The sequence below is a fragment of the Lichenostomus cassidix genome, chromosome 2, assembly GCF_008360975.1.
Source record: "Lichenostomus cassidix isolate B80296 chromosome 2, HeHo_3.0, whole genome shotgun sequence".
NCBI classification, from domain to species: Eukaryota; Metazoa; Chordata; class Aves; order Passeriformes; family Meliphagidae; genus Lichenostomus; species Lichenostomus cassidix.
This window is the reverse complement of record NC_139482.1, coordinates 14,067,610-14,139,205: the sequence shown is the minus strand read 5'-3', so window position 1 is coordinate 14,139,205 and position 71,596 is coordinate 14,067,610. Positions and strand designations below refer to the sequence as shown.

The 71,596-nt window shown below is 40.2% G+C and overlaps 1 protein-coding gene and 1 long non-coding RNA gene across 3 annotated transcripts; one reads left to right on the top strand and one right to left on the bottom strand.

Annotated features, from left to right (window-relative positions):
- Positions 1-22,927: 22,927 nt before the first annotated feature.
- Positions 22,928-57,135, bottom strand: KIF5B (kinesin family member 5B). Of its 2 annotated transcripts, none has more exons than XM_085050382.1 (26): positions 56,761-57,135; positions 48,294-48,381; positions 46,664-46,737; positions 46,124-46,228; positions 45,665-45,713; positions 45,331-45,386; positions 45,136-45,223; positions 43,548-43,672; positions 41,935-42,039; positions 41,390-41,535; positions 40,430-40,578; positions 38,910-39,103; positions 37,894-37,962; positions 36,579-36,785; positions 34,660-34,803; positions 33,831-34,019; positions 32,858-32,975; positions 32,453-32,514; positions 32,228-32,337; positions 31,943-32,044; positions 29,851-29,911; positions 29,675-29,746; positions 29,397-29,501; positions 28,675-28,891; positions 26,836-26,965; positions 22,928-25,467 (listed from the first exon to the last, which is right to left on the bottom strand). In XM_085050382.1, the coding sequence occupies exons 1-26, from the start codon at positions 56,884-56,886 to the stop codon at positions 25,461-25,463; spliced, it is 2,898 nt and encodes a 965-aa protein (XP_084906508.1). In that variant the 5' UTR covers positions 56,887-57,135; the 3' UTR covers positions 22,928-25,460. The 2 variants fall into 2 exon arrangements, with proteins under 2 accessions (XP_084906508.1, XP_084906509.1); XM_085050383.1 differs by having other exon boundaries at positions 33,831-34,016.
- A 107-nt stretch (positions 57,136-57,242) lies between these two features.
- On the top strand, positions 57,243-61,268 carry LOC146440831 (uncharacterized). The gene is made up of 3 exons (XR_014849687.1): positions 57,243-58,178; positions 58,628-58,762; positions 61,153-61,268. It is a non-coding gene; the product is annotated as an uncharacterized LOC146440831 (long non-coding RNA).
- The last annotated feature ends 10,328 nt before the right edge of the window (positions 61,269-71,596 follow it).

Below are 71,596 nucleotides of genomic sequence, written 5' to 3'. Positions count from 1 at the left end.
GACTGGATGAGTATCACTTCAGCTTAGCAAGCATAGCTAAAAGTCAGGGGAGAGGTTCATCCTGCCCAAGCTTTTTTTTGGTGTCTATTAGTGTGTATCTACATCAAAGATAGATGTCTAAGCTCCCTTCAGACTCTGTGGAGTTCTATTTTTTGCAATCAAAGGAGTCTGGAGAGTAATTCATCACATCTTAAAGAAGTGGGCGTCCATGTGTGATCAGAGCAATTGCACTTCATGTACTTAAAGAGTGAAAATCACTGCCACTGGAATGGTGAATGCCCAAAGTTTTCATGTTCATAAAGAATTAGACAAATTCATGAGAAAAAAAAAAAGACTGACTTATATTTTAATTTTCAGCCACTTGAAATTAATCATATGAAAAATAAACACACATTTTGCATTTCAGATTTTCTCTGAACTCTTTTGTAATATAGTCATGATATTTTCTCATAAAGATATTGCCTGGTCAACAGGGAGTTGGTCTCGAAGAAAACTGAAAAAGAGAGCAATACTGGTGGAAGAGGTTTCACTCTATGGATCCCAGGGACTCAGAAAAAATATTTAATCTGGTAACTGTGATATTCAACTGAGTAAACATTCTTGCAGAGCACAATCTAAAGCTATGGCTGAGAATGGTCCCATTGCAGAGCATGTGTGGGAGATGGCAAGCTAGCCTCTCACCAAAGCCACGGGGAGACTGCTTTCACAGTTTCACAGTGGGGATGATCAAGTTCCAGCACCTGTGACTATGTTTAATTGACTAGTACAGATGTCACCTTTTATTGTTCCTTCTCCAGTTCCTCTGTTCCATCATAGCCGCTGCACCAATTCTTCTCCATTTCATTCTGCTTCATTAAAAAAAAAATCCTCCTGTGCCAAAGCTACTGCTGAATGAGTCAGGTAGAAGGTCATGACATTTCCATGATAAGTTGTGTTTCTATCTTTCATTTCTGTGTTTTGCTTCTGACCAAAAAAAAAAGTTATTTCAAATCCTTGAGTGGGCTGGTATGAAGGAAACTATGTGCTGGCTCAGAGTTCTTAGTAATTTCAGTATATCATAGCCATTCCCAAGGAGTCACTGGAGTTCAGGGCCCAAACCCTTTCCAATTCTGTCACTCCTTCAAATAGAGATAACTTAAGGAATCCAAGTCCACCTTTTCTCTTATATTTGCTTTCCTGCAAGTTTCTCTGGTGGATTTCCTTCCTCTTTCCATTGAAAAGTGAACAGAAACCCTTATAAAGTATTTCATTGCTCGAATGCTGGCCTAGCAATAATGCTGTAGGTGACACAGTCAATGCTGCCGTTAGTTCTGCTGTCTCACCTGCTTCTAGCCAGAAATGAGTCATTCCAGATTTTCACTAGAGAGGAAACCATGGGAGAAAGTGATAAAAAGAGATTGGCTGGGTCTTTGTTACTTTCATGTGGTTTTTAAATAGTAAAATAGAAGTTTCATTAGAAACAATAGAAATTTTTTTGTATTTTGCCTCAGCCAGTGTAGTTTTACATCCCAAGCTGATGTGAAGGATCCCCTGGAACATTTGAGGTAGATTATGGTTTGAACATTTCTGTTGCTCTGTGATTAAGAAAGGGAGAATCTAAGGCTGTGCTGGCTGTGACACTGCATTGCACCTCTCTGACATAGCTGTGGTCTAATGCCTTTTGCCCCAGCCTCAGCCATTCACTGAGCTGCCACTCCCTAAAGCCTCGTGGAAATGTCTTACCCTTATCAAAGTCATTAAGGCAATCCCCAAACTCTCATAAAAATTGTTGATTCATGTAATCACAGACTTCATTTGAAAAGTCAGGTTTCAATTTAATAAATGCTAAACCTTTTAGAGGCTTATATCTCTTTTGAAGCCCATGAAATAAAAACCTATGGGTGCACTATATGGGCATTTTAGCCAGTTCTAATTAGCTGAGTCCCTAATTAGAAAGTCTAGAAGCCTTGTGCATACTAGGTCATGACTTCAGCAGCACATAATGTGTTCCCTCCATCCACTGTTTTACATAACTCAGGTCATGATCTCTTCCTGCAGAGTGGGAAGAAATCTGGTGAGCACCTGTGTGCCCCAATGACAGAGCCAGGCTGTGTAGGATGCTGGTTTCGGTCAGGATGAAACTATGTCCTGGCAGGGAGGAGCCCCAGAGCAGTTGCAAACAGCTGAGCCAAGATAAAAGCTGTTAACACCAAGGCAGATTCACAAGGAAGTAGTGGCAGAGCTGTAAGTATCTATTAAACTACTGATAAAAGAGTCCCTAGAAGGTGCTTCCAATTATGATATAATAGCTCTACCTTAGGGATGAATAAACTCCAAAGCCAAGTGAGAGGTGTTCACTGGCTCAGTTTTGTTAGCATTATGTTTGCAATTAATGAAGAGGGAGGGAGAGTTCTCGGGCTTCCTGCTGAGACAAAAAAAACAAGGGAGGGTGGGGGGGGGAACAAAATTAAAAACAGGCTCTGACCAGGGTCAAAACAAATTTAAATGTGAAAGTTTTCATAGCAAAACAAAGACCTTGTAGTTTAGTTCAAATGAAGCAGAAACTGGGTTTAAAATCATGTTTATAATCTCTTGCAGATTAACGTCCTAACCATAAGAGTCACTCTAAATGGGCCACCTTTTGTCCCTCTGGTTGCCACAGTTTTGGTGTATGGAAAATATATGAGCAGTCACTTCAACAAAGGGTGTGAATGCTTCTCAGCCTGGAGCACTCCTGGAGGATGGAAGATATCTGAAGCTCAGTCCCTCTGCAGTGAAGATTTAATTATTAATGCTAAGTGGAACAGCAGCAACAGGATTGGAGGCACCCCAGAATACTAAATGGCATGGCTGTTAGTGATGAAGGACTGAGAAAGAAGTAGTAGAGGGGGCTTAAATCCCCTCAAGCAGATACTGAACTTGCATTTTTCATGCCAAGTGTCAATGTTCGAAGAGAGGCGTCCCCCTCCCCCAGCTCTGTGATGAGACATCGCTTTTCCTTTGCTCTCCCTAGGCAACACTGTTCAAATGAATTCAGATCAAATCTGAATTTTTTGAATGACTGAAGCCAAATTTATTGTTAATTGACTATTCAGTGGGAAATCTATCAGCCATTTCCACTTCTGTTTAATGGAAATTATTTTGTGCATTAATAGCCACGAGTTATTCTTAATAGAACCACAGTATCTGTAGATGTCTTATCACTTGGTCAGAAAATAAAGGGCAGGACAGTTACTTCTGAGCAAGTCTCTCGAAATACAGTTTTCTGTGCCAGTTCACCTGGCACTAAATGATCTGCTGGCACTCACCTCTCTACATCAGCTCCAACTTTACAGAACAGTAACAGAAACGCAGAGCTGGTAACCTGGACCAGGTACTCTGTGCATGCCACAAACTGAGTGTTTTGTCAGATGCTGGACACACCATAATTCATCAATAAGCATGAAACAGGTTATTGTTGTGGAGACTGAGAAGATGCCATGAGAGCAGAAATCAAAACAGGTTTGCTGACATAGTGATAGAGAAATAATAAACAGTTGCTAATTTCTAACAGTTATAGGTCTTCAGCTATTGCTCCTGCAATCAGACACCCACCCAAAACAATTACCTTCCTCAGCCCTTTGCATTTGCTTCTTGAAAGAGGACAGGGGAGACATAAAAACTGAAGTGTTGCCTTCTCTTCTATGAGTAGCTCTGTACTTTTCTGCATGTTTTCTGAGTGGGCATTACCCATTCTTCCCACTCTCTATTGTGCCCTTCCTTTTAAGACATTGGAAGCATTCATCTTTGGGAGAGATCAGTACCAGGAAACCCTGAAATAAAACATATCATCATGGTAAGGACAACTCAGATCAAAAGTTTCTAAGTATGTTTTCTCATCAAAAGAAAAGAAAAAAGAAGGGAACATCCAGTGATACTGAAATGCTACAAAGCAGAAACTGAGAAATGTTTTCACACAAAGCATGGAACTTATTGCCAAACTCTTTCACCGAGGCCAAGAGAGTAGCAAGATGTGAAAAAAAAAAGGCACTTTACCCAGGTAGCCCTGTAACAGTGGCAGTCACAAATGCTCAGGTTTTACAGCCTTTCATCCCTCCCCCCGGTGATTAGGAAACCAGGGCATGTTGTCTCATTTGCTATTCCTCCAGAAGAGCTTAATTTTTTTGACTTTCAGAGACAGGGTACTGGCACAAACAGAACTCTGAGTTGAGACTGTGGGCCTACATTTATGTGATTTTCTGTAAGGCAAATAAGAATTTTGTGGTGTTTAATCTTGACAAATGCAGGGTGTAAGTTATCACACAGAATCATCACTTTCAGACACAAACATGCTCAATTCCCAATTCCTTTACAGACTCCAGGTTAGCCAAACTGTGTTCCCTTGTTCATTCTGCAGAAGTAGAAGAAAGTTAAACAGGTTTTTATTTTCTGTGACAAAAGTCAACCTCACTAAATTTTATGGCTTGCAAAGTGAGCAGGATGATTAACCGTGAATCACAGGGCAGAAATTCCTTCAGGGTATTTTCAGGAGCTGTGAAATAGCCATTGACAAGATGGTATCAGTATTTGGTCCCGGTCTTTTTAAAGGTGTATCCTCAACGCTCACCACTTCGGGCCAGCAGTATTACAGGCTATGATCATTTTCAGGTCATGCTTCAGCCACACCTTGGCATCTCATGTGTGACCAGCCCCACCTGACAGATGGCAGGATGGTAGCTGGGTCACCTTTGAGCCCTAAGGCCAAGGCAGGTGAATAAAAACACATTTATACTCCTGGAAAACTCAAAAGAGAAACAAAGGGAATGTACAACCCAGCTCTCTTCTTTATTTAAAATCCCACCCCAAGCAATTACAGATGAATTATGCACTCTTTCCCTCTCCTGTGTATGCACTTTCTTGCTGTCTAGATTTTAGTGATCTATTATTCATTGCCTTGCTCTCTCTTCCCTGCTTTCCCCTCTCTCCACACCGCAGGGATTTGGCAGGGCTGCTGGGGGGAGTCCTGGCCAGCCCTGCCCAGCTCCTGCTCCTCCCACTCACCCTTTGTGGGTTATTGCCATCTGCTGGAAAAACAGGGCGGACTGCCAGGGAAACAGCCCAGCTCCAGGAAGTAAGGTCAGGAGCCTTAAATTGGGTGGATGACCTGGGGCTCGCTGCAATACCGAGCATCTTTGGGGATGTTGGGGGAACAAGGTGCCCCCGGGGTTCTGGGTGGACCCCAAGCAGCAGGATTGTTCCTCAGAACTGAGCTGTCAGGCAGGTGAGTAGGCTTGGTTTCAATACAGATCTTTTCAGGGTATTTTGCTAGATGTAGAACTCTTCGGAGAAAGAAGACTTCTTTCTCCCTAGAGTTCAATAAATATACAAGTGAGGAGACTCACATTTAAAATTCCCCTAAGCAAGCAGGTATTTTAGGAACAGTAAGATCTTCAACACCTTATAAAAGACAAAAAAGCCCGCTCTGGAAACAGGGATGCATTCCCATTTCAGGAGATCCTGACCATTTCTGCAGCTTCTGAAGAATGGCATAATGGTCCTGCTGGGCCAAAAGTAGGGAGAAAACTACTGTACTTTGTACAGATGACTGTCAACACATACTTTTAAAACAAGGTTTCATACTTTCATATTGTATGTCCTTATAAGGTACCTTAAAGATCACCTAGTTCCAACCTCCTGGCACAGGCAGGGATATTTGCCACTAGACCAGGTTGCTCAGACTCCATCCGTCCTGGTCTGGAACACTTCCAGGGATGGAGCATCCCCAACTTCTCTGGGCAACCTCTTCCAGTGCCTCACCATTCAGAGGAAAGAATTTCTTCCTAATCTAAACCTATTCTCTTTCAGTCTGAATCCATTCCCCTTTGTTCTGTCACTACATGCTCTTGTAAAAAGTCCCTCTTCATCTTTCTTGAGGCTCCCTTCAGGTACTGGAAGGCTGAAATTAGGTCACCCCGAGGTCTTCCTTTTCCAGACAAATCACATTCTCCCAGCCTTTCTTCATAGGAGAGGTGCTCCATCCCTGTAATCACCTTGGTGGCCTCCTCTGGACTTGTCCCAGGAGATCAATGCCCTTCCTGTGCTGGGACCCCAAAGCTGATGCAGCACTCCAGGTGCATCTCACCAGAGCAGAGCAGAGGGACAGAATCCCCTCCCTCCCCTGCTGCCCACAGGGCTCTGGATGCAGCCCAGGACATGGGGAGTTTCTGGCTGTGAGTGCTCACAGCTGGGTCATGTCCAGCCTCATTCACCCCAAGCCCTGTCCAGCCCCAGCCCATGCTGATAGCTGAGGTTGCCCCAACCCAGGTGCAGCACCTGGTACTTGGTCTTACCAAACCTCATGAGTTTCCCATGGCTCCACTTCTTGAGTCTGTCCAGGTCCCTCTGGCTGACATCCCACCCTTCAGGTGTGAAGCTCAGCTTCAACTGAGTTGAAGCTCGACTGCTATCACTGTCAAAGGAAAATTAATGTCTTAAAGGGAGATGAAATTGCAGCTCTGATTTGCTGTGTTACCATTTATTCCTGACTGTACATTGCAGTCATTTTATATTCCCTAGAGAGATACCTTTATAGAAGCATAGAGATTACTTTTTATAGTTTTAAATCTTCTTTTACTTCTTTATTTGCAACTTCAAGTAACTTTTTAATTAGCTTGTCAGATAGCAAAAAGGCTGAGTAAGGTACTCCAGTGGGTAATAATCCTGACCAAGGAAAATACAATGTAGAGGAGAGATGGACATATTTACTAGACAAGCCTATGGTGTATCAAAAAGATTTAGTTCATATAATAGATAAAATTGCAAAATAATTCAAAATAGTACTTTAAAATATTTGAAAACCCAAGCACTTGCTCTGGAATATTTTTTAATTAAAATCACAGGTTTAATCTTCATTTTAGTATCCTGAATATTTGGCTTGATATGAGTGCTGGGAAGTTTAGCACAATTACCAGATGACAGATAGTGTTCCGATTAACTTCCTAGGCTGAGGAAATCTGGCAGTCACTTGTCTCCAGACAAATCACACTCTGACAAGATGATGTGTTGATGACTCTCCATTTTCTGTAAATTCTGCAATTTTTCATTCTGTGATTGCACAGCAAGAGAAAGGCAACTGACCTAGCTAAAATCAATGCTCCCCAAAGTAAAAGAAGCCTTTGATTTGTTGAAGATCTTCATGTGAAGGCTGTTGAAACTTTGCAATACATTGATTTTTGATAAACCAAAAAATGGATCTGCAGAGGCTGTAGGGCCCTCACACACTAGGAGGTTGTCACATGTATTTAATACCCAGATTTATTCTTATTAATTAACCATGGGATGAAGTTATTATTTTATTATCCAGCTCCTGTGCTGGGGAACATAATGAAGGGAGTAGTCAGAGTTGCTCACATTTACCATCTACACTGCCATGAATAGGTATTAATAGATAAAACACAGTAAAAAGGTGGTTCCTGTGCTGAAGAATTAATACTATACAAAAGAAAAAAGGTGGTAAAGAGAAGAAGATGCTTTGGGAACTGGACAGCCTTGATGCTGCAACTGTAATGTGTGACAAAGAAACTCATGGCAAAGTGCTTGGAGCTGCAGGGGGTCACTATGGTTTCTCATTTCCTTCTTCTCCTCAGGGAATCTACGTCTCTGGGCACCACAAAAAATACCACAGCTGAATGGCAGAATTGGTCCTACTGCTTGCTTTGGGGGATGCTTCACTGGAGTGTTATATTGACTTTTAGCAAGAATTAATTCACTGGGAACACACGAAGCCTGTCCTGGTTCATCTAGAGGTATAATTTACAGGGTTTTTTGAGTAATTGATTTTAGAAGTGCTTTAGGATAGGAGATGGGGGAATGTGATCCATGCAGCTGGTTCTCCCAGTTTTGCTTGTGCTCACTGGATTTGGGGGATGGCTTGGCTGACACAGAGTGCTGCTACACCGGGGCTGTGCTCAGGTGACTTTCTCCCTCTCTCCCTGCCCACCAGCCCACAGAGAGCCTTCACTGGCCCCACCTACTGAGTAAAGGAGTGGTTCTGTCCTCCCGTGCAACACCCAGAGCTGGGGGGGTGGCAGGTGCACTTCAAGCCTCTTCCCAAACCCTAGGGAGATCCCAGCAGGAACCTGCCCAGAAGCCAGAGGAGAAGCAGGGCTCCTCAAGCCACTGCCCCATGGTGCTGCCACCCAGGAGGTGCTCAAAGAAGGACTTGGCTTGGGGTGCTGGGGACACCAGAAGAGGCTCAGCTGGGACCATGTCTGTGCAGGGTAGGAAAGCAGCAGGCAGAGCTGTGGGCACCTCCCTTCAGGGGTTTCTCTGCCACACAAGTTTCCCTTCACTCCTCCACATGCAGCCAGGCTGCTGCAGAACGCAGGTTTAAGACAGTGAACATTTTTTGTTAACAGGTTTCCATTTCAGAAGCTGGAAGGTTTTATAGAGCAGGGCACAGATTTTTCTGTCAAATCTAATCCCAGCCAATGCCATGCCATAATCTCCTAATTACACTATGCAGTAGGATCAGTCTCTCTAATCCCTAATTATATCTTTGCTTGGAAAATGTTTCGTCTCACTTCTGTCTCTTCTGCATGGTCTCCAGATGCCCAAAGGATTCTGAGAGCTGCTAATAGTAATAATCTGCTGAGGTAGATCCCAGCAATTTCTTAGAAGGAAACAACAAATTTTCCCTGAAAAATAATTTAGTTTTCCCAAACTGTTCATAAATTTGACCCTAATAGTTATTTGTGAAGAAAAATAAAAATCAAGCAAACAAAAACGTGATTAATTGTTGGTGACAATTCTCCCCAGTACAGAGAGAGGATACTTCAGGATGTTCCTGGCCCCACTCCCTTGAAAGCTCTTTCAGTTTGCACTGAAAAACCCTCACCCACAAAGCATCAGAGACTCACATCCACTCCAAATGAATCCCCAGCCATTAGGGAGCATTTAGCCGAGGAACAGCGATTGCCTGGCTATTCAGGAGATCATCCCTGAACAAGACATTATTTATTGGTCAATTGGACACAGCAGCAGCGTTTTGGGTCAGTGTGAGATCCTTGTCATTCATCCAGTGCAGTGGGGCCACAGCTGCTTTCTGAGAGAGGATTTCTCAGCGTGGTGCTGGCTGGCATCTTGAATATGTAGGAACAGATCTGTTCTGAGCATCTCCTTTTTCCTTTTTTTTTTTTTTAATAAATGCAAGGAAATAAAATGTTTCACTGTGGGTCACATGGAATGCTTTTGGTGGACAAGGCTTTTTTTAGCTAAAAGAAACACCTGCAAATTTTACATACTGCTCACTCTGGTAATTGCTTCTTTGTTTCTTTTATTAACATTTTGGTTCAGCTGCTGAACTGAAAAAAATCAGTAATTTTCTCAAACCAGTTCATAATGCTGGGATCGGGCTGCCTCCCTGTTCAGAATAATAATGGTGGTCTGCTCTAGTGTAGGTGTCAGTTTAGTGACCTGTGGAAAGTCTGCAGTAAAAATAATATGTGGTACTTATTCAGTCCTGTATAGCTTCCACAAAACAAAATAAATCAGTTGTCTGTGGGTCTGGCCTTACCACTGTAGCAGCTGGTAGAAGCCACTTGATAATATTTCATCAGGATTCAGAGATTTAATAACAATTACTATGTAAAAGAGATGCAGAGTTAGATTAATCTCATATTATTAGAAGTGTGAACCATTAATATTGTAAGAGGACCATTAAGGAGTGGAAGGCTAAAAAAGAGGATCCAGCAGTACCAGGAGGGTTTGGGGACATGTTTGAATGCAGCATTTAGTTCAAAATGCTTTAGGAAAAGCAGTAACAGGCCACGAAGAGTGTGGGGTATAGAGGCGGGAAGCATTTGGTGCAAAATGAAGTTTGCTTCCTAAAAAACAATACAAAGAGTGGGAGTGGTGCTGACAAGGCAGCTGGGGAGATCACCTTTCCTCTCCTCCCTCGGGCAGGCACAGGACCCTGTGCTGTCTGCACCAGCACCAATCTCCCTCTTTTAATAAGTGCCTTAGCATATTACAAGCAGTGTGATTTTAAATTCCAGCCTCACTGGGGATACCACTGCCTTGTCACCCTGCTGGCAGGTAATCCATCCTTTCCCTGTATTCAGATGTGACCATGAAAATTCCCCAACATTCACCACGACTGAGAAAACCTAAATACTGGGAAATACTAGGTTGGGTCCCCAAACCAAACATGCCTGACAGAGCCTCTGTGGTGCTGGGAGCATTTGACAGGACCAGAGGACAAACAGGGTGGCATCAGCCCAGGATGTCTTTTGCAACAGCAAATGTTATTGACAGGCAACACGGGGGCTGAGTCATTGCCAAGGTGTCTCAGCTCTTGGACAGGTATTTTGGATGTGTAACAGTGGAGGTAGGACACCCATGGACAAACTGCATCACCCGCTGGTGTCAGTGCTGGGGCAGGCACAGATTGGTGTTGTTCATATAGCAGATTGAAGCCCTGGGCAGTGGCATGACCATTCCCCACATTCCATGGAATGGAAGAAGCTTGTGTGAGAGGGAGGGAGCTCTTGGTATTTGTGTAGGAGTAGACCTCAAGCAAAGAAAAGTGGGCAGGAGGACCTTCAATATTCCCTTTTTGCAGGAGGAGAGCTGGCTCTCACCTGGGCTCAGGGTTTCTCTGTCACCCAGAGATGTGCTTCAGGACAGAGGAACTGCCCTTGCTTTGGAGATGGAGTTGCAACAGGGTTCCTGTGAGGTGCAAGCAGTCCCAGACAATTTGAACAAGTTGAGCAGTGTTTTTGACACAGCAATGGCCCTAAAACTCAGGCATGTCTAGGTGCCATCACAGCCTTCTCATTGCATGACTGGTACTCAGAATGTGACACAGCATTAATTATGCATTTTGATTCAGAAATTGCAACTAATTACTGTTGTCCTGGTGAGTTCTTCTGTGCTTCATCCTGTTCACACACACACAGGGTTGGTAGGAGCACATCAGGGATTTGCTCTACCCAAGCCAGTCATTCAAGAAGTATAAAATTGCAATGAATCTTAGGCAAGTAGTGTCAGCAAAAGGCTGAGGGCCAACTGGATGTACATGCCCCAGTCACGGTGTGAGGGTGAAATTCATACACTCTTCCATCAAGTAGGAAGGGCAGATTTTGACTCCCTGACTTGTTAACCTCACATCTTTCCTGGCATCACAGCCAACCTGGAGGTTTACCTTGTGAAATATGGCTATAAATAGCACTAGTTCACACAAGCTAATTTCATAATTTTTAAGGAGGAGCAGCAGCAGAGGCTCCTTCCAGGAAGGACTGTGGCAGCTGGTACATCCACTCCTGCCTGGGGCAGCTCTGTGGCACCCAGGAGCCAGCAGGACCCTCCAGGGAGTCATTGCACCTTAGGGTACCCTGGTCCTCCCTGCTGAACATCTCCTGCTCACATCTCCTGCACCTCTGGGCTTACTGAGCCATCCAGCCATGGAGGTCATGGCTCCAGCACAGGTGACACTCTGGACACTGCTGCAGACAGCCAGAGGTGCTCAAAAAGTGCCTGCAAAGCAAAGGCAGTGCCCCTGTGTGACAGCAACAGCCATGTGTGCCAAGCCGTGCTTCCCAAACTTCCCATTCCCTCTAAGCACGCCCATGGCTGCCCGTGGCATCCAGCAGCATCATCAACATCCTGGTTCTGGTTCATGCCACGGCTGCTGCTCACAGCCACCGAGGATGTGAGTCACCGGCCAGCGGGTGAGCAGGCTGGTTCCCTTCAAAGCACAATGCCCTGTCCTGAGCTTTGAGGTTGGTTTTGTTTCTGTTTTGTTTTGTTTTGTTTTCATTCAATATTCCTTTTCCTGTGGGCAAAAATCTGCCCTTCTTTTCAAGAGGAGGTCAGGGCAGAGCTCAGTCAAGGCAGCTGAACTGCATGGGCAGAGGAAAGATGTTGTGTGCACCTGCTTTGGAGCAGCTTGAGAGGCAGACCAGGAGCAAGGAGCATTGGTCTGAACACAGCCCTACCACCTCATCTCTTCCATCAGCATCTTAGTAATTAACATTAATTATTTAATGCTTAATTAATCAAATATAGTCTACCTCTGCTATGGTATGCTATGATATGCTACATACTATGAGACTCAAAAATCATTCTATACCCTCATGCTCAATCTTTACACAGAAAAGGAGTCTGACCTCTGTGAAGTATTTCATAAACCAAGAATAATAAAAATGGTTTTCCCCCAGGATCTTTTGCCCTATTTCAAGCAAGACTTTCCCAATATTTATTTGTCTGCTTTTAAAAAAATACTTTAAAATGTTCAGCAGTAAAAAGTGCTATTACAGAAACAAACTGCAGAGAGTCTTCAACACGTGACAGTCTGGGGTAATCTCACTGACAGTATTGCACATGCATTAGAACACATATCAAATGAAAATAACATTTTAGAGGGGAACATAGTCCACGTCACTCCCCCACAAGAATATTTCAGAGGGTAGGAGAGACCTGCAGCTGTTTGGAAAGTATTAGTCTCATTGCAGAATGAGTCAATATTTAGTGACATATCTTTTTCCAAGTAAATCAGAGTACAGGACAAGATCTTCCACTTTACCAATGCTCTGGGAGTGCTTGTGCAGAAAGAGAGGTGGCACAAAGCAGCTGCCCACCGCCATGCCCTGGTGCAGAAGTGCAGCAGCCACCACTGGTCCCTGACAGTGAGGTGTCCCCTCAGTCTGTCCTAGCAGGAGCAGCTGGTGCCAGCTGCTGCCAGCACTGGTGGTGTGACCACCGTGTAAGGAGCCACTGCAATTTCAGGGTGGTTTTGCTCCTTGGTGAACACTCCTTGTGCCCCGTGGAGTGGGCAGCAAAGAGCTCACAATGCAGGACTGCAGCCAGCTCAGGCTCTGCCTTGGAAACAGACACTGTAAATAAAATGGGAGTTCTGCTCACACTCAGTGCCAGGCCCAGGCTGCACCAAGATGGATTATGTAGCTAATGCCCTGCTGGTGCAGAGTAGCTGCTCCTTTCACACCTTCCAGAGGGATGCTCATCCACAGTGCTCTGCTCCCTGGGGTGGGAGGAGCTCCAGCCACGGTCACCCGGGCACTGGTGGGGCTGCTGCTGACTTCAGGCTGCGTGGGCTGGGGCTGCACTGACAGTGACAACAGCCCTGCCTCACCCCACACTCGTGGTGTAAACTGAGTGAGGTCATTTCGACTGAAGAGCATCCAAGGATGTCTCTCCGTTAAAGGATCAGCAGAACATAAGAGTCTTGAGGAATAAGAAATCCAAACATACGTGTACCTGCATGCATCTACACACATCTTTGTGTACACATATATATGTGTGTGTGTATATATAGACACACACACATATATGTACCTGAATAAAAAGTGCAATCATTTTGTAGTGCTGCAAGTAGCCTGAGGTGTATCAGGAAGCAGTCAGCTTCTACTGACTTTAATGAGTGTCTGTTAATCCCTGTGTACTAAATGAATGCTAACAGAGTAAAACACAAATGATCATGTCAGTAACATGTAAAGAAGATAAACCTAGTTCCTCAGCTAAATTAATTTCCCTGTTCTCCTTCTCTAGCTGGTGTTTACAGGCTTCAAACCTAGAAAACAATCCTGCTACAATCATCACACTCAGCTAACTTCAAACACAGACCAGTCACAGGGATGATTTAGGCTGAAAGACCACCCTGTGATATTTAATGTTTTGACTAGCATTCATAATATCCCAACTACACAGGGGATGCATAACAGGTAGGTACATACCCACCAGATGAAAAGCCAGTGCAGGGAGTGCAGTGCACCCCAGGCAGGCACTGGAATAGCTGCTGAGGAGGGTAGAGCCCAGACCTGCCCCTCATGAGAGCTTAAACAACAGTTTTTTGCAAATATGCTTTCTAAACTCAACCTAAAAAAAAAAAAAAAAAAAAAGAAAGAAAGAAAAAGAAGAAAAGAAGAAAAGAAAAAAAAAAAAGAAGAAAGGTGAGGTTTTTCAGCTCTTTGAAGGTATATGGGAAGTGGGAGTAAGAATTCTCTGTGTAGACCCATGCACCGTATATGAGTCATGACTTTCGGTTAATTTAGCTTCTGGGTTTGGTTTTCTGCTGCTACATTCACCCACGGGTTTAGGATTTTTTTTGTGGTTATAATAGCCAAGACATGGAAAGCCATGGTCCAGCCCTTCCTCTGCCCAAGGGCAGCTGCAAGCCCTTGTTGCCCTCTCAGCTCCACCAGTGGAAGTTCCCCATTTTTGTATGGAGTCCATAAATATTTTTTGGGTCAAGTCCATGTGAGTCTCCAGCCTAGAGGTCACCACTCATCAGCAGAGGTTGAAAAGCCCTTTCCCATCCTAACGCCTGAGAATGCTGAATACCAAATACTGTGACCTGTAACGTTGCCTGCAGCACATTCCTGGCCACCAAGTCCTAATCTGGGTGCATGAGAGGTCAGCACCTCCCCTCTCCCCGGCAGTGGTGTCCTGGGAGGTGACAGACATGTCACCTCATCAAAGAGGGACTTTGATGTCTGCAAGGGTGGAAAAGCAGGAGATAACATAACTAGATCCTTACAGGGTCAGGACAGGTTGCTGTGATACAGCTAAATTTTGGGTTATGATGTTGTCTGAGGCTGCTCCTAGGTGTGAGTGGGTGGTGTGCAATCTGCACAGCTATAAAGAAACAACAGGACTTAAAAGGTGGCCTCATTAGCCTTTTCTAAAATAATGAGTTCAGAACTTCCCTGTGGATGCTCAGTTTTCTGTTGATGATCCTGACAGTGATGGTGACCACTGATAGTAGCAGCACTAGGCAAACTGTTCCAGCTCTGCTCTGTCAGAGGCCCTCAGCTATCTAATACAACAAAACCTTTGCTTAAGGTGAAAGACTTTTCCTGGGATAGCATTCAGGAAATGTAAAGGCAGGGGAAGAAATTAAATTGAGGAAAGAGACGCTCTATACACTTTATTTCTTTCAAGTACAACACAACACTCATTTTCTGAAGAAGTCCCCTTGACTTTCCCCAACTTCATGAGCCATTTTGACTTTGAATTTCTCTCCAGGTTTTGTCTGGTTTTGTGGACATTAGTTTTGTCTGCTCTTATGGGCATACCTAAATCTTCCGTGTTTGCTCTCACCACATAAAATTGCATACCCTTCAGAGTGATGCACTTGACTGACTGAACTGGAAGCAAAGCCTCAAGTGGCAAATTGGTGCTTCTCTCTGGCCTCACCTCCCCAAATTTCTAAGTAAAGCAGGGAGGGACCTGTCCCGGCAGGGAGGTGCACTCCAACCAGCACAAACCCATAACGGCACAACTATTCTGCTGTGTCAAATTCCTGGCAGCGCTGTAGCTGCATATTTTCCCGATGGTTATCTCCTCTCCCAGGGTGCTCCGTGGGTGCAGCTCAGGGGAAACGTGTTGCACCAAGTCAGCGCCAACCCGCGCCAAGCCACCCTTTTATTCAGCAGCGGTGAGGTCTCAGCATCATTCCAGCGTCCCTTCCAGCAAGCAGCCCCTGGCATTCCCCGCGGCAGAGCGGAAACACAGCTCACCCTCTGCCGTGTCTGCCGTGGGGCGGAGTGTCTTTGCTCTCCCCTCCCCGCGCCTTGCGTTCCTGCTTTTCCCCGGCTCCAGAGGAACAATCCTCGCCTTGTTCCCGCTCAGTGACCTGGCGCTGGGATTAACACGCATGAGCAGCTCCATCGCCTGCACGGGGAAAGTGCCGGGGCTGCGTCCGGGCAGCGACACCCGCCTTTGCCCCTGCCATCTGCGCCGCCCGAGCTCTGGGCTGCTGCAGCTTCCGTATAACCCACGAGAGATGGTGCAGCAGAAACCCCACAGAAACCCAACCCACCCCGGTTTGAGAGGGCGAGCTAGGTGGTTTCTTGGAAAGGGCATCAGCAGGGATAGCCAGGGACTGTGATGCTGGTGGGGCTGAGGAGAGAAGGGCTGCACAGAAGGGGGTGTCAAATAGATGACACTTAGAGCAGCAGAGCCCCCGGATGACTTGCCTGCCAGCTGTGAGCTTGATTTCCATCATCATCATCATCGTCGTCTAGGCCCTTTGTAGGGTGCTGCCAAGAGCCTCAGCCCTGCCTGGGGCTGGGTGGCCCAGGGGAATTTCCCACACCGGGAGCGGGACTTTGGGAATGCAATCACCAATTGGGGGAACAAGTTAGGGGCACTAAAGTGTTTTGCCCTGCTCACCAACCACGGAGTTGATGGGAACAGTTTCCAGCCCCCACCTGGGTAGCGTTTGAGGCCCTCAGGGAAGGAGTCTGCCCCTCACCCTCTGCAGTTTTCTCAGGGCTGTGCTCTCCAGCACTTTCAAAAGGCTATTTTTTTAATTGCTGAAAAGATGATGCAAAGGTTTGAATGCCTAGAATTTTTTTTAGAAATACTGGTTATACCCATATGTAGTTTTTTGCAGACCTGAAGAAGTCAGGCAGCCACAGCTGGATCTGACTTTCTGCTCTGGCTGCAGGCTGAGGGTGGTTCTCCACTTGCCTTGCTGGAAAACCCTAAGGGAAAGCAAGGGAGGCAACAGCATCCACCCATTGCTTTATTTGGCTGTACCAGCATCACTATTTTCAAGTGCTAGCAAGATGCTGCTCTAAGGCAGGATGAAGAAACACTGCTAGGAATGCTCTCAGAGCCAAACACTGGAGCTGGAAGCAGAGGGAAGAGCCACCCCACAATACAGGCCAGGTCACCTGCAGGTCCCACTTGTGCCCAAGTAGACACACCCAAGAAAATCTCTGATAAGAACAACTTGGGGTGCCAACCTCACAGGGATCTTTAAGGATCAGAGCACACTTACAGGGAGTTATCATTTCAATCTGTATCATTTTATCTGAACGCCCAGGCAAATTTTGGAGCCTCTAGCCCCCGAGAGCAGGAGTGAGCCCTGCTGCTGTGGGCAGTGTTTGGGACCCCTGCCTGACTGGGTAGCAGAGGAAAGGCTGCAAATTTGTGTTCTGTAGTGCTGCTCCTCCAGGGTCTTTACTCTCAGCCTGCTCAGGATTCCTGCAGCCCAGTGGAGGATGGGAGCAAAAAAAGATTCTTGAGACACCACATGCATCCGTGCTATTCTGCTTTTACAAGCTTCCACAGCAGATGTAGTTGTCAAAAGATTTAGTTCCTATCCATTATTTACTGTATCAACTTGGAAATCTCAGAATTGGTTACAGAAGAAAGAGTTATTAGCTGTCTGGTAATGTAAATGATCTGCTCCCCCTTACTTCACTTTTTGTGGAGCTATGTTGACGTTGGGGAAAAAAAAAGTTCTGTTGCTATAGCTACCGAGATGAGCTTCCAGCCATGAGATTATGATCAATAAAATATGCCAGATGTGTCTCCAAGAGCTTTCATTAATAAAAAACCAAGTGTGATGAGAATCTTCAGACGAATTCTAGGGGACACGAATGAGATGCTTTTAAATAACTAATCTGATGAGAAGTAAAAAGCAGCTAGCACCCGTAAGATTTTATCCCAAGCACTAACTCAAGCACTGCTCTCACTGAGAACACATGCACCAAAATACCCTTTCAGAAACACACAGCCCAGAAAGCTGAGCACAAGTGAAAGGGGAACCCTGTGTTTTCCAAGGCTGCCACTGGTCCTTTCCCTCACGCAGAACTGCTGATGTGCAGAACAAAACACCAGGGCATGTTGTAAAATTGAAGGCTGAATTTCCTGTCCTTGCAAAATCTCTTCTTCTTTGCAAGTCATCTCAAAAAGCTCAGTATCCACTTCCTTCTGGAGTGTTTTCCCATAGGTACTGTCACTCCAAAAGAAAGATGCATTCACTGTCAGGCCCAACGAAGGTCCACTAGCCATGCATCAGCAGGAAGGGACAAAGGCAGCAGAGGAGAAGCAGAGAGGAGCCTCAGAACCAGGTCTTGCCTGAGCGCCAGCAGCTCCCATTTCCCAGGTTGGCAGCATAATTTCTACCAGCTTTATTAGCCAAGCATATGAACCAAGGATCCTTTTCTTCATCTCCACATGTGCTTACACTCTGCAGTCAGTTGTGGAAACAATCCTCCCCTGACAGCTCCTGCATGGGTTTCAGTTAGAGTTGGATGAAGAGCAGAAGGAAAATTTTTATTAAATTTGACTTGTGCTTTTATGCTTATTTTTAAGCATTTTGGCTTTTCAAAAAATTAATATTCTCTCATTTCCCAGTTCCTAGCTTATTTTCACCAGTTAATAAAGGTTAATAAACTCACTTTGAGCCATGTGGATGCTTTGAGTCCAGTTTTAACTCTGCATCTCTGATTAGCCCATAACAAGCAAGGCACTTGTCTGCTGCCATATTGTCATTGAATCATCCTGCACTGGAACTGGATGCCACTGTTTGTCACCGTGGGCATGAAACATTAATTTAATGCTATCTGCATTTATTAGAGAGCAAGCCCATTGCACAGGCTGCCAAGGGAAACTGACAGTCCTCTACAGTAATGAGCGTGGGGGGAAAAATCCATTTCTCATCAGGAATGACTCTTCCCACCTCTCTCGTGCTGCTCAAGTGTCTGCGGATCAATGGAGACAAGTCAGCTGGAAATGAGAGAAAAACACAAAAATGTCTCCAGCTTCACTTATGAGTGGATTTGATAATTATTCGTCCACTGCACAGCTCTTTCTGCCATTAATTCATACCATTAATTCTGCAGTTCAAATAAAGAAACCAAATTTTGCGGCATTTCCAAGTACTTTCCTGTAAAAAAAAAAAAAAAAAAAAAAAAAAAAAAAAAAAAAAAAAAAAAGTGGTTTAAATAAAGAGTGGAAAATGCCTAGGAGAATATGCTGGTACTTTTTCAGAAGCATAACGCGCTGCTTTTCCCGGTGTTTTCAGGCCAGGATTCGATGCTGCGCAGCTCAGCGGAGCGGAGCGCAGGGAGCCGAGCGCGATCCGCGGCAGGCACGGGGCAGCGCCCCCTGGCGCCGGCTGGCACCGCTGGGGACACGGACCGAATGGATCCGGCCCGGCTGGCACCGCTGGGGACACGGACCGAGCGGATCCGGCCCGGCTGGCACCGCTGGGGACATGTCCCGATTGGATCCGGCCCGGCTGGCACCGCTGGGGACACGGACCGAGCGGATCCGGCCCGGCTGGCAGCCGGGATCGCGGCCCGGAGGCACAGCAGAGGCCCAGGCCGAGGGGGGGAGCGGGGATCCCTGGGTCTCTGCCCCTGCCCTGTCGCTCCCGTGCTGTCCCATGGTGTCGGGTGGTTCCTGCTCGGGCAGACTTCATGCTGATTGTCCCTCATTAGCTCAGCACCGCTGGAGTTTCAGCCCCAGGTGGGCAGTTCTGGTTCTACTGCCCCGAGCAGTGAGATAGCAAGTGTGGCCTACACTTCATCACTACCTTGAAGGCTCATCAACAAAACAGTCCTTTGCTGGGCAGGGAGGACGAGCCCAGCCCTGGCAAACTCATCATTTGGTCTGAGGTCAAGCTGTAGCTCAGGCCTAGAAAGCATCACACACCAAACTTGAAAGCTTTATTACTCCACCACAGCCTGGCCTGTATTTCTTCCTCTCCACGACCTGTGGCTCAGCTCCTCTCCTGTTGTGTAACCCTGAGGTCATGTTGCAGAGCAAAGCAGGCCTGTAGGAGCAGCAATACCAGTATCTTTCAGGAAGAGCAGGCAGCTCGTCCCTTTCTCTAGCACGGGGACAAGCCACCCACACCCGAGGTGGACAAGGCGAAGCTCTCCAGTCTGAAGGGGAAGGGCGGCGGGGGCTGAGCTCGGTTGTGACAGGAGCGGGACTCGCTCTGAGTGCAGCGGGAGCTGCGCTGCCCTTGCAAGAAAGCCCACAGAGCAATCGGAGGGGATTGGAGAGGATACCCTCTCCTACAGGAGCTTCCCTCTTTCAGCAGCGGGAAAGAGGGTCACCCTGCTGCCGCCCCGCTGCAAACCAGCCCCGGGCAGCACGGTCCCCAGGCTGCTGCAGGCACAGAGAGGCTGTGAGCTGGGGCTGAAACGAGCATTCCTGGGCAGCAGACTAAACTCTGTCGTGGTTTGTGCTGAAGGGCATTTCCTGCAGTAAAAGCATTTAAAGAATCATTTACACTCTCTCAGGGAAAGGTCAGCACAAAATAGCCTCCAAATCCCCTCTTGTTTATAGGATGCTGAGTGATCACTGTAAACATCTGTCCTGGCAGCACACCACCCTCCTGGCTGATGGGAACTGGGCCTGCTGATGAAGGTGATCAGCAGACAGGGTAACGCTGACATTTACACTTTACTGAGCTAATTTACCTTTACATTTTAATGCTGTTCCTGACAAAAGCCAAATCAAGAATCCACTGAAACAGCAAGTGGCTTCACAGGTATCTTCAATACGCTGTTATCAGCTGTGAAGTGCATTTGTCTCCAGCTGTAGGAGACAATTTAGCTGACTTACAGGTCAGGGGTTCCCAGGCATTTGTCCCTCACAACAGGAGCTGTGGAAATAGTTCTCTTTGGCACACACCCGGGGCACCTCCGAGTCATTTCCACGCCCAGTTTTGTGGATTCAGGAACGCGGAGAATGTGGGCTATGCTGCTCTCCTTGCTGCAGGTACATGTCAACACTTCGCTTGGCACTGTAGGTGGAGACAGTCGATGGATTTAGCTCTGTTCCACAACACCGCTGTGCCCACAGCGTGCAGAGCATAACCGGGAGTGCTGCAAGACATCCCAGGGTGCAGATGTGCCACACCATGCTATGCAACGCCTCAGCTTTCCCTTTGTAATCATTAGCCTCATACTTTCCTTTTCAAACGTGAATAGGCTAAATAGGCTCTTTTGTATTGTGTTTTCCTTCTTCACGTAACTCTTTCTCTGCCTGGACACTGGACAGCGCAGCTGACTGATACCTCTGCACCTTCAGCTTTCACAGTGAAACACTCAAAGGAGTCAGCGGCTCAAATTGCTCTCCCTGCATTCCCCCCAGCAGGGGCTGGTTAAAGACAGAACAATGAAAAGGCCCGTAGGGATTTCAGGAAGACTCATGGGCTCAAAACTCTCCAGGAAAAAATTCGGACGTACCCATCAGTCTTCAGTAGTCCTCTTCCAGAGGTGTTTTCTGTGTCATTCATCGAGGTTATATTATGTGCTTAAGATGTACTTAAGTGGCAGGTTTGCACATAGCACATGTTAAATACAGTGATTTATTTTGACGCTTCTTAAATGGGTGTTACAACTTCTTGGTGCACTCACTGGGAAGCAACCTAGGCCAGCCAATGAATTCCTTACCAGTTTGACTGTGCAGGTAACCACAGCTTTTCCCTGACAGAGATAAAGTAATATTTTTTGTTCACTTCTGAAAGTAATTTTGAACCATTCCATTGCTTGTGAGAAACTTTAGAGTGAATTATTTACTTTCCTTTCTGAGCATCCCTTAGTGGTTGTCTGCAATTGAAGAGGTCTCAGTTGATCATCCCCTAGCAGATACACAGATCTATTCAAAAGGAAGCACCATGACTAAGCCATCTTCTGTTAACAGGATACACTAGGAAATATTTTACAGTGTAGATCAGCTCACTGCTGAACAGTTTTACAGATGCAATTTCTCCCTCCTGAGATCTTTGCTTTTACATAACTGTACTGGCAGACTTAAATCATGACCTCCTTTATGCTTTTTATATATATGTATATATTTATATATCAAAACTCTGTACATTTAGCTAAATATTTTTATGTGGAAATTATCCAGAAGTTGATTGCAGCCTTGCACAACTACACTACTCCATAAAAAAGATCAGTTCAATAACACTCAGAAAAAGTAGAATCAACTATTACAGATTACTGGTAAAGGAAAATGAGTACCTGGAAAGGAAAAGACTGCAAGTCTAGATGGCTCAGAAATACTGGAAATGGATTAATCTGTCTCAACAAGAATGAGGGGTCATCAAATCAGGAGACACAAAGTTTAAAAAAACCAAGTGATAACTCATGGTAATTCTAGCCAAAACCAAGTTTAAATGGATTCTGAATACTGTCCAGCAAACATGTGGATAAAATGAGAACTTTGAGCAGATCAGATTCTACACTGCTTCATTTCAAGGCTTCACTTTAAAGGACAAGTGGGGAATATAAGTGCATCTCTGCTTCCTTCCCTGTGAGCAGGCCTGAATCACAGCAATCTCCTCTCATCTTAAGTTTCCATCTGCTCTTGGAAAGAAAAAAGTATAGCTGCCTCTAACCTAACTTCAGCTTACTCCAGAATGCAACTATTAAAAAACCCCAAACTTCGATGAACAGGATTCAGCAATAATCTTACACATCTACCTACCCATCACAGCTAAGAAGTGACACCTAGACACACCTTAAAGATAGGATGGTTGGGTCTGTTGGCGAGGATTTGGGCATTTTTCAGGTCCCTTTTCCTGAAGAATGGGTGAATACTAGGTAGACATCAGTACTCTGGAAACAAAATAGCTACTTGGAGTAAAACAGGAACTCTCAGAGAAAGAATGCCTGTGCCATGCCATGAGGAGAATTCTTTCAAATGCTCCACTTACTGTATCCCAGATGGATAGGGTGGAAATTGACGTTAAAAACAAAACAACACAAACCATACACAACTAAGAGAAGCCATGGCTATTGGCACAATTATGAACTACAGAAGAAGTCAAAGTAATCCCAGACTGTGGGGTTCAAAGTCTGATACACCATGGCTGCAACCAATTTCCATAAGCATCAGCTGAGGGGGCGTGGTGTGGTGTGTGTTTCTGTTTTGTTTGGTTTGAGATTTTTGTGTGGGTGTGTTTTTTTCTCTCATGGATAGTATTCTGAAGACTAAGACTTAAATATCCATATTTGTGTGTGGGAAAACGTACTTGTATTAACTAACATGGGCATAAGAGGCTGGAGACATCAAGTGATCACAGTTCAGAAAGAGAAAACTGGTGATGCAGCCAACCAAATGAAAAGCATTATATGGAGACAATTTAAAAACCACACGTACAGATAACAAATGGAATAAATGCACAAAGAAGTTCAAAGATTTTTCTCCTCTTTATTTAAACACAAATACATTTACAGCATGCAGGTAAGTTAAAACTATATGGCGTCTTCCCCAAACCAATTGTTTTAATGCATCTTAAGTGTACTGAAGTTAAATCAGATTCCACAGGTAGACTTGTCCTCATGTCAAATTTAGAGTTACACACAGTAGTGAGTCAGCATTTAAGTTATGTAAATAATTTAGTTGTTCACCAGAAATAAATATTATTTCACCAAGTTCCTAACCTAAACCATCTTTTAAAAATATGATCTGGAGGAACATAAAAATAAGAACCATTCAAAGACTGCAAGTTGAAATAGCAGTGTTGAACATTCCCTGTATAGACTGAATACTTTAATTTACAAAATACAGTAATTGTCCTGTCTGGCTGCCCTATGACAGCCAAATCAGGAAGCAAAGAAAGTTGTGTGTTTGTTTTTTTTACATTTTAAGAGGCAGTTCTTGGTAAACTTCATAAAAGGTTTAAAAAAAAAAAGTTTAAATATAAAAAGGTGATGTACACTGAGCTACACACTAGTTACTATTTAATCTAATTTTTTAAACACAGCAATTTTCAGCACCAAAACCCATGACAATTACCTACAGGAATGAAACCCCCATTCACAGGCATGAGAAAAAAATCCTGCTTCATTTGAGTGTGTCACTTTGTTTTTATGATTGCACATTGACAAATGAAGGCCTGAAAACCTGTAGTTAACATCGAGAAAGATGATGGACAGTGCTGATTCCATTATGAGAAATTTAACTCAATATTTTGCTGTTTCTTTATTTTTGTTCCTCAGTATGCTGCCTTCAACTGTGCTCTAAAACAACTGAAAGTTTGGAGTGTTTGGTGGCCTTAGTAAAGAAAACTGTTTTAAAAGCTGAAAACTCCAAAATAGTGGGATTTCCAACTGATACACTCAAACTTTAAAAATTAAACTATTAAAAATTCAGACTACTGTAGATATAGAAAAAAAGTGGTTGAAGGTCTAAATTTGACTATACTCCATCATAATATAAATAGTTTGCCTATTTTAAAATACAAAAGTTGAAAGTGACTTGCTGTCTGAACAGTCACAGAGTTTCTACTGTTTCCACAATAACTGAATATCCAGCAAAAAACTCAAGCCAGAACAAAAAGTTGTATCAACCAGGTCTGAAAAACTCACTGAATTCTTCCAGCAGTACTAAGTTCCTTCTTTCTTAAAGACCTGGTTACTTAGTTTCTATACAGAAGAAGGCTGCTCTAAAAATTGTAGTGGCTAAACCCTATCAATAAGTTATGTAAATTATACTATAAAACTTTAAACCCCGGATTCAGCTCAGTGAGAGTACCGGAGCTCAAAACAAAAAAAACCAAAACCCCACGTTTCATTTTGTTAGCCACTTTACAGGACTTTATTTCAAAGAGAAGAAAAATATTCAACAACTACTACTTTGGACATTTCATATACCTACTTACAAATGGATTACAAATACAACTCAGGGTAGCACTTTATTTTATTGTTATTTTAAACACATGGCTCTGGCATTTCTGGATACATCAGTTTTAAAAAAGTTGTGTCCTTTATTTACGTATCTGAATTCATTGGCCTGATGCTGAAAAAGGCTTTTTAAATTGAAAATTAAAATTTTAGCCAAGAATTCCAGTACTGTATGTAGTGGAATATAAAGTTACATTTTAGATTGCCCTCTTTTCACTATTACGAAATAGCGAAAGTGAACCGTCACAGACACAGACAAATGGACAGACAGGCTCATCAGAATGAAGCAGAATGTTTTCACTCCACCAGACTGTACTGTGTGCAGAACCAGGAACAGGACAGATGGGATAATCCATTGCCAAAGTCTTTTTTGTAAACTCAGGTTTACTCTTGTTACTGTACAATATTTAATTCTAAGTCACCCGGTGCCCGGGCATTCGATAACAGTTACACAGCCTTGTTCGTACTGAACTCTTTAGGTCGGTGGTGTGGCGGTCGCGGTGCCTCGTGGCAGTTTGTCGTAAGCACTTCAGGATTCTCACACTGGACAAACACAGTTAGTTCCAATGCTCTATGCAGCATTCCAAAAGGAAACTGTAATGTAGAGTGCCGCCCTAATTCAGTGGGACATGTAGTGTTAAGTGAAGTGATAAAAATGAAAGTATACTTAAACACTGTTGCACATTCCCTAAGACAAGATGTACACAAATTAAGCTAGAAAATTTGAACTAAGATTTTCTCAACGTACATTCAGCTTGGCACAGTGCAGACTAAATTTAAGACATGAAAGACAAACTGTGTAATAAGCAGAGCTACACTTTAAGTAACATGTCATTTTTCAAGACGCCAAAATTGCACTCTAGTTGTTTTTTTGGGAATCAGTTAGCAGAATTTGTAGAAGGGGGAAGAGCTGTACAGGCCAGGTATAATTTATACAATTTTCAAAAAATAATCCTACAGTCCCCAAATGGAGAGATTATTGTCATGGAATGACTCCCTCTACGCAATATCAAATCCTCTTCACGCTGCGTTTACTTTTCAGCAGCTGTAAATGAGAAAGATCAGAGAGTTAAGCCAAAAAAGCAAAGTTATTTACATTTACAGTAGACCATATCACTATTTACATGGCCTTTAAGAGCCCAGTTCTTAAACCACTCAGAGAAGTGTTAATAAAACATCCACTTTAAAATGTAACATTACACAACACAAAGCATTTAAGCAATGATGTCTGCTACCAATGAATTTACAGCACAACAAACTGACTGGGTATGCAATCTTGGCTGCAATAATGGAGTAAACATTACAGACAGAAACCACTTATTGCCCAGCTCCATTTCCCATGACTGTTGCTGCTTTTCCTGGCTAGTGGCAACTCCTTGGTCATTCAAGGTAAATGCTGCTCAAGGTTGAAGTACCCATCAGTTCAGCCTCTTATTTACTGAGTCATTACTGAACAGAACTAGGTAACCCTGACTAGTACTACAGCCCAGTTTTCTTTAAATTGGAGAGGAAGCTTTGGAAAGTCAGGTAATAATAAGAAAAAAAAAATAGAAACAAAATTAATATCAGCTGATTTGGAGCCCTTCAGAAGAGAAGCACCCACCCCATTTCAGATGTATTTCAAACTGAAGATGCAGATGACCTTAACTAAGGGAATGTCTAGAAGACACTTATGGACACATTCAAAAGTGAAGATGACATGAGAATATAAAGTAAAGCATTACTGTTAGGTGAGCAACAGACCACCTATAAAGCAGATATTAATTAAAAAAGGATATGTTTCCATAAAGCAACTTAAACGTATCAAATAACACACTGTGGGTAATTACTTTGGAGATTAGAGATGTTTTTAAGTAAGTGCACATTTAATTTCAATTACTGTAACTGCATTTTAGCTACGCTAACATTTCGAGTTTACTGGATGAGGACAAAAATTCTGTTTAATAATTTCAAATCACTGACTTATGAAGCAGTGTGCAAACACAGTAAAAAAACAAATAAATAACATGGTAAAGTAGGGTAATTTTTATTTAATCAATCAATGTTTTCCTGAACAAAACCATATTTAAAAAGATATTAGCAAGCCAAAAGAATTTAAAATGTCCACTTCTTTATCAAAGAGTGCCTACAGTTTTTGACTGGTAATTATCTGCAATTGATTGTTTCCAGATTTTGTTCTACTCCAGCAGAACACCATCAGAATTACTGTTTTACAGCAAACATGTTCTATAAGAAAAGCAGCAGAAGCTTTAGTCAGATGTACATTATAATGTTCCACTGGCTATAAAATTCTGTAAAAAAGAGGAGTTAATCTGACTATTCAAATGACCTCATGCTACAGAATGAACTGTAATGAACTTAATATGCAGCAGTTTGATCACACATTTTAAAAAATGCTACAAGCCAAACTTACACTTTGTCTTGCCGTCCACCTCCACGCAGCACAACTGGCTGGCTGTTCTGAGTGAACGCACCTCCACCACGAATTGCACTTGGATGAGTTGGAGAAGCTGCTGGATGCTGGCCAGGGCGGATAGGCTTAGCTGCATGACAAGAAAGGTGACTTACAAATATATACACCACAATTATACCTTGGATTGTTCAAATTTACTGATAGCGTTAGCCAAATGTAATAATCACAATTGAATGTACTTTGAATAAGAAAACAAGTTTAGGGGATGGCATTCTGAGAATGTAACAGATTAGTGTCAGCTACAACAAAGCCTGGAAAATAGACAAGGTTTTGCTTTTATTGTTCCCTGTTAAAGCTTGCAATGCTTCTGATAAAGATTATCTTCACAAGAATTATCTATCCCACCTGAAGTGTTACCCTCCCTGAGTCCTGTTTTTTGGCAATAAGGACTCAAGTAAGACACAACATTAGCCAGTGTCATGAGAGTTATGTTCCTGTAAGGAATCATTATACCTGCTGTCCTTCCCACATCTACTTGATTGTTGTCACTAGTTACTCTCTCTGCAAGTGGCTCTGCACACCAATATTTCACAGAATCATCAGCCTAGCACCACATAAAAATAAAACTTGCTCTATAACCAAAGTAAAAACCCAGCAGTTTCGACAGGTCATCCACAAGCTGCATACACTTAATAAACTGTATTTTCAATCAGTTTTGCACTTAGCTCTTAACAGAACATACACAAATATGTGTAGGACTTCACAAAGTTCTGTAATAAAGAGAAGCACTTAAAGTTTCAGCAGGCAAGAGTAGATACAAAGAACCTACAGGGCAGCAGCTGCAGCAGACTAACACTTCTCAATTACTGTCTTATATGAAGTTGATCTGCAGTAAGACATGACTAGTTCATCTAGACATTTAAGCACAAGAGGCTGTATACTTCAGGTGAGCTCACTACAGAATTGTTTGTTTTCTTGGAGACCACTTGATAGAAAATTAAGACAGAAAAGCACTTGGCTGCAAGCTGCCACTTCATGTGACCAAAAAATTGTAACTATTTTGCACCAGCTCATTGCAGACCTAGAGAATATGAGCAAAATTTAACTGCAATGCTCATTTCAGTCGCATTATTGTTTAAGGGAAGTGTATTGATGACTAAAGTGCTTCAGTTGTACAGCTGCAGTGTAATGTGCAGAGTTAAGTCCTCCACAGGTCACACACCTTCTCAGTCCTCAGCACTCAACCGGGTAATGGCAGATGGAGGAGCAAAGGAATATGACTATCCTGCCACCACCTTCCCATCCCTTTGTTTTTCCATTATTTTCCCCTAGAGAGGGCTGTGGATACTGTATGTTTTGGAACCAACAACTGAAAAGGTAATTAAGGGTCTTTGGATGTTGTGGGCTTTTGTCTGCCTCTCCTGCATAAGATCAAGCCAATTTTGTTGCTGTTGTTTTTGGTGATGGCTTCAATCTTTCTTCTTGCTTTGAAATACATATTTAGTCTTAGAAATTGGAATGGAATTGGAATGATTTAAGAGATTAAGACTCATGTAGAGTCTACTGTTTCTTCTAGGAAATGTAACATATTCAGGCTAGAATTCTAGGTTGGTAAGTCTTTCCCAAAGCCATTTAAAATAAAAAAAAAACAAAGCCACACAACCATAAAGTGCCACCTACACACACAGTCTGTTAACCAAAATATAACTCAGAGTAGAAAATAGATCACATTCACACACGCAGTTTCAATGAGGGCTGAAAGATGTAAATACACACACAGAAAAAAAAAGGAAGTAGGAGACAGATGAAGCTTTAGAGGGCAAAGGACTCTTCACTCACCAATTTGTGCCGAATGTCCTCTTCTGGCCATATTCTTGGATCTTACAGCTTCCTTTATACGATCTACTTCTTGCTGATACCGCTTGCGATCACGAGAAGCATTCTCTTTGGCCTCCTTCAGTGCAGATTCCAAAGCTTTAACTCTTTCAGCTGTAGCTCTAAGTCGCTTCTCCAGCTTAGGAAGTTCGCAGCGAAGATCAGCATTATCACGTACCAGCTACAAAACCAGAGTTGGTTAATTTCTTGGTATCTCTCTTCATAGGGAGAGCTAACCAAATACCCTCCCCACCCCTAAAGGGGTTAAGCAGTAGGGTTACTATATTAACTTTGCTTAAGCTTTTAGTAAATCTATATACTTCAGTGACATTAAGACTGTCATTTAAAAAATTAGTTACTGTGGAAGAACCTGCTACCCAACAGAGGCACCTCTTCCATCAGAGACAGGCAAGCAGCCCTTACACAGATATATGAAGTCTAAACATGAACTTGGATTTCTTTCAGTTTAAACGCAGCTATTTTTTATACACCCACATGTACTTAAAATAGCTAATTAATTTATGTTACAAAACAATAGACTAAAGTTTTCCTGTATCAAGAGACACACTTAAGATGTAGAAGTATTTACTTATCAAACAGTTACTTTATGACCAATAGGCAATTACTTCTGTAATAATGAACCTGGAGTAGGTTTCATTAAAATTTGAAATGAAGTCTCATTGTACCTGCTTGTGAACCTTTGTAAGCTGTTCAAGATTATTCTCAAGGAAGGAAATCTTCTGTTTCTGTGCAGCACTGCCTCCTGTATCATCTGAGTCGATCTCAGCACTCTGCAGTAACAAAGGCATGGTGAGAGAGACAGGAGGCTGAGTACAAATCTGAACTTGCATATTAAGATCAAGTCAGAAAAATTACACCAAATAAACATCAGTTCATAGTTTAGTTCTAAACTGAAATTTATGTAGAGTTCTCAGAAACAAACTCCTCTACAGCACCTCATTACCTTTTTCACTCTAGTAGCCAGATCTTGAACAAACAGCTTCCGAAGATTGTGAAGAGTCTGAAGTTCTTTTGCCTACAGTTAAGGACAAGAAATTAACAAAACAACCCAAACAAACTCTGAAAGAAAGAAGAAAAAGACAAATATTGACATTTGCTTTAGAATATATTCTATCTTACCACAGTCTCTTCCAAACCCTTTAAATCTTGCCTTGCTTGCTCCCGTCTGTCCTGCATAACCCTAAAAGAGAATAAATTATTCCTGAAATATCCTAGAAAAATTAGAAATGTTAATGTTTTAGAGGAATAGACTAATGAGTACAAATAGAGTACAAATGAAAAAATCTTTTGGTTGAACTCTTAAAGATGTAACCAAGGGATGACACCACACTCAGTAATCTGTATGGTGGGGGGGTGGGATTGAGGGAGTTGCGGAAGGAAAGACGGACATACTTTTAATGTTGAATACAAACAAGTACATTCAGATGCATAAATTATAGAAGTTTCTAGAATTGTAAAAGACAAGACTCTCAGAGTCAGCTTCAGAGCAAATATTTGGGGAGATCATATCGAATGTTCTTAACTCTGACCAGCTGAAATGATATCATGTGACAAGTTAAACGTTTTGTTGTCTTTAACACCTCACCCTCAACATGTTGGCAAAAGCAGCATCATAAACAAACAGTGTCAGTGCACAGGAACATAACCTGATCATTATCAGTGTACAGAGCTGCTGTCTTCCCGTTTAACATGAAAGCATTTTCTGCACAGGAAATGTTCTTTCTCAGAACTGTAAGTCAGTGCAGTTACCAAGATGACAGCATACAGGAAAGGAACAGGGACTTTTCTTTTTATGACCTGAGATTAGAATAGAAAGGCCAAGGACTGCATGAAAATGAAGTGTTCCTATTAAGTAGTTAAAAAAGCTTTTTTTCCTCTTGAAATATCTCCTCACTCAGACAGTTTCATTACTAGTTCACAGTTAAATGAGTAAACATTTGATGTAAGAAAATATTCTAAATAATGTCAGCATCCTATCCATTTTCCAGATCTCTCTAGGTAAGCAGTTCCAGGCATCTTATACAACTCCAAATGGAAAAAATTAAAGTGAATAATCTGCATTGTTCCTGGTCTGTCATTTGCCATGCACATTTATGGTATACAGTGGAAAATAACTGGATTCAAAAAGGCTGGGGGAGGACACAGAACACAAAACTAATTTTTAAAACTTCTTTGGAAATCTTTTGAAGAGGAATGTCTCTATATAGCAAGTGTTTTAAAGTGGTCAATGCTAGATGTAGCTGAGCCTGCAAACTGAAATAGGAAGCAATAATGTGGTATGTGTAGGTTATCTTACAAGACAAGAAAACCCATTGTAGTTAACATAAGTTTTGTTTGTAATCATTGTGGCACATTAAAAAAAAAAAAAAATCAAAGACCAGGGTACTGTTAAAAATTCAGTTAAAAAGGATAAACGAAAAAAAGGAAAAATAAAGTAAGTATTGCTTCTCAGTCACCAGCACAGATCAATCAGGTCCCTCTAATTACTTCACATTCCATAATAAAAAGCCCTGAAAATCACCTGTATGTGTATTTTAAACTTTTTTTTTCAAAAAGCACTTTTAAATATAATGTATTTTTAGTTTCTGTAAAGATAAACTGGTATGGGCCAGATAGGGGTTGCAACCGATACTCTTAGAAAGATTTCCAGGAGATTAAAGTTGGATTTCCAGAAGCTGAGAACTGTTTTCCATCTTGACTCCTGGATACCTACCTACCTGCAAGCAGAATTCCAATTTTTGCACTAACTTTTGAGTCTCTAATTCAGTAACACATTATATTTAGTTAATCAATAAAGCACACAACTGTTTAACTGTAAGAATAAACCAATCAGAGCCGTCTAACAAGTTAAATCACACAAGAATCATAACGAGAATAAGGGAACCCACAAGAACTAGGAAAAGAGTAAGAGGAATTGTTAGAAGACTCTTCCAGTCTTAGAGAATGCAATACTTTGCTGCAAATTGAAAAGTTAATTACTCCAATCCATAGCATATTAACAAAAAAACAGTTGTGGCCTTCATGTCTTTCATAATTTTACTTCCAATTTTAAGTATCCAGGCAGTCCAAAGGTTTTAAAAAAGTCAGGTTCGAGAAGGCTTCTCTTTAATAAGCATACTATTAAATGAGAGCCAATTCATCATATTAGGTCACAAATTTATACAGTAAGTGTCCCCACACACAATTTGTTTTATGTATCATTATCACTTACGTAAGCTCATGAAGTTTTCGGCTTTTTTCCTGATCAGTCGCTTTCAGCTTCTCATGCTCAACTCTCAGACGTTCCTGTTCAAGCATCATCTTCTGGTTTTGGCTGAATACAGAAAGTAAATATTTTATCAGCCAAAACCATCAGACATCACTTTCAGTAACAAAACAGAAGACAGAAGGACACTACTGGAGGAAACCCTTGCTACTTCCTTCCCTTTGTACTGTGCTCTTGTACTTGCAGAGTCCAGAGACATTTGGCACCACTAAAATAATGACAATTACTTACTCTTGAAGCTCAGTGATGAGCTTCTCCTTTGCATCAACTTCATCTCTCAGGCTACTGATTTGTTTCTGATGTGTCTCACGATGGCTCTGAATTTGCTGCTCCACAGCTTGCTATTAGAAAAAACCAGAACATATTAAACTCCAGTGACTCTGAGTTACCGACACAGTTTGTGGGGATTTGGGTGGTTGGGGTTATCTTCTTTTTTAAACAATTAAATTGACTTACTTTGACTTCATTTGCAGTTTGAACCTTATTTAAGTGCTCTTTCTCCATCTCATGGACCTTTTCTAATAGGGATAGAGAAGAGAAAACATATTTCAGCGAGATATCTAGGCAAGCACATGGATGATGGCCCTAATTTCCCCTTCCCTTGCCAACACCTTATAATTTGGAAAAAGTCCCCTCTCATCACAAAAATTTATTAAATTAGCAACATCTTTAATCCTAGCAACAACAGCTCTTTCAAACAGCAAACATGTTTTCCCATTTATTAATTCTACATGTTCAGTAGCAAAAAGCTTTTCTATAGCTCTACCCTTCAACCTAAACAGAACAGAGCAATTCCCTATTTATCACTACATTCTTAAAATGGTGGTGGTGGTGGGTGGGGTGGAGGGAGGCAAGTCCTACCCTGTGCTCGGAGTTGAACTAATTCTTCATTAAGGGAATCCACAGATTCTTCCAGCTGCCTCTTTTTCTGTTCCACATTCTGAAGATATTCAGTCAGTGACTTGATCTTGGCTTCATGCTTGTGGAATGAAAAGATTCATTTACTTTGGAACTAGGTACCATGGAATTACATCTACATAAATGGCTCATACTCATTTTTTACACAACAAGTAACCTCATTTCAAAACAAAAATGGTGCCAACTAGACACTTAGAAGAATATGACTACTCAAGTAGATCTGTAATGTAGCCTGTAAGACAATGTCTTTATTTTGGATTGGAATGAAATACATTTTTGGCTGGAAGAAGAGATGTTTTGAATACTAACAGACGCAAGAGAGGCCCACTGTATTTAGAAGACTGCCCTGAAATGTACATCTCTGGATTAAAAAAAAAAATTATCTGTATGTAAAATAAAATACAGCAATATTAAATTGCATATGTATATTACAGTTTTCAGAAGTGTTAGAAGTCACATTACTGATATTTTCTAACAATCCCATTAAAATGGCTTTCTCACATTAGAGGTAAATTTAATCTGCTATGCAAACGTCCTGAAATTTTACTGTGCTATTAACTCTCCCACTTCCAACTTGGGGCATTAGCAGGCTGAGTGTCCACTAGCCATTCCTTCTGTAAGGCTTGTATTTGTAAAGAATCCTGTGACAGAGAACACATAGACTCCAGCATTTAATACAAGTGCTACAAAAGCATTATGAGGCTACAGATATATTGCAGAAATTCTGACATCCTGTCACACTGAATTACTTAGAAGCATCCAAACCAAAGAGAGTACTAAGGAAATGGCTGAGTCTTGTGGCTGTTCACTCACAGTGTGCTTCATGAGGTGCCACAAAAACCCTGCATTTTTTTTCCCCAATAGCTTAATGAATCTAATTTATGAAGAACACTGCACACTGTAGAGAAATATTTACCTGTGAGATCCGGAGCTGGCAGGCAGCCAACTCCTTTTCATTTTCTTCCATTTTCTTATTGCTTTCAGCTTGTGTGCCTTCTAACTGTTTGCAACGTTTCACCATGGTTTTTACTTCTGATTTCATTTTGCTAATGTACAGTCTTGCGACTGTGAACTCTTCATCTATCATGCCAGTTCCCTCAGGCTGCTGAAAAGTACAGAATAGCACATTTAGAAAGCTCAGATAACAAAACTGAACTAAAGGTGCACCAGAATAGCTTAATGCCCAGGACACATCCCCAGCCTCAGGTGATAACCACAGCACTTAAACCCAAACCTTTGTATTTTGGTATTTAAGTTTTCTGATTGGTAATTTAGAAGTTTGTGCAAAGACAATGAGTTGCTTGAAGAAGGAAATACAATTCACTATTGATTTCTAACACTGCTTACATTCTTGCCCTAAAGCCATCTTTTAGATTTATCTTTTATTTCATGTCTTCATTCTGTTTTTAATATAAGCATCATCCCAATTGTCACTATAGATCAATACCAGATTTCCAAGACAATGCTGTTAAGACCACTTCATATAGCAGTCTGACGACATGAATGAGAACATTGCTTCAGAAAAAAACCATGCCTGCTCTTCCTTGTCTATGCATAATCAAATTCTGTCTGGGACCTGATTAAGTCACAGTATAAGCAATGGAGAAGATTATGTCGGAATTATTAATACACATGAAGCTTCCTATGGTGGTAATTTTTACCATACTAAGAAAATACCCCCACACATCCACAATGTATGTGTTTATTAACATATGGCACTAAAGATAGCAGTGATTAACTCTTACCTTGACATCATTATTTCCTACTGCAATTCCAATCTCTGCAAGATCTTTTAGTAAGGAGGCCATCATTTCTGTTGCTCGTTTCTTCTGATGGTTGGTCATTTCTTTAAGTTTCTGAAGCTCTGCATCTATACTGGCTAAAGTGACCTACAGAAAAAAAAGTTACCCTTTAATAAACAAAACACTCTCACTCTTGGAATTAGCTTCATACTATTTACAGAGTACCAGCATTTCTTTGGAAAGAACTAAAAAGTACTGGGGACAGAGACCTTCAGCTCACAAAATATAATCTTGAAACTCTGCAGCAAAATTAGTGTTAACATTGTTAAACAACATTCAGAGTTATATATGATTAAATATTGCAGGGAATCACATTTATAGAAAAAGGGTACATGGACAGCAAGTCCAACACTTTTCAGCCTATTTTGGTAAAGGAAAACAATACCAGCTTTTTCTGCAGAGCTCTTAACTCTTGCAAAGCAAAAAATGGCACCTAGTACTGAGAGTTCATAAGCACAACACTTACTCTACAGCACTTTTTCAGCTAGTTTGAGCTGCTGTAGTTGTAGTGGTGGCAGCTCAGCAGCTCATATGCTCAAGAGTCTGCTATTGGTTGTCCAGTTTAAAAAAAAAATACCAGAAGTTTTACAGCAGGAAAGTTGCAGGTCAAGATGCCAAAGGATTGTTACTGCATGGGTTAGCTGTGCCAGTTTGAGAACACAGAAATGTCTTAATTTTATGACACCTCTGAACAGCTGCTTTCTTGCAGAATGAGTTATTCATGACATGCAATGGATGTTAGTTACAATATCTAGAATCACTACCTATAAACTAATTGAAAACTACATCAACAAAGCAAACAAAAAAACCCAGGAAAAAACAAACCATACACTTCAGAATCATACACACACACAACAAGCCTACTCCACGAGATTTTAAATGCTGCTTATAAAATCATGGATTCTCTGACTTTTGGCCAACCTTCAAGTGATGTAAACTACCAGTAAAGATTACTCAGCTCAGATTACTTAGAAGTTTAAAGAGAAATTTCATGATCTTGTGAACTTCAATTACATCACCAGTGTTCTACCAAGTCAAATATTACTAACTGAAAACTGAAAGCCAGTCACTACAAGACCCAGAGCCTCTTATTACCATCTTCAAGAACAGGGAAGAGTGAGACTTGTGCCATTAATATTGTCTGCAGTGCCAGCAAACATGCTTATCCCTTCCAGTACTTAGAACTTTGGGATAGTAGGTAGAATATTAACTGTTTAAAGATAATTGAGGTCTGCCAAAAGTAATTGACTACCAAAACTGTCAGTTAGTTCATCAACTTTGCAGGTATGTAAGAAGGCATACAGTATTCTGTGGGACTGATGCTGTACCTATATTTTAAGTAGGGTTATCTTTTGGAATATGTCCTCAACAACTCCTTTCAGAAAGTAAACCAAATTGCTTATTACTGAAGGCATCAAGATAAGTTATTTCACATGCCATACACATAAGCAGGCAAATACACATTCCTTTTAAGAAAAGCTGTAGCATGCTCACTGCAACTTCAAGATTAGAAGAAGCAGATTCTTAAATCAGGATTTCCCCAACTGCACCAGAAAGACAAACAAAACCAGCACCTAATGAAAGTGTTAACTTTTGACACCTAGGATATTTCTGAACACCCTTCAGGCAGTAAAATGCCACAGGCACCAAAATGACAAGCGCTATCAAGGTAAATAATCACCATACACTTTTTTCTTAAGCTTACAAGCCTTAGAAAATCATCCCCTGCAAAAACTAAGTAAGTTTTAGACTTAGGCTCTCATCTTGCCTTGTGAAATACTTTAAATGACTTCAAGAAATATGGGTGAGGCAAGCAAAGTCACACTGAAGATTGTCAGTAATTCCTTATCCCAATTTCATACCGATTTTTGATTGAGTTCGTCACTAAGCAGTTCATATTCCTTTGCCTTATCTTCTACTTCCTGAGACTTCTGATCATAGTTGACAGCTAATTCTTCAAGTGCTTGTAACACCTCTTTCACTTCCTCCTTAGAAGCATCATTTTCAGCCTGAAGGCGATTCAGTTCTGCTTGTAGGTTGTCTTGGTCCCGTCTGGTTGATGCCAGAAGCTGCAATATTGATAGAGAATTAATAAAATTACAACCATAAATAATCACGAAGAAAATTCCATGTATGGCTTGAATTTTATGAAAGCTTTTAGGTGCAATAGCTTCTATCTGCATTCTTAGTGACTAGCTTCATGCAATAAGGATACCAAGGACAGAATATAATGAAAACAATTAAATTTACCATCTACATCCACAGTTCTTTAAGTTTTTAAATATCTTAAAAATGGAAGTGACTACAAATGAAGACATATAGGGACAGCAACTAGAAATGCACATAGAATATTCCAAGTTCTCAAAAAAGTCACCGAACACTACTCATGAGTCTGAAATTGTCAAGAGTCTAGGGATTAAACTTCCAGCATTTTAACACTCTTAGCTGCTGAAGAATAACTAGACAAAGCGTACAATTGCTAAAGAAGCAGATTTATTTCTTTAAATTAGATTCAACAGTAGCTCCAACTTCCCTAGTCCTTGGCCCATTTCCTTCTTAACATGTACACAAGGATTACTGTTTTTTTAAATCTTTGTGCTATAGAGAAATAATTTCCTAATATTTTGGCTAAATGAAATTTTCATTACTAATAGGCATTTCCCCTCCCATTAAGTTATATCCCTGGCAACATATGCATACATGTGCCTGAATATTCTAGCAAGTATGATCTGAATTAACACACAGATACTTCCTTTTTCATTATGGGCCAATACATTTCCCTCCTCTCCCTTCTCCTTCTGTACAACAACTGACCAGAAGTAAACCTTAAAACAGATTTCTTACATTAAATCAAGTTACTTTCAGTTCTGACAACCTGCTAACTTTGCATAGAGAAGACAACTGCTGCTGTCTTTGCATAAACTACTTCTATTTTTTCAATATTCATGGATACTTAAGATTCAAGTAAACTGGTTTACGTTTAGCCATCAGCACAGTGTAAGTGGGAGGAATGAATAGGCAGAGCATTTAGAGAAGACATGGAAGAGAACTATTGTGCCATAGTAAGCTGTCATTCCACTCAATGGTCATTAACTGTGACCATAAACTGTTCCAAATACATCCAAATTCTTTAAAGGAAAGACAAACAAAAAAAAAAAATGTAAGAACAAAACTCACCTCTTCCTGATCCAACATCTGTGTCTTCAGTTTTTCTACTAGTTGGCTCTGCTGATTAATTTCTTCATCCTGCAGTTGAAATAAGACTCCATTCCTTAAACTGACAAATACCACTCAGAAAAAATAATCTAAGAGAACAGATGCTAGCCATCTAACTTTTCCCTAGTCTGAGACAATTAAACAAAGCAATAAATTAAAGCAATAAAAGTAAAAGCCAGTAATCTTCATTTTACTGGTTGATTCATTAGGCTCTTAATCTGGCATGTATGTGTAAAACCATGCTTTAGAGACACAAGTCTTATACCTGTGCTTTTGCAAGACTTCTCCAAGTTGTTCTAACTTCCAAGAAACCATTAAGATTAATTAAAAGACTCTTTTCCATCCAAATATAGTACTACTGCTTAAATTTGAGATGATATTAAAATAAAATATGCATTACATGGAAAGAAAAAATTTTGTCTTCAAATTACTCATTTTCCCACTTCCATTGTTTTCCAACTAAGAAGGGATACTCCCTTAGCACCAGATAAAGCAACTTCGGTTTCTCTTAGTCAGAATTAAGAGCAAGCATTCTCAGCAAATACTTAAACAAGCTGAGCTAACAAACAAATACTGACAAATTAAATATAGAATCATAGAATATCTCAATTTGGAAGGGACTCATCAGGATCATCAAGTCCAACTCTCAACCCTGTGCGGGACAACTTGAGAGTTACACCATGTGCCTGAGAGTGTTGTCCAGAGGCTTCTGGACCTCTTAGTCAGGTTTGGTGCTGTGACCACTTCCCTGGAGAGTCTGTTCCAGTGCCCAACCACCCTCTGCCTGAAGAACCTTTTCTAGTATCCAAACTAAACCTCCCCTGACACAACTTCAGGCCATTTCCTTGGAACCTGCCACTGGTCCTGAGAGTGATGAGATTTGTACCTGCCTCTCCACTTTCCCTCATGAGAATGTTGAGGACATATTACACAATGATGTAATTCAAGAGATCTTACATTAGGTAAGAATGGCATACCTTGTCATCCAGTTGTTTGTACAGTTTGGCAATTTCTTCCTCACATTTCCTTCTCTCAGCATCAGTGAAATTGCCAGTTACTCCAATTGTGGTAGCTGGTTTATCATTAATAACAGTAATATCCTTGTCCACTGCAAAAGCTTCTAAGTTGGCCTTCTCCTTGTCAAACTGTTCATCAACTGGTACAGTCTCCCCTTAAAAATACACTTCATTTTAGTACTGTTAGCCATGACATATTTCCCACAAAATTACCCTAGAAAAGTATTACATATTTCATACTAACAGTATTACTCCACAGTTAATAAGCAATTGAGTTCACTTGATTACTTGGCAAAAAAAAAAGACTAGATCGTCCAAACTATTTCCTGCTTACCACAAAACATTGTATTTCACCCAGTTACTCTGCTATGAGCTCCAAATAACATATCAAACCTTGTCTTCTAGAAAGTCACCTAACTTTCCCAGACAACAGAAAATTCTCTTTCCCTTGTCAGTCTGTTGTGCTAAGTAGCTATATTTAAATTGCTTTGCTTTTAATTTAAAATACTTTCAGTCACACTTTCATGCGTTTCTTTTCATAAAGCTTTTTCTGATGAAAACACTTTAACTTTAGAAAGAAGAAAACACCACATGCCAATCAAGGCACTTCTCTGCTAAATGAAACTAAATTCCTTAGTGCTTTATTCAAAACATTTTATGCAGTCCTTGGAAGGTACAGGCTCTTTTCAACACTTGGTATCTCGTGTTAAGTGTAAGTTCTTCCAGAATATTGACATTTCAGGTGTGGCCTCATACCTGCTCTATGAAACAATAAAAAACCCAATGATAAACAAGAAACCCCACATCCTACTAAACTTATTTATATCAGGATGTGGTGTAGTTGTCTACAAGATTGCAAAATCATCTTCTATAGCTGCCAAACTCCAGAATATATCTGTAAGTATGACCTATGTTCCTCTTTTCCTGAGCTTATGGCTTCATTATTAACTTGCATTTTGCTGGCAACTTCAACTGATAAGAAGTTAATAATTCAGGAGGAACGAACAGGCACACATTTGGCACTGTCAGCAACTTTGGGTTTGGACAGGTTTTTTGCCTATTCATGTGTCTGCGTTTTAAATGATGCAAGATCTAGCGATACTGTTTTGAATCAGAAAATCAGACCAGAGAAAACATTTGACTTAGTTTCAGCACTTACAAAATAGTATCAGTTTTTTGTCCCCCAAAATAAAATTTTTATAACATATTTCTCGTTCTGCTAGAAAAGCAAGGGTTGAACAATCTAACACAAATATACTTTCAGACATTGTCATTACATTAGTATCAGAAGTTGTTTCAGTTGCAATAAAGTGACAAATATCACATTCCAAAGTTGACTTAATATTATAGCTTCAATATCCTTATTACTGTCTTGCAGAGTGCCGTTAGCTATTTCTGGTAGCCTGAAGACCAATTCAGACCAAGTCTGTTGTCTTGCCTAAAGTTTGCAGAATAATAACATTTTTGTTTTTGTTTCTCACCGTTCCTCCACCTGTTGAGCTCATTTTCCAGCCACTGTATGGTGTTACGAAGAGTCTTGTTTTTCTCTTTTTCCTTCTCATACTTTTTCTTCCACTGTTCTGCCGTGAGCTCCACATTGACACAGACTGTGTTCTTAATGGTCTTTGCCCTACACAGAAAAAGCAAAAAGCTCTGAGACTTCATTTTTAAAGAAAGGCATTAAAGGTTATTAAATCATATGTCCACATATCACTGGTGAAAGCATAAACATTCTGACAGATTTCTAATCATCTGGTCTATTTTCCATAATACAAAACTTCTCAGAAAACACCTGTAGGAAATGTTCTTGTTGAACTGAAGTGGAAGAGGTACTCTAACATCAAAGACCAGATGGACTAGCAAAATGTTGACTGCTTTTGTAATGAGCTCCAGTAAACGATGTGATTCAATCTAGTGGTCAGGAACTGGAGCATAACAACTAAGCATTAATAATAGAATGGGAAAGAGCAGCTACTAATGTGCACCTAATCTGAAATAGGTACATATAAATTCAGTTACAAACAACAGGGGAATTTACAAATATCAACTCCAAGTTTACTGGACTGTTAGATACAGACCAGAGGAGAGGCTCTCCTGGCAAATAAAGGATCCAAATTAACAGGGGAGATCTCCTTCCTATCTTCTTCCACTTTAGGGAGGGCAGGGGACAGGGAAGTACTTATTGCCCTCCAAGACTACACATTAAACCACATTTTGAACCAAATGATATGCTCCTCCTGGAAATACAGTCTTCAGGATCCTGGCTGGTTTAAGGATTTTTATATCTTATGAGGTAAGATAGATCACAACACTTAGCCATATATACGCTGAAGAATTACAGAAAGAAAGTAAACATTCTAATTACTTTGGTTCAGGGATCTTAATAGAGAAACTTACTTATTTATCATTCTGTACTGATTTCTATTAAGTCATTTGCTCACCTTTGGCCAAACAGAAGAGTAGATTTAGTTTCAGATTCATTGTAAGAAGATGGAGAACAGCAAATAACAATAGTGGTTCTGCAATTACCCCCAAGTGAATCTTGAAGGATTCTGGTCATTTTGCTATCACGATATGGAACATATGTCTATCAAGAAAATGGTTAAAAGATCAGTCATGTGTTTTCATACACATTTAATTACTTGAAACATGAGCTATGCTTTTGCTAGGCATGACCTTATTAGAAAGACATTAAATTCTACTTTAATTCATAAATCATAAGACTGAAGATGCGTGGGAGGACAAAATTGTACTTCTGTGTCTGGTAACCTTTAGAGCACAAGGAAACTTTCAGTGTGATGCTTGGGTCCCTCAGCGTTAAATGTAACATATTAATCTATACTGTCAATACAGCACAAGAGCAATGGCCACTTGCAATGCACTGGCTCACATCACTGAGATTGGTGAGAATTTCTCACCAGCATAATATGTTCACAGATGCAAACTTTTAATCTTTAAGTATAAAAAGACAAAAGAGAACACTTACACTGCTTTCAGCCAGTGCTGAGATGACATTTCCAAGAGCAGACAAAGACTTGTTGATGTTCTTGGCCTCATCCAGCACAGCACCTTCTGCTCCAGTTTTACTAACCTATACAATATTTCAGGACATTACCAAATGCATCTACGAGAAACACCTTCAACATTTAAAATAAAATGTAAGTAATTTCTCCACTTATAAGTCAGTCTCCTTAACTTTATGAGGTACACATAAGCAAACTCTTCCCCCGATTCTTTCCCCAATTCATTATCAATTTCTCATTCAAAACTCAGTGTCGGAAGACATTCTCATGTTTTAAACGGAAGTGAATATTCTCCCTGCAAAATACACCTTTTTGTAGAAGACAAATGTATAGTTTAAAACTTCTGTCAAATGAACAACTTCAAAAGTTTTTTGAAGCTTGCAAAAAAGACTGAATTCCTTAAAAGTAACTAAGCATTATGAATAGTCTGTCCAGTGATCACCCTTAGAACTAAACTACCTCTTCCCTCTAAAAACCCTAACAAAATAAACCATAAAACCCAAATCACAGGCCACTATTACCCCTGGAAAATACAGCAGAGGGTCTTCATGAGCAGAAATTTGTGAGAACAGTTTTCTGAGGCTGAATCTGACCTACATGAGTGCTCTAGAAACTTAAGTAAGTATCAGCAGAAACGTGAAAAAAATCAGATCTGATGCCATTCTATTTACCTTACCTCTTTTGCCTCGAGGGCTGATTGTGACTTAGAGTTCTGTAACCCTCCCTGAACTATTTCCACCAGGCTGTGATCATGACTGCAACTAAACAATTCTACTTCCCTGTGTTTTAAACCCACACAAGGCATTAAAAAATTCCATGTATTTCAAAGGGACTGGGGAAGTGCACAAAAGTAAAGTTTGAAATAAACAGTGAAAGGAACTACAGAGAAAGGAGATCTGCGACCCAGCCCTTTTCTTTAAAAGAAAAAAAGACTGTGACTAAAAAAACACATTTCAGAATAAACATAGGATCTGAGACAACAATAAGGTCATAGAACAATGATGTAAGGAAAAACAACAGCAAGCAGAAATGACTGAAAAAAAAACTGGAGACAAAGACAGGGATAAACCCAGAAGCAAAGATGAAAAGAATGTCAAAAATCCAGCTCTTAAAGGACTAATTACAGTATGCATTTCTTTCCCTGCTTTAAGCCAATGACATAGGAAAGGCAAGCTGTCATTTTAACAAATGTTAATCAGAATTTCAAACTAAGAAACTTGGTATCACTACATAAGAAAACCCCAGATATTTCACAACCATAAAACTTTAATCCTGTATCTGCCTAACCCACACACTTGTACACTTTTTTTTTTGCACTCTCAGATACTGAAACTGAACTCTACCCTCTTTCTCCACCCTAGTCCAGATTTACAAACTGACACTGCAGAAATGCAGATCAGCTTAAAGTGGTAGTATCTAACAGCCAAACCAGCCTTGGATTCAGAAACCATGTTTTAAAGTCAAAATTAACACACCTCAGAGATGATAACTGAACAATCACTATTACACTAGTGTAAAATACTTGACCATAAAGAAAAAAGAGCTTTTCAGAGCAGAAAAAGAAACTTATAATTACCTTCTCACTACCTGCCAAGTCCACAAGGTAAAGTTTTCCACTTAATTTCTGCTCTGTTTGAGTATTCTCTTGTTTTACATTAATAAGAAAAATACTATGACTTCGGGAGCTGTGTTCGTTCATATCTATAATTCAAAATAAACACATTGTTATAAAGATTTACACAACCAGTCTCACTTAAAACAACACCTTCCCACAGTGCAGCAAGAGATCCAAAGCTAATGAAGCTGTATAGTGTGATCTCTCAATGACAGTAGAACTAGATGCAGCAAAACCAATGGTAGCAGCTAATTGAGTAAGAAACATCCAGTTTTCCCTTGGGCTCCTATTAATATCACATAAGCTCACTGATCAGGTTTGCTAGCTTGTCAACTATGGATTTCACACATTCATTTACTTTATTAGAACAGAAAGTATATTTAGGTCTTGATAGTCTTTTGTAGACTTCCAGTATACCACAATTTATCCTTCTGTGAAAATTTTAACTGGCCATAGCCTTTCAGCCCTTTCTTGTACTGCCCCCCTCTGCTGTGAAACATGCAGAGCAAACAAGATTTGTTGAATTCAAAGTATTATTTTAATCCATTAACAAAATCGAAGCAGATTGCAATCTGAGTGAGAATATCTGCTATTTCTTCTTCGTTTAACTATAAATTTCTCACTGTTCTAAACGTACCAGCTTACTGATGTTAAAGAAGCGAAGAACACAAAATAATATTCTATCCAAATTTTTTTCAAAATAAAATTCTATCCAAATTTTAATATTCTATCCAAACATTCCAAAAGTTCAGAACCTTTTCACTTAGGAGCAATGAAGTAAAACTGCAAGACTGAATCATTCCTTAAAAGGAATACTGTATTTTTATTTTTGATTCTTAACAGAAGAAATAAGAAGAAAACCCTTATATTTTCTTAACGACTGTATATTCTCTTTTCCTGAATAAAGAACTAGACACAGGAAGATTGTGACACATCCTCAAATTGTCTCTGAGACTTCTGGTAGTCACCTCAGTTACTAAGAACTCAAGTTTTACTCTGCATGCACCTACATCTTTCCTTGTTTTCTTTAACCCCTCTGTCAATTCCAAATCCTGCTTCTTGTGGGAATTTGGAGACCTATGACATGGCTCCTTGCAACTCAGCTGCATGCTACAGCCAAAAATCTTGGGCCCTTGGGATGCTGCTTAACTCTGAAGCAGGTCTGAATTCTGATCAGCTGCTCTTAGAATATGCAACAGAATGATCAAATTGTGGATGAGCCATGGTTACAGATTTCTAGGTTAATTGAAACATATCCCACAAACTGGGATTTTGTACTGTTCCTAAAGAACTACACCTTTTTCTCCAGTGATTCACAGTTCCTCACTGACTACTTATTTTCTCCTTTCAATCCCAGTCTAAGCAACATCATCTAACAAGAAATGAACTGAAATACTTGTTTCTGAAAGACACACTGAAACTGTTTATACCTGACCCTTTCAAAAACCTGATTTATTTAGCTCACTATTTTCGCGCCATTCCTACTTTTTTAAGGTTTACCACAAGCTAATAGATAAATCACTAAAAGGAAACAGAAGATGACACTTACTTGTAACTGCTACATGTCGATTTGATTTTCCTTCATCTATAGTATCCATAACTTCTTCTGGACTACATACAAAACGCTCCGTGCAACCCTTTGGGAAAAAAAAAGGGAAGTTGTGAAAAAAAACGCCACACCAACAAGGCAGAAGTAAATGGTGTACACCAGAGGAATGCAAGATGAAATCAGACAGATGCTCACCTTGACATAGGGAACTCTATTTTTGTCCTCATGAACAGAAAGATTGGTCTTTGAAACTGGAAAAGAAAACATTCCAAAGCTAAGGCAAAACTGAATGGAAGTATGACCAAGTCATAAATGTTACCTCTCAACAACACTTTACAAAACCTTAACATACAAGAAACCACCACCACTGCAGCTTCAGTAATATTATATAGATGAGCTCCATACTTTCCCATTATGATTTATCATGCATAGGTTATCAGCATAATGAATACCTAAGTAATGTAATGGGTTTTTTCTAATGTCTCTCCAGAACGTTAATTTATATGTTCAATACAAATAAAAGTCTTACCATCCAAAAGGTCCCTTATTTTATCCAAGTATATTTCAAAATATGACACCTTGAAGTAAGAAGAGGAAAACAGATACATCAGAAAGCTAAAATGCTTTGCTTCTTGATCACAAGGATGCAGCATGATTCCTATGACCTCCCACATAACACTACATCCAGCTCAAGTTCTTAAGGCTGAACTAAAATACACCTTTAAGAAGAAACTGTTTTGATCAGAAGTTTCAATCACTATCAGCACTGCCATACAAGATCAGCATAGTTTCCATCAATGTTCAATGGAACAAAATTAAAGTGTTAACATAATTCTTCTTTAAGAACAATCAGTTACTTCAGAAATAACTCAGGTTATCAGGTTTCCAAGTTACAGGCATTTGAAACAGATACAGAATATCAATTTACCCACAGACTACCTTCCAGTTTTAATACAGATTAAATAAGTAAAAATGAAGAAAAGTTTACCTTAATATGAAACTCAAGATTCTCATCCATGGAGTAAATATAATTAAAAATATCTTGCACTATTCTTGGAATAATGCCCATTCCATCTGGGTCATGAAGCTTCCCCTTAACAGAAAAAGATAAAATACAACAAAAAATTCATACTCAATCCAGCATTACAAACAGTATAGAAACACAAAACATGTGGTTCAGGTTAACAGACAAAATGCTGACAGGTATGATGCTTGTGAAACTTACTCTATGAAATCAACCATCCATTTAGCCCCAGCATTCCCCAGAAGTAAAAAGAACAGCCTCAGAATTCTCCCAAGCTATTACAATTGAAAAGATGCTATTAACATTATTCTTGAGTTTCTCATCCTGCTACTGAGGGCTAAAAAAACCCCACAACTAATTGCCATGTTCAGTCCTAAAAGAAACAATGGTGTATCAAAATTTTGCAAGAAAACAAGCAGACATCTTATTTCTACAAAGCAAAGACTACTGTGATGAAAAGACATGACAGTGCCAGTAAGAGAGAATTATTTTAACATTTCTTACTTCCATAGTGTGTGTCTTTCCAGATGATGTTTGCCCATAAGCAAATATTGTACCATTGTATCCCTCAAGTACATCTAAAGGGAAAGAGTATTTTCATTAGCATTCATTTCCTTCTTCTAAAGATAAGTTGAATTAAATAAAATGCAAGCAGGGAGATCCTAAAATGTCCAGCAACTTAAATCACTTGATGTTTGGGAACCTTGCACTAGAGCTAGGGGGAGGGAGGGAGGGTGTTTCCTCCGTACACCTTTTAATTGCACTATGCCATCACTGACTGTGTCTTAGAAGTTGACTGTATTAGCAGCACCTGTTTCTTCAACGAGAAAAATCAGGACTTAGTCAGGAACAAAAAAGAAAACCAATACCATTGCCAGGGTGAACAGATGGTCTTTGATATCTCAAAGAAACCCAGCATGAGAACACCATCATATTTTCTGCCTTCAGGAAAGTTTAATTGTCCAATTGTGATGAGAATGAGCAATGCCCTAAGTGTCAAGCATCTTACTCTTAGGCAATAAGCTTCTATTTCAAATTATGAATCAACCAAGCTAAAGTTTTAGATTGAGGATGAAGGGCTGGTGGGTTGGCTTGTTTGCATGTAAGTTACTGCAAAATCATATCCTGCTAGCAAACTTTTATTTCCCATAAATCCATTTGTCCCACCACTAGAGCTCATTTACCACTTGATGCAGTACAGCTGAGAAATGCCACACAGAGATCAGCTGCATATGGAGAAAAGGGGCAGCATTACAATTCTTATTAATTATTATAAATTATAATTATTAAATCCAGTTTTTAAGAAGCAAACTTCAGATCTGATCCTGATTACTATTTAATTCATTAAAGAGTTATATACTTGCAGCAGCATGGATTTACCACAGCAGTTCACTTTTCTAATGCTGAAAAACCCTACAGGTTTACCCAACATTCTCTTGTCACTAACAGTTGATATTTCAGGGGTTTCTGACAAGGCTTTGTAAAGCTGCTTCGAAAGTTAGCTCAATTAGAATTTATTGATGCTCTCACAAAATGGATCAATTTTATTTCCAGGGAACCAGTTAACTGCTGACTACAAAAACATACTGTGGCATATCCTTCTTTGTGACAAGACTTGATTTTCTGAAGTTACTAGGCCAATTCTGACAATTCAGTTTTGGAGAAACTGTACACTCTGACATGCACAGCAGTAACTCATATTTCACAAATTTCATTCCCTCTTACATTCCTCCAAACAGGAATATTTTTCACCAGTACAGTATTTTTCACCAGTAAATTTGGGGGGATGGGGGACATGGGGAGGGCAGATGACACACCTCAAACCTATTATTAACAGTTATTATGATTAATTTCTGACAAATTGTCTTAAACAATCACTGCAGAGAACCATAAAAAACCCCCTAAAACTTAACAGGTAAACGTTATAAAATGTTGCAATTAACTGAAACAGCAGGTTAAGCATTGGCATAATTTATCAGCTCAACTACAGGATGATTGTATAGTGCTACAATCCACGTTGGCACTTATTAAACATTGTGAAGATAAAAGGCAGCAATAGAAGTATTAGTTTTCAACATTGGAAATGCACAGGAATATGAGATTTTCTTATGGTAAAGTTGCTCTTCCACCTTACCTTTAACAATCTTTTTAGCACAGTCATTGTATACTTGTTCTTGTGATGTGTTTGACTGGAATACACGATCAAATATATATGGCTTGGACTGTAAAAAAAACAAAACAAAGCCAAACATAAAACAAAACAGAAAACAGAGAAGAGTTATCAAAAAAATGCTGCAAGTATAACTGGAAGGTATTTGTTAATAGTTTAGAAGTATCCTACACTGTCTCAGCCCAATCCTCTATTTTAAGCACTTCAAGACTGTAGCGAGGAAATCAGCTTATATAGTTGCCTAAATCTTCACACGCTCACTTACGAGTAAGACCTTGAATTAAATATATTTGGTTTCAAAGTGTTATCTAAATAGTTCTGCAAAACTACTCTGCCACATGACCTCAAGTTACTTTATTTACAAGGTAAGCCAATGTCTGGTCTGTACATCTCAGAACCTCTTATTCTCCTCTACTCTGGTAGTAGGTTTACTCTGGTAAACCCAAATTATTAAAAACAGCTTATACCCCATGACACAGAGCATCTATCTGCCTTGGTAGTATTTGTTAAAAAAATCAAACCAAAAAGAAACATTCAACACAAACTATTGTGCCATATAAGATATCCTTAAAATAAAGCTCCCCAAGCAGAAGAAAAGACTATATTGGGGAAGACAACCTTTCACAAGACTCGTTTTGGAAAAGACTATATGAGGAAGCTCTGACAGAATTTTGAGAGGAATGCTGGATATTACTTTGTTTTAGAGAAGAGATTTTCGTAACAGTTCTACATAGCTGACAATCCACTAGGATGGGAATGATTATGCTCTTACAAAACTCAAATTTTTGTAGCACTTTCAGGGCTTGATTTTGCAGGGAGCCAAGCAGATGGGCAAAATTTACAAAGAACCTAGGTCAGCTAACAATCTTAAACTCCCTGCAACTGTTAAGTGTTCCATTCTGCCTAAATTTAATTCATAATCATTCTCCTGCAAGGATATTTTGGAACTGCCTCTCTGGCAAAGAAACAAGTATGGCTTCCATCTTTCATCCACCCAACACATTTCCCTTCCCTTGCCTGACCTTCCATTTGTCTTTTAATAACATCTAGCACCATACCAAACAAAGCTTTTTTTAGACTAAACATATTTATCTGAGGCCTTGAATTCAGGTGGATGAGTGCCCTCTTGGAAAAATAATTACCATGTTCACTGTATAAATATGTTTAAGAAACCACAAGACTCAGTAGGCAGAAACTCTCCCTAAGGTGCTGAAGTTTGTCAGAACACTTGTTTCACAGCAGAGAAAATACCAGCCTTCTCCATGACTCATTTCAGCTTCAAAGACACCTCAAATCCCTATGTTCTACAGGTAGAATTGAGGCCATTAGATACACCAGGAGGGAGACAACCAACAAGTTCAAGTACCCCTGAGGTAAGCAAATGAAGACTGAGAACACATTACACAAAAGGGAAGATCCTGTAGAAAAGATGACACCATCTTTCTCACTAGCAGCTGCAGTTTCAAAAAGCCTCTAATTTCAGAGGTATCAATCAGCTACACTACACACTGTAAGTCAGCTACATCACAAAATATTAATCAGATCTGTTTCATGTTCAAGTGCATATTTATATGCACTGAAATAATTCCATTGTGGAGCATCATATTTACCATTGTACATTGGAAAAATATAGAGAGAAAAGTGATATTGTCTAATGTCACTGTAAACAATGTATGTGACATTAGGAATCTATATGTCTGTACTTTTAAGATTTAAAGCCTTCGTCAAATTATTGCTCCAGAAAGTACATAGATGACAATCATTCCAATTAAATCGATTTTAGAAGCAGTAGGGAAAGGTCCTGGATACAAACTTTTGACAGTCTATGAAGCAACTGTTAACAATACTAAGTATTTCTCACAGATCACAACATATCTGATCTTTGCTGTTGCCAACAGAATATGACATTGACGAGAATGGAAAAGTGCATTAGCGTGTTAGCTTTTTTTGTATACTATATTTGTTTGAATACATACAAACACATCATTGTGTATTTACATATTATTACAGAGCATTTCTGATGCCAAATTGCAGAAAGGTCTCTCGTTTAGAAAGAACTGTAGGCACAACCTGCAGTCATCTGCAATCATACTGCAATCTTCAGGTATTTGCAGAAGGTTTTAAAAAGGCTTCCCTTCTCTATATTTTTAAACATTTAGAGGGTTTTGTTGTTTTTAATTCTTCTGCCAAGTGACGTTTGACTGAATTGAACTACTATCTGTGTTTAAAAAAATACTACCAATTTGAGAGTAATCTGTAGGCACAGAATACTTTTAGATTACCTACTCTCCAATTGCCATTTAAATGCCTCCATAAGAGAGCAGAGCCAAAGTACAGTATCTCATAATTACAGTCACTTTTATTTAACAAAATGTAATACAAAGAACAGCACATATGGTGAATGCCATGGACTAACAAATACAGAAAATCCAGCTGCAAGGCCTTCACTTGGGCAGTATTGCCCTTAATTGATCTTGTTTATTTATACAGTGAAAGCTGCTAAGCACATGACCAATTCCAATTTCCCTCAAGTTAACAACTGCTACCAAAATATAAAATTTAAAAATTTTCGCCAAAAGAATTCTCAAAAGGAGTCTTGTTGTCACTTGTCCCTTCTCCATCCTTTGAATAACCAATTCTGTGCTTTGGAAAAGTGGAATATTTGTTTACATGTCCTCAGTATTACAGGTTCCTAGATGAAGCCTAGATACAACTTCAAAAGGCACTCAAAAAAGCAATTATGTATCTCCCTGCCCTCCCAGGTCACAGTACATTTATAATACCAATGAAAAGCCATATTAGTGGCATGTCCCTGCTCTATCATCACTGCATCAGTACCTAACCAAGTAGGTTTGGACAAGCAGGTTCCAGGATAATTATGTTTTAAGAATGCAAATTACTCCCACTCAGTACGGTTTCACATCTTTGACATCTACAATGTGATGTCTTATCACTTCACTTCACAGTCTACTTTCTGCAGTAAACAAAGCTAAAACAGTATTACACAGATTACCATGCCCCAGAAAGCCTCCTCATTACCTTTAAGAGATTAATCAAGAAAGATTAAAGTGTCAGATATTTTTTCTACACCAGATGCCTTTTCTTCCCCAAGTAGTAAACAATCAGATCTAATGATGAACCAAAGACACAAAAGGCCCAAGCAGCATTACCACATTACTATGTCCATAACAGGGGCAGTAGCAGTGTCCCTAACACAGCTGCTTTGACACACTCCAGAAATTTCCAGAAACTGGTGCTCAAATTCTATTAAAAATTTAATACATATGGCCTTATAAGCAAGACCAAATACCAAGCAAACAAGCAGAGCTTCTGACTTCCTCTCTCAGAATCCTTTAGCTCTCTGCTTAGCATATCTTTCGTCTGCAGTCAACCACAAGGCAACTTCAGCTCCCACAGTAGCCTTGTACTGAAGGGAAGTGGTTCCACAGCAAAAACTTTCTAAGTGCTCTCACTGCCCTCAGAAAAATGTAGCTGTCAACATGTTTTAGCAGTAGTTAAACTGAATCTTAATAAAGGGATGATGCTGAAGTACACAATTCCACAGCTAACTTAAAGACTAGTTACCTATTACATAAAAGGATGCTCAGCCAATGACACAATTAAATTATACAACATTTGGAGTACATGAGAGTTTCTTTGGAAAAGTTTTTTTGTCAGTATGTTCAGTGAGGACTACAGAAAAACCTTTAATCACAACTACATGAAAATTTACATCAAAAGTCAGAGAAATACTTAAAGGTTACCTCCATAGAAGTAACTTTTAAAAAACCTTATTACTATTGCAACTTTTCATAAAGTAGAGAGTTGGTTATTTGTAAGATCAGCTGAGTTTACCTTATTTTTTATGTATTGATATCTGAAGCAAAGCCAGCAGTGAAAATTCACTTGAAAAATCAGTAGCACATTTTTCTATCACAACACATCCAGAAGCTCTTTAGTGTTTTTTTCTAGAATGGACAGTTAAAACAGTGCTATACCTACCCATGCTTAGCCTATTCTTGGTGAAAGGTTGAAGTAGCACATAATGGGCTTACTTCGCCTTTAAGTTCAGCATCTATACTAAAGTATGTTCTTCCCATCAGTGCAAAATATGTTAAAAGAATAATCCCACGTGGAATAATTTCTGGAAAGTATGATGTCAGATAGCTTAGTAATAGGAAGAAGTGAGTCAGGTAAAGTATTGCTGCTTTGACACACCTAATCATGTCCAACACTGCCAAAGGGTGAAAAGGCACAGCTACAAATTAATATTTTAATTTTAGGATAAGGAATGAGGATTTTCTTCATCTTAGCCCCATGCACACAAAAGTGCAGCTGATACATGTCAGCGAGCAGCCAGTGAATCTCAGCCTTTTTTGTCCTATTTTTCTCATTTCTGCCCAAATACTGCAACTCAAGTATCAACATTTTCAGCAGTCATTTATTGCTACAGAATGACTGAAACATGTGATTTAAAACATTGTGACTAGAAACTCAAATTCCAGAATGGAAACAGAATAACTTTTGAATAAATGTTTCACCCAAACTTTACTTTAGTAAAAAGTTGCTTCTAGAGAGAAAAGCAAGCACTGCTGTTACAAAAATGGTCATTGAATTTCAGAACAAAAAACTGCAACAAATGTGAGCAAGGTGTTTCTAAGCAAGTGGCACAGCAGCCAGAGAGAAAAGCTCTCCCTTCACAAATTTCTGTAAGCCAGAATATTTGCTTTCTGTTAAATCATCACATCGTCACCTGAAAAGCATCTTTGTTACTCAACATTTTAATGGAATGAAGAAAAAGAATTAGAGAGTAACAAGAGAAGAACAGTATTATTTCACCTACAGATTCCAACTCCTGATTCATATTTAAAGTTCCACTGTCAACATGATGCATTTTTTGTGTCTCTGATTCAACACTGCTTTCCTTTGCATTAGCTAATTATATTAATATTAATAATATTAATATTAACATTGCTTTTAAGAATGCATCTCACTTCTTGAATTTATACAGTCCAGTACAGCCTTCAGCAAAGCACATTTTACATTTTTCTTTTGAAAAATCTGCTGCTAAAAGCTGCAGTAGTAGCAAGTGACCTTCATTACCTGATTCTAACAACTTTCTAACCTAGCCTTGTCTCATTTATTATCCAATACTAGTTTAAAAGATAATGAAAAAGAAAGCAAAATGTCTCAAGCTCTTTCTTGGATCATAGGGGTACATCTTATACTAAATAAAAACAGTTCTCTAAACAAACAGGAAAATGTAAACAGGTAGCCATGATTCTTTCCTAAAAGCCATACAAATAAGGAATATACAATGATTGTTACAAAAAACATTTGGACATGAGACATACTGCCCATTTTTGTGCACACCCATAAGGCCTCACCACTTCAGCCACTGGGTACTCCTGGTTTTGGTTTAGGCTTCAGCTCCAAACCCCTGAGTGTCACTGTATTCAGTAATGTGTCTTTTGGGTAGTTTTAAGATGAGCAACACTAGGTATGGAAAGGTTTATAAAGAGTATATATAGATATGATATGCAGAACTATAAAGTTACTCAGTTGCAAGTAGTTTTACATCTGAAAAAACAAAGGACATAATCCCATATCAAACTGCTCTTCCTCCCTGTTCCATCTTAATCAAAAGCCTGAAACCCATGAGCAAATTGCCATGACTTTTGCATACAGGTACATTTCTAATGCTTAACATAAAAGTCATACAACAAGTAACCCTGTCACCTGTTTTAACAAAATACTTATACTTAACTAACAGGAGAAGCCATTAGGAAAAAATAGAATATTATGACAGAAAGGAGCCACCTTCAATTAATAAATTAGAAGCTCTTTACTAGTTAAAAAGTTTCATTCTGTGGAAAGAAAAGACTTTGTTTCAGAGGCTGCTCTTTAAAACAGACCAACACCATCTGTCCCCTCACACTGCTGTTACACACTAGCTACAGTTAAAACTATTATTTTATCCAACACAAATCAAAATGGCTCACTTGTCCAGAAAGACAATGATGACATTAATTACACAGGAGCTAGGAAAAGAAGGGAAGATCGCCAGCTCAGAGTTGACAGGGGAGTCAAGGAAGGAGGAGAGTGTGGTTATAGTCACTGATTTCTCTCCCCACCCTCCTCCAGAGGAGTCAAATCTGCAGTCTGGGATCAGCTCTGCTTCCGCTGCCTCCCAGATTTCACCTCCCATCGACCATTACAGGCAACTCCCAAGCATTATTAAAGCAGCCTCCACTGCTCCCGCACCGACCCAGGTGCCCACAGGAGGTGCAAGTCCCGCAGGCAGCTGAGGAAAGCAGCTTTAAAAAACCAAAAGTGGCTCAATTACTGCTCAACAGGCAGCCAACGTGACGTGTAGCAATAAGGACAGAAACCAAAGAGCTGAAATAACAAACACAGAGCCTATGGAGGAACCTTTCAGACACTGTTTCATGAGCACTGCTTCTGTTGCAATTCTGCAACACACAGAAACAAGCAGTGACTGGATACAGGCTCAGGTTAGAGGGTCCCTAAATTTGTAAAAACTCAGTCAACTTGTTAAAAACAAAACCACCAAACACAAGTTATCATCTCAACAGTTTTAGAGATACAAGTCATAATTTTGAGGATATCAATCTTGTGCTATAGCCACCATTAAAAAAACAAAATCAGAATATCAAAACCTTTATTTATGCCGTCACTGTTACCCAATCCAATAAATTTGGGGGCGTTTTTCCCCAAAGTCAAACATGGTAAGTCCTGGACCCGGGACAACTGGGCAATGTTTTTTGTTGTGATGTTTACCATGCAGAAATCACCAAGGTACAGTTGGCAACACAAAACATCAACCCTCAGCAGAAAGCCCCACATGATCTCTCAGGAGCACACCATCAAACTTTGACTCGGATACAGAACCACCTTGGCACAATCTACATTTGAGATAATTTTAAAGTGCACTTAAAGAGTATTTTAAAAATATAAGCTTTCATTTATACTAGCCTACTGAACAAAAATGTGGAACATCTATTTTTTAAGTTAGAACATATCAAGGTTTCTAAACTAAACTGTGGATTACAAACAGATTATGCAGTGTCACAATGCATAGGTAATCCCTAATGGAAGTGAGATTATTCATTCTACTTAATTTTTCCATTTTCCAGGTTTGGTTCCTTACTCTGAGTTTACCTGCACAACCTCAGGAAGAAGTGATGTACTCCAAGATAGTAACTTGCCAGCTGAAATAAACCCAAATTACCTCATTTCACAAGCATGCTATTGTTCTTGTCACTCCAGACTCATGGAATTCCATATTTTATTGAAAAATTCAGTTGAATGTTAACAGACTAAAGCACTAGTATTTAGTATCTCATCTTTAAAAAAAGGTGTTTTATTCAATTGCCTCTTGCACCTTCAGATACTGTGCAAAAAAGCTATTAATGGTAGCCTCAAAAAAGAGAACATAAACCCCAAAAATTTTAGGACAGATAACTGGCATCGAAGTTACTTTCAGCAATGCAGAATCAGCAGTCTCTCTTGAGAAATATATTTACATGAAAACACAAATTAGAAGTTAACAAAAATAAAACAAACACAGGGACTAAAGTGTGTTTGTACAACACCAACCAAACCAGGCAATAAACTACTGTACTTTATTTTTATATTCCAGTTCCACGTTGAGGCTAAATATGATCCACTGAACAAACCCGAGAGGACTATCTTTTCCCCTGCAACATCCATATTGTTTTTAACGAGCCTCATACCTTGCAAGGAGACTCCAGTTACAACACATTTACAAAGATGGAGCAAGGCAAATAGTCTGTTTATTCTGATTTAACAACAACATAAAGAAGTTTTCAGCGGAACACCGATGTACAGATCTCGAGCACTAATTCTCAGGAGCCTGCGCTGTCGTTCTGCAATTCTTCCCCCAAACTCTCCGCAGACAATTATCCGGCGGCAGCTCCCACGCGTGCCTTTTGAGCGCCTATTGAGCGGTCACACCGCCCGGCCGGACAGCCCGGGGAGCGCCCAGCCGGCGGGCACACTGCGGGCTCGCCTTCACCTCGGCACTCGGGCCTTTGGCCGGAGCCTCTGTCAAAGGTCTCCCGACCTGCCCCCGCCGCCGTGTCCCACAGCCCCACGCCCCTCTGCCCCCACCACCTCCCGCCCCTTGTCCCGCCGTGCCCACACCCGGACCAGCCCACCCCGTCCGCAGCTCTCCCTGCCCCCTTTCCCCTTCCCCTCGGACTCCAAGGAGGCCGCTCCCCTTGCCGAGCCGTCCCCGCCCGCGGGCGCTCCCGAGCGCTCCCGCCTCACAGCGCGCCCATCCCCGCGGCGGCTGACCCCGCCGACCCCTGACACCCCCTCAGTCCCTCCCTCTCTCCCTCCCTCGCCCGCGGCGCTTCTGCCTCTCCCGCCCCGGAAGGCCCCTCACCGCGATGACGACGGTGTCTTCGCCCTGGAACTTGGCGATGTACTTGTCGCCTCGGGCCACTTCGGACTCGTTGAGGGGCCTGAAGCGACACATCACTTTGATGTTACACTCCGCCGGGTCCGCCATCTTAGGCCACCGCCGCCTCCGGGGCGCTCAGCTCCGCCGCCGCCAGCTGCCGCCGCCGCACCGCCCGCGCCGGGGGTCTCGCAAGCCGCCGTGGCCGGGAAGCCCGCGCCCGCCCCGGCAGGAGGGAAAAGGGAAGGGCTCCTTCCTGGCCGCCGCCGCCGCCTCCCGCTCTCACTTCCTCCCCAACATGGCACCGGCCATGGCGGCTGCGGCCGCGACTCCCGCCCCGCCCCGCCGGTGGGGCGGGCGGGTGACGTCACCCTCCGCAGCGCCCGCCCCGCCCCCAGCCCCGCCCAGCGCGCAGGCGCGGCACCGCCCCCAGGCGGGAGAGGGCGCTTCCCGCGGGGCTGCCGGGGGCGGGCGGCAGGGGCGGGGCCGCCTCAGGCGGGCGGAGCTGCCATGGCACCGCCCGGGCCCGCCGGCCGTGTCCCGCTGCACCTGGGATCGTGGAACCATAGAGCGCAGCGTTACAGAATCATGAAATTATAGAATCGTTGAATCAGCGAGGTTGGAAGAGACTCTTAAGATCATCAAGTCCAGCCATCAACCCAGCACTACCACTGTGACCCCTAAAGCGCTAAACCGTATCACCCAGTGCCAGATCCAGACGCCTCTTAAAACACCTCCAGAGTTGGTGACTCCATCGCTTTCCTGGGCAATCTGGCATCCGCCACACAGTAACAGAATCACAGAATCAGTTAGGCTGGAAAAGACCTGAGGTCATCGAGTTTGGTCATGCAACCTATGACCAAACACCGTGACATCGACTAAGTGCCACATCCAGTCTTTTCTTAACTCCATCCAGAGACAGCAACCACAGCCTCCCTGAGCAGCCCATTCCAATGTCTAATAACCATTGCTGTGGATAAATTCTTCCTGCTGTACAACCTGAACCTTTCTTGGGCCATCTTAAGGCCATTTCCTCCTGTCCTGTTGCTGGTAGCCTGGGAGAAGAGGCTGACCCCCACCTGGCTACACCCTCCTTTCAGGCAATTGCAGAGAGCAATAAATCCCCCTGAGCCTCCTTTTCTCCAGCCTAGACACCCCCAGCTCCCTCAGGCAGGTTGTGGGCCACAGGGCTACAGGGATGAGGCCTTGCTGGCCGCCCTGCCCCAATCCATGCTCTCGCCTCATCTCGGCAGGTGGCTGGTGTCGGAGAGGTGTCGCGACATGTCACCAGCAGGACAGCGGGCACGGCAGTGCTGGGGAGAGCACTGTATATGTGACAGAAAACTGTGGGGCCGAGCGTGAGCTAAAGGAACTTAGGGACTGTATCGAGACAAAAAAATCAGGTAAACCATTCTGATAGAGATTCCCAAGAGTCTCACACCTTTACAACTGTGCCTCTTACATCCAGGCATGAACTTTCAGATGGAACAAAGTACAAACTCACAGCTTGGCTGAGTTCAATTTCCTGACAGAAATCATGATTGGTACTGGAAATTTTTCAAATAGCCTTGAAGTTAATAAAAACAAACCAACCAACCAAACCCAAAAAACCCTCCAAAAAAACCAAAACAAAACCACCAGAAAAATAATGGGTTGTCTTTCTCTTAAGTTAGTATGTTTTAGTAGGCAAGAAGGACTCATAAAAGCAGTGTGCTTCCCTTAAAAGGGTTTTTTTTTCGTTATCAAAAAAGGGGGAACTACTGTGAATTTTAACAGGAACCATCTGCAATCAGGCACCCCCCATTTTCAAGACTTCTCAGCTTAGGGATTTCAATGATGTGTTTTTCCATAGGATAAGTATGCAAGGTGAACGCTGCTTCAAAACTGCTCCACATGACAGAAGAATTACCTAATAATCTATCTGCATTTATAGGTTCTTTTCACAGAGTAACGCAAAAAACATTTCTTGCCTGGTTTATCTTATGAGGTAAGCTAAGTCTTCTAAATTGAGTTCGTGTTGTAACAAGTTTATTTTTCCTCTGTGATGAAAAACGCAGCAGGACTGTGCTGTCTTGTGCAGGGCAGCAACAATTACATGTCCACACCTACCAGCACATGTGGAAATAGCTGTCTGGAAAAGCCAAGATAAAGGCTTAGTCTGTAGAACATGCAGTGCTGGTCCATCTAGCATATGGCATATACACAGACATCTGTCTGCAGTTTTCAATTAAATGTTTTAAACATAATTGTTATTAGCTTTTACATATCAGAAAACCTATTTTAGTTGGTTGCTATTTTAGAAATTATTACTTTGTATGTCAAGCAGCAAGATACATTAATGCTTCTATCTCAACTATTTCTGAGATTATTCACAAGCTTATGGCTAGAAATGTTCTTATGAAGCTGCTGGATTTGGATCCTTAAAGATTTCCTAGGAAAAAAGGTTATTACTTTTATGAAAGGCGTATGAATTTTAATTTACTTTTGTACATGAGGGAAAAGAAATGTTAGCTGCATAATGAACAGCTTTGTGATTATTACTCCCAGAAGTACATGTTTCAGCTGCTGAACATCCTTTACCATAATGTATTGAAGAAGCTTCTAGTGCTCATTATCCATAAGCAAAGGGTACATTTGCTTTAGCTACATATGCTGGCAGGTAGAAGAAGGGAAGAAACCTCATAATGATATGATTCTCAAGAAAATAGGTACTTGGCCTTGTTTACGTGTTGAATGTTTGACAGAGCAGAGACTCCACAAAGACAACACAGACATGTAAGTAGAAAACTACTCATTTTAACTGAAACAAAAAATGTCAGCACGTGTGAACTCTGTAGAAGGCACTGCCCACTGAAGCAGCTGGTTCTCAGCAAGCTCATAGGAAAACTGGCCGATGGTGTCCCACCCCAGCTGTGGGAGCCCTTGGTGAAAGAGCTCTGCTGAACCATACATGTGCTCTCAGATCCCTTTCAGGGACTCTGTCATGAAGTTTCTCTTCTCTGATCTGCTGTTCAAAATAGCAACCGTTCCTTGACATGACCTACTTAAAGGCTGACACAACAAAGCTGTGTGCTCAAAGAGGGCACTGTGTTATCTCTACTGGCGCCAAGATGTGTCAAAAGAGCAGCCTTGAGGACTCGTGTTCAAAGCTGTGGTCTCACAAGAACAGGGCAGAGACCAAGCACCTTGGAAAATTTCCCATTTTGTCGCAATTACAGATTGTGCTTTCTTTGCCAATTGAGAATATATTTGCTGTCTTCTAGGTTGTTATGTAATGTCTGTAGCATACATTTTTTGATGCTTAGGATAAAAGACTCTGTTTAAAAGTAAGATTTGGTAATGAGAAAAAATTATATATTAATTGTCATAAAAAGTGAATCATTCTGTTTGGTGTTTAAGCCTAGTTTGCCCCATGGAGCTGACAAATAAGTTTGGTAAAGTTTCTCAGTAAGGACTAATGTGTTTTATTAAAGTAATTTGTGTAAAGAATTTGTGTTGTTAGTTCACTAACCATGTTTCTTTCCCTTTATGACCTGTGCAATAAACCTCTACAAATGCTTTTATGATTTACAGCTCTTTTAGATCTTCAGTCTTTCCCAGCAATAAAAACATGTTAAGCAAAGGGAATTGGCAAACCTAAACCTTACAGGGAAGCTATATCGGGATAATGATGTAATTAACCATCAAAATTGTTCCAGCAGAGCAAAAATGATCTTCATTTGGTCTTAAAAGAACATTGCATATTTGAATAAATCTTTAAACCAGGTGTTTGTGGAGAAGCAAATTAAAGCTGCTTCCTCCTGCCCTTTCAGGAATTAAATTCTGAGATTCATCAGTTGACAGCACTTGTTGACATTCAGTGTGCCTAATGCAAACACAAGTACTCTTCTCATTTTAATTTGCAGTATGCTGGGAAAATATATGACATGACTTCTGAGAATTTGAGGTGCATTGCGGGTCAAATTTATTCCAAATTTGCAAGTCAATTTGTAGGACAAAAGAGTGATTAATCTGCCAGATATAGTGTACCTCAAACAAAATTTTTTGTTCCTTGCAGCACACTTTGTAAATAAAGGCTATTTAGATGTCTTATGAAGTCTAGCAATGTTGCCTGAAACTGGAAATGTGTAATTAAAATTAACATTTAATGACTCAAACAGCTTGTGCAAATATGTTTTCAATAATATCAACTTATCCCAAGTCTCTTTACCAAGAGACTGTGTCTGGGCAAATTAGCTTGAGGAACTCACTAACTGATTTATTGAGATTAGAAGGCTGGTGGATGGAGTTCAATAGCCTAAGATATTGTTGGAGTTCAGCTGGAGTATTTGAAGCTCTTATCCATTTACAAAACTCTAAAGCTTCTTTTCATTCGAGCAAACAATATGATACAGAATGTATTTCTGGTCCAAATCAAGTCGAGGATTTTATGTGAGCTGGAAGGATAAATGTATTGAGAATGCTTCGGCTGATACATAGTAACTTCTTCTTGGAAAAAATGTAATTCTAAAAATCAGTTTTATTTCATTTTTTTAACTGGAAATGAATATGCATAAAACCCAAAAACCCTCTAATTTGTTCTTAATCACCAAGATCACATTTAATATTCTGATAGTGATAGACTAATTAAAAACAAAAGCAAGCTCTGGGAATTTTACATTTTTAGATGTTTATTTCAGCTAATTTGTGCAAATTCATGCAAAAAAAAAATCTATCTGCTTACTACCTAAAGCATTGGCTCCAATTATCTTTGAAGAAGAAACACGGTTTTGGACCTTGTTTATATTCTTAGCCATTAAAAGCATCCAGCATATGTTGTCTGAAACATCCCATCATAAATCTCTCCTCTCAGTTGCTTTTCATTGTTTAAAAGCCTTTCATTGTTTAAAACTGATCACTGGATTGTATCTTAGCTTGCTGGAGGCCTGCCTGAAGCAATTTCTTTATAGTTGTGGCAAAAATTGATAGTTTTTTAACAATTAGATTAGATATGCCTTGTTTTCCATTGTTGCTAAAGGAAAACTCTTAGAATCCTTTCATGTGGGAGTTAAAAATGAGAACTTAAACACTGAAATTCAGTGGGGAGATACCTCTAGGGCTCTGCTTTTGATCGTCTAAAACAACTCAAGGCTGGTGTTGGGGGGGGAACCTCATATGAACATATTCTTCAGAGTCCTGCTGAAGCTTTTATTAGAATTAAAACCCCCAGCCCATGCCTGCTGTTTGTGCTTGCTGTATGTCTGTGAATCACTGAACAAATGATCTTGCTCCAGGTCTAAGGCAATGGGGGCTTAGCAGGCTTTGCTTTTTCAGTCTGTCTGTTTGATCTGGGACCCAGAGCTGAAGGCAAGGAGCATGATTGTCTTGAATTCAAGAAGAAGATGCTTTATTTACAGAAGGAAATGAGAAAAATAGTTGGGATAGAAGAAGCAAAGCAGAAGAAAAAAGTTTGGGAGCATAGAAGAACCAGGCAGAAAAGCCTGTGATTTCTGCAGGAGCTCTTACTGTCAGCAAAAAGATGTGGAACAAGCAGGTGAAGCTTTGTGCACTCAGAGGGACACCATCCTGTAGCTACCCTGGGCTTTGTTAGTGGAAGGGGCAAGAGCATAGTGTGATCATGAGAGTGTCTGTGTGGTTTGTTGAGGTACTCCAGAAAAAAGCTGGCTCAGGTGCTGCAGAAAAAAATTCACACCAGTACTATAATGCAGTAAAATATAGAAATATAGAGAAATTTCCAAGCTTTTTAAGGAACAAAGAAATTATGCACTGAAAAAGCTTTGCAAAAAATCGGCATCCAAAGGGTACAAAAGAGCACTAAATTGTTCTTGGCTGATCCACCTGTAAGGATCTGGTATTGACAGGAGTGATGGTCATACAATAGTCAGATTTCAAACCACTGATGGCTATAAACATCATTGCTTTGTACCTCAGGTTGCATACAGAAATGGCAAGAAATCCCATTGAGATGATCATTCTGCTACATGCTTTGCTGGTGGTGAAACTACCATTTCGTAGGAAGGACTAACTAGAACCTTACCTGAAATGCAAAATGAAAGTCAGCCTTAACTATGTAACACCAGTGTATTCTGAATGAAATCACTTTTCTTGGACTCCATTTTGGATTTGCTCTTCTTTTTTTTTCCTGTTTGTTTTCAGTTTTGTTTTCTCTTACTCTTCACTGCACTGTTGTTCTTCTGAAGAAGCTTATCCTGATAACCTTGCTTGAAGTAGCAAAATTATGGCTAAAAGGTCTACATTTGAAAATACATCCTTGCTTATTTCTTAAAAATACAGCCTTGCTTTTTTCACTTTTAAATGACAAAAAAATTTCAGGTGCTACAAGTGACATTGTGAACTTTACAAACAAGGATAGATCCAAAACCTGTACATCCTTTAAAGTGTCAGTCACAGCTCCTCATTGATATGCTGTATAGATCACCTTGCTTTATTAATCTAAGTGCTTTTATGTGCCAAAAAACCCCCACCATTCTAATATAATCTGGGTTAGCTCATAGATAATTTGCAGTCCTTCAGACCCCAGACTTGGAGAAAGAAGAGTACAAAAAGTAGATTGAATGATAAGAAAATGTCAAGCTATGTATTTTATGACCATGTATCTATATGACATGTATAATCTATCAAAATACATTAGTCATATATCCTGTGTACTTTAAAGCATGTCAGAGTCTGTCCAGTGATCTTATATAGGTGGCTATAAGGGTGTCAGAAATTATATGCAATGTCCCATCTTGAGTGTGGAAAAAAATCCCCCAAATCTCCTAGGTCTTTTTGTTGTTCTTGTTGTTTTTTGGTTGTTGTTGTTGTTTATTTTGTTTTTTGGTTTGTAAAGTTCTGTCTTGAGATTTTGCAGGTAATTCAGCAAGATCTTATTTTCAGTGACGCAAAAAAAGCTTTTGATGGAGCTTAAGGAGTGTTCTCTGACACTTTTGCCTCCACTATCAATAAGGGTATTTCACTGGGCACTTGCAAAAAAAAATCTAAATTCATGTGTTTTGTGAATTTGAATTTAGAAGTATCAAAGGAAAAAAAAGCCCCCAAATGTAGCAGTTAAAACCCCATCTCTTCATATGTTTCTTTAAAATCTAAACCTCAAAAGACAGTAATATTTGGGAAGGCCTTTTTGATTTCTTAGGGAAGGACCTAAAAAGCCTGCTTGAACAGAGGTACCATCCTGCCTTTCTTCCTGTTTATTAATTTTGCAGCTAACCAGCCAAGCTTGTCATGCTTCTATCAGCCAGTGAAAATTAAAGTCAGGATCATTTTAAAATAAATGGGGTTTACCTCCCACTGATACTGTTCTGAAAAATTATACCTGGCTAGATCTTTTTGTCCAGTTCATGCATCAAAAAACATCAGAGGCTATGACTGTTGAATTAAACTGTATTTTTCACAGTCATTACACACACACAGACACACACACAAAGGGACTGGAAAATCCATATTTATTTTGTAGGGGTCATCCTGTTTAAAAAGATGATCGTACACAGCTTTTTACTCGGAAAATTTGATATATGCTTGTACTTAAATTCATGTCTGAAATCTACTGGCAAAATTCTATTTTATGAATCTCTATAAGCTCTGCAGAAATAATGCTGGAGGACAAGAATTTAACCTTTTTTCTAGTTCTTTTATCAACAGAAATTTCTCAATTCTGACATTTATTATTGGTGACAGTACATAAGATAGGGAGAATAGAACTGACTTTCAGAGTTCAGTTTGAAACAGCCAGGCTGAAAGTGCTTTTTCAAGTTGTATGCTGGAGAAACTTCTCTGGCAATGGTAAATGCACCATTCATGAGGGGTGAGAAGACAACTGCACTTCAAAAACCAACCTTTCCTATGAAGTTCCTGCTGACCTCACAGAGACTCACCATCCTGATTTCCAATCCTCCCATAAATGGATTTGTGTTGCTGAAGGTGGAGGGAGTGAGAGGGTGTGGGGGAGTGTGTGCTTGCATGCACATGTATTTGTCACAGTGAAATTCATATTGTTTCCTCCATCTCAGCCGCATTTTTATCAAGCATGTTTACCATGCTGTGCACAGGAAACCGTGGAGAGGTTATACCAGATTTTCAAGCTGTTTAGTGAAGGGTTTCCTATTTTATTTTATTTCTTTTTATTCTGGATGTTTGCCAGCTCTTACAACATGGAGTTAGTATGTGGGAAAGCAGCAGTTCTTAGTGTTTTTTCAGGAGCTTTGGTGCTAAAGTGCTGATTTAGCACACTAAGGAGTGGCTGAGTAAAGAAAAGAAAATCAGGTAAGGGATGAGACAGGTACTAATCATTTTTTTTGGCAACATCTAAAGAGCTTCTGTCATCCTAAGTAAATTTCTGCCTCATCCCTATTTCATTCATGAAGGTGGTCACTTTTCAGCTTTAATATAGCTTTACCCTGTCTATCCAGCCCTGTAATGGTTTTCCCTAATACATTTGTTTCTTTCTCAATGTCCAGCAGGCATCTCAAAATTTTTTTAAAAGTATGGCTATTAATAAAACCTTTCCTTCCCCTTTATATTTAATTATCTCTTTCTTAAGTACCTTACAACATTAAAGATCACTGGTTTTGTGTTCCATGATTTGTATGACTTTGTTGCTCTTTTTTAATCTGTCCTTGCCTCTGCTCATGATTTCCTGTTCTCTTTTCTTCGGTGTGGAGGATAGGGTACAGTTTGTCCCCCAGGTTTGCAGCAATGCTTTCTACTGCATCACCCTAACTATCAATTAGCCTGGCAGAATGACTTGTGTCATGATGCCTACAGAAGTCATGATGCCTACCAAAATGATGAATAATATGGGCAAAGGTGAAAGAACAGTGAGAACGGTATATGAAACCCCTTTATTTCTGATATTAAGAAGACCTGGATTCATCTTAAAAGCTATTAATCCTTTTGACTGTGGTAGTCTAAGTTCTTTTTTCGTAGACATCAACAACCTTACTGTTTTCCTTATTGTTTGTAGAAAAAGTTCAGGCATTGTCAGAAATACAGAGAAAAAATGCAATAGTGAAACTGAAATTGCCTTTGTGATTCCCACGCCTCTTGAATAATTATATTCTGAGCTGTCTGTATGCATCTCTTACAGAAACAATAGTATCATCATTCCTGGCAAAGAATACTTCCTTCCTTGGTTACAGCTCGGAAGACAGGGTTTGTACTTGGATGGAAAAATAAGGAAATGGATTCCTTAGTTGGTATAGTGTTCATTTTTGGAACCCCCAAAAAGCATTAGACTTGTCACCAGCTAAAAGGGACAAATACATAATAAACTTTTCAGTAAGGTTTATGCCCTTTAAAATGGAAAATAGTGTCCCTCTCAATGGCTGGAACTTCCCTAGCATAATGTGATTAAAATCAAAATTTTCTTTGTGCCCTTTGTGCTGGCCAGACATTTAATGGGCAGCACACAGGGGTGATAGAACACTCCATTCCTCTGAATCCAGTTCAGTGATGTGGGATTAAAGATTTACCTTGAAGAGTGTGTGAAGGTTAGGATGTAAGAAGAGGGTTGGGAGCTGAGAGTGAGGAAGATTTAGCACATGGTTATTGTAATTTGGCAGATCAGCCTGTAGAAGGTTGTTAAGGTTTGAAGCTTTGTGCCCTTTAGGTCCTCTTACTTCATCCACCAGACTTCTACTCAGTCACAGCTCTACAGACTGGTTAGTGTGCATGGACCTCATCATCAGTGAAGTACTTTTAGAATAACTTGTAAAATAATTTCATAGACTTGAAAATTCTCCAGAATGTTTTCTAAAGTGAAATTGTATTTGAAATTAATTTAGTTGAAGTCAAACTTGTAGTATGAAACATCAACAGTCCTTGTATGCTGTAGGCCCAGTTTACATTGTTCCTAACGCTGATCAGAGTTAGCAGCCTTGTAACAACTATCTTTATGGATAGCAGAGTTCTTTTACAAGTGTTTTATCCAGAATAGGCCCTTCTATGTTTCTGTTATAAAATTCCATCTTTGTCTACCTGTTAATTCTAAGTCTCATCAATCTCTCTTTTTACTTACAAGTCAATAATATTGGTGTTTTCCACTTTCAGCAGTTTAACTCCTCCTATTTTCTGAGATATTATCAACACCATTAACAATATGCTGAAGTAATTTTAGTGCAGAAAATTTCCACTTCTAATGTTATTTGTATTTGCCATTATTCAAAAGTAAATAATTTGTATTTACTTTGTAAATGTACAATCAGTATTTTATGTGTGATATTAAAATAATATAGAAGTTTCTCACTGTTAGTAAAATTGGTGATCAAGTATCCAGAGCAGATATAATTCCCCAAACTGATTTTAAGATGGAAGAGTTTTAAAAAAATTCTTTAATCCTTTCACCTTTTCTGAAAATCCTCCCTCCTGAACATTATGAGCATCTTCTGCGTCACAGTGGCATAGGTGGATAATTAGTATGTCTTGCAAAACATTATGCATGTATGTGTTTTGCATTTAATCTAGGACTTGTGAATTCAATTGTAGCAGTGTTTTATGCATGAATTGATTATCTGGAGCAGCTGTCCTTGCTGTGAAAGGATTGCAGGTCACACTGATTACAGATACATCAGCCCTTCTTCCATTGCTGGAAGGTACAGCCTGGTCTACAGAAAAGAGCACTGGTTACTATTATTTTAGATATATACTATTTAGCAAAATCATGTAAGGGTTAACACAGAAATTCATGCTGTTTAAATAGAAAAAAATGCATCACATTCCTGTTGTATTCCCAACAGCTCATTTTCCCTGGGAAAAGGTAGACAACAATGGTACATTGTTATAAGAAACTCAAAGTGCTTTAAGATGGAGGTTGATAAGTTTATGGATGGGGATCCCAAAACAAGATAAGAACGACTGTGAAGTCAGAATTAAAGCTTGAGATAACTGCTCTTTTGTACCCAATTTATAGGTAGGGCTGGTACCCAAATGCATGCTAGAGAGGAGATTCTGTGTGTTTGCAACGTTTTAGCCTCCCATTACAGTGCTTCTGTTCCTAGCTCTGGCAGTCATGTAAGTGTTGGGCTTAGTGCTCAGTGAGAGCACTGTTGTTTCTGCTGTTAGGAGCTCTTAGACCATCTTAGGATCTTTTGGTCAATTAACTTCCAATTCTTGCTGCTGTAAGGATGTTGGGAAATGACCACTCCTGCTTTCTTCTCATGGTACCCTAGAGGTAAAGCTTTAGTCCTTTTTCTTTGTGTCTCAGGCCCACAGGGAATCACGAATAGTGTTCAAGCTGATGTGTGAGGCTGTTAGTGAAGGAGTTGTATGGATCTTTTAAGACTGAATATCTGTTGCAGCGGTTTTTGGATTGCTTGGGACATCATTCAGTGACCTAAGTAATCTTTCTCAGTCCTTTGTTACTATGTTCTAGACTGTGGTAAGACCTGAACCCAGAGAATAACAAGCAGTGCTTGTAAGGTTGGAAGGCTGTTCATGCCTCTGACCTGCTTAGGGCTCTTCTTTCTTGGCCGAATTAAAGACTTCTCAAGAAATCCCTGCTGAGCATTTTGTAGATGTTGAATATGTCACAAGAGCTGTTTTTTGCTGCAAGTGCAAAGTACATTTTCCATTTCTCTTCTTTGTATCTAGATGTAGGTGGTGGCACAGCTCTTTCCCCCAGAGACAGGCATTCCCTTTCTTTTACTTCCCAACTCAACGGCATGATTCGGTCTTTAAAAAAGACAAGTACTGGCATGTTAGTCGCATCATGTTAGAATTAACTAAAAAGTCCAATATGATATAAATCTTCATTAAGATCACTGAAGGTTTTATGAGATATTCAAGATTGTATGAGATATACAAGATTGTAGAGGAAATCCTTTTAGAAAATCTCATATGTATTAGTGAAAGAATAGATGAGTGCTCACACCAGTGCGTTCTGATGCATAGAAGATTTTTACTTTAAACAGCATTTCTGCTCTGAGAAAAAATTGTAGGAACGTGACAGATTTTTACTTAGCAAATCCATTTCTTTGTTCTGTAAGGGTTTTATGTGCACACACAAGTGACAAAAGTAATTTTGCTTTGTTTTTTATTCCTGCTAGACAAGGTTATTATGTATTAGGTAATAAGCTGAATTCTGCTCCTTTTTATACATGGCCAACAGAATTTACTGCATTGCTAGCAAGGATATTTATGTAGCTTAATGAGAACACTGAAAAAGGAGCAAAGGTTTGGTTTGCTTCAGACAGGCTTCCCACGAGATTACCAATATTTATTGCTTTGATCTCTCCTCAAGTTTCAACATTAAAAGAGGCAAAATCATATAAACAAGACTTTAAAGTTGCTGTCAGCTGGTTAATTGATTATTAATTTTTCCAGATTACTTTGGTCCTGCAGAGGAAAAACAGCCAAAATAGTAATCTTTTATCTTTGGAAAGACTGTTCTTCTGCTAATAACTTTTTATGGAAAGAAATAGCAAGAGAAAACAGCTTGTCTAAGGAAACATCATATACCATAGCATTTAGGAACCTTGGTATTCATGTTCTGTAGTCTGGCTGGTGTTCAGGAGAGCCTCTTCAGCATTTTGACTGAGGAAAGCTGAAGTTCCATCTGCCAGAGAGATGTAATGTTCTTTTTTTGACCTTGCCTGGGGTAGGAGGATTCCTAGAGTGTTAAACAACCAGAACAGTTAAAATCTAGAGCAGACTTCACCTAACCTGTTGTAAGTATAAATAAGCCAGGACATAGTCTAGTGTTCCTAGTCTCCTCTTGTAGTCTAAGAACAAATTTAAATACCCCAGAAGGTAATCTGTGTCATTGTAAGATAGGTCAGATAAATTATCCTCTGGAGAGGCCCATGTACCTTCTATTGACTGTGAAAAAGCCTGAGTAAAATAACTTAGCTTTGGACAGCCAAGTCTTAGATATGTAAAGCTTAGATAGGATGAAGACTGAGCTGGACTCCTAAGTGGGGGAATTTTAGGTAGATGTTTAAATTTACTCACAGAACCCTTAAATGTAAATTTGGATCCACCTTAAGTAGACTTCCAGAAAACTGCAATAAGATATGCAGCAATATGCAATATATTGATAACAGCAATGCATCGGTCTCACAACAACATTGCTAATCACGAGAGCCTCAGATGTGCTGCACACATTTAGTACACTCTTTAAAGAAGTTTTTTCCAAAGCAAAGGCTGTATTTGGCACTCACTTGAAGGAAAGCATTCAAATGATGTAGAACTGGATTGGTTCTCTGTATCTTGCAAAGATCAAATAGAATCCATTAAAACATTATTGATTCAAACTTTGTGCTGAAGAACTGTCTGTGAGAGCTCTGTCAGCCCTCTGAAAGGGCTGCTCAGACTCTGACATGAGTTATGAGCAGAGAGCTGCTACCAAATGGTATTAGAGTGCATCGTGAAAGGCGCTGGGCATTAGCAGGGGGCAGGACTAGATCATCTCTAGAGCTCCCTTGCAGCCTCAGCTATTCCATGGTTCTGGGATAACTGCACTGCTGGAATTCATGCACTCACATCTCCTCTTGCCCATGCCTGAGTTCTCAATTGCTTTGCCCACCCCATTACTGCATTTTCTCTACTAAAAAAACGCTGAACTGAAACCAGATTTTTAAATATTTTAAAGAAACCTTTTACTTCTGTGTCAGGGAGACAAATTTAGCAGGTGCCTGTGGTATATTTGAAAGAAAAAAAAGGAGCAATCATATTCAAAATTGAATCCTTTAAAGATTGACTGATCAGCCTGCCAGTAATGGGCTAGTCTGTGCTTTCCCCACCAGGTGGGAACAGAAACATCAATATCAATGAATGCATGTCAGATTGAGTGGAAACAAACCCTAAGGACAGAGTACTGTAGGGAAGTTATCCACCACACACTTTTTAAAAAATTGATCTGCCAGTGTATTATAAGTATTTAATTGACACTTTCCAGTGATCAAAATCAGACATTCCATTGGCAGAGCACAGCATGCACTTTTAATTTATATATTGTTTAATGTGGTTATTAAAATGCTCAGCTTTTTTTGAAGGACTAATAAAGATAATTGCACAAAAAGTAAGCTACCACATGCTGTGTTGGAGGATATTTTTTTTCTTTTCTTTGTCTTTAAATACACAGCTCATTTTTATAAAAATGAGTTTATAAAATGGTCCTTACTATAATTTAAAGTATTTCAGTAATTTAGAACCAAATCATAAAATTGTTAGCATGTACAATCAAAATTAAATTAAAATAGAAGAGCAGTATCAATGTTTTTAAAATTTCTGCCGTCTTTTCAAGTTCATTTTTTCCAGAAAGAGGATGTTTTCACTGCTGAGTTATAAGTGAAAATAATGAATTCCACATCATTGAAAATGTAGGATTTGAAGATAGGAAATTGTTTAGTATTCTAATTCCAGACTCCCTAAGCTAGTGCTCACAGTCTGATTCATCTAAATGCAATAGTCCTCATTCAAACCATCTCCATGATTTTTTTTTGTCCAGTTTTAACCCTTCAGCAATGCTTTTGATTTCCTAAAGAATCAAAGAAAGTTGATGAATAAGACTACGGAAGTTTTATTTACTGAAATCAAAATATAAAAGGATTATTTTGATTAGATGTATTTCCTTTTGATGTTTTTCTGCTTTGGCATAAGGTGTTTTTTGATGAGTCAAACTGACGATTGATTAATAAGTATCATCTCTTAACATTGCGTGCATATGATGACACACTGCCAAAATGTAACCTCTTGGACTGCGTTACACTTACTTATATTTTCAAATAATGTTAATGGAGCTTCGTTTCGCAGAGATGATCAATCAGATGACACATGATTTGCCTTCCAACTGCGCAATTGAATGCGA

Excerpts from the sequence above, each read along its gene's own strand:
- KIF5B (XM_085050382.1), bottom strand. The coding sequence starts at position 56,886 with ATGGCGGACCCGGCGGAGTGTAACATCAAAGTGATGTGTCGCTTCAGG. Across the intron at positions 32,515-32,857 it reads AGTTCAACTCCGAGCACAGG|AAAAGGTCCATGAGATGGAG; the intron begins GTAGGACTTGCC and ends TATCCCTATTAG. Across the intron at positions 26,966-28,674 it reads AGGACATTCGGCACAAATTG|CTAAGCCTATCCGCCCTGGC; the intron begins GTGAGTGAAGAG and ends CTTGTCATGCAG.